At 40.6% G+C, this 72,089-nt stretch overlaps 1 protein-coding gene across 2 annotated transcripts; it reads left to right on the top strand.

Moving 5' to 3' along the window:
• Nucleotides 1-32,549: 32,549 nt before the first annotated feature.
• On the top strand, nucleotides 32,550-69,480 carry CXADR (CXADR Ig-like cell adhesion molecule). Of its 2 annotated transcripts, XM_050907380.1 has the most exons (8): nucleotides 32,550-32,619; nucleotides 51,278-51,447; nucleotides 52,119-52,323; nucleotides 52,685-52,840; nucleotides 54,925-55,047; nucleotides 55,387-55,525; nucleotides 55,887-56,073; nucleotides 68,849-69,480. In XM_050907380.1, exons 1-8 carry the CDS (start codon nucleotides 32,574-32,576, stop codon nucleotides 68,888-68,890), a joined length of 1,068 nt encoding a protein of 355 aa, XP_050763337.1. In that variant the 5' UTR covers nucleotides 32,550-32,573; the 3' UTR covers nucleotides 68,891-69,480. The 2 variants fall into 2 exon arrangements, with proteins under 2 accessions (XP_050763337.1, XP_050763328.1); XM_050907371.1 differs by lacking the exon at nucleotides 68,849-69,480 and having other exon boundaries at nucleotides 55,887-60,258.
• Nucleotides 69,481-72,089: the final 2,609 nt, after the last annotated feature.

The raw sequence follows: 72,089 nt of genomic DNA, 5'->3' as shown, positions 1-72,089 counted from the left end.
TTATCACTGCTGTCTGCTGCTGCAGAATGGCCTTTGGTTTTTAGTCAGATTTCATACACAGACAAGGCTTGTGCAGCCACACTGTCATCACCGCCTGTTTAAACCCTTTAAGCCGTAACATAGAAATGTCACAGATAGATTTGCATCTTAAAAATCTTGTGTCCCACAGGTTTCTTGAAAACTGGTGAGCAGATAGTGCTTTATTGCTCAGTGAAGTTCAGCTGTTACTCTTTCTGGTATACCTGTCAGACAGTTGACTAAGTAGCATGCCTAGACCTTGAATCAGCCACAGTATATAATGTATCTTGCACAGCCATCATGTAAAAACAATTGGAATAGGAATATTACAAGAGAGTTAGAGAAGGCGTGAGAGCTGAGATGAATGTAGCAGGATGCCTTAGGCAACACAGGAGGGAGCTAAATGTCTTAGTTGACTTGGAGAGAGCACAGGAGAAAATGGAGTACGGAGATGGTTTGAGGGGGAAAAAAAAAGGGAACCTGGGAATCTTGCAGCATTGGCTGTGTGGGACAAGAAGAGGAAATCAGTATGCTACCATAGAAGATCCGGAAAACAGAGGACAAAAAACTGGAAGAGGGTAGGCTTTCTATGTCCTGCTTCTCACAGAACTAATATCTAGTGTAGATCCCCCATAACAGAGTATCAGTGGGAGACTTACGAATACTGTGGAGATGCCTGATCAAGCGCCAAAGAACAGACTATTAACTACTGTAAAGGAAATCAGTCGAGTACATCTCAGATGAGTGGGAGTGTCCTTGGATGCTAGGCATAGACAATGCTCACTTGTATAAATGAAGTCTTAATAGATATTTGGATGCTATGGATTTTATGCAAGTGATCTACTTCCTTTTTCATGTTATTTTCACTTAGACTGCCAGCTTTACTGTGAAAGTCACTGCAGAAAGAATTGCTGTTCTGCTTGAGGAACATCAGAGTGCGAGGGCAGAGTACAAGGGTATCGGTGTCCTACAGATACCTTCTGGTAGGAACCCTTTTTTGGCTTCCACCTCATCAGGTGGCTCAGTGCCTGTGTGCTCTGACCACTAAATGCAGGCATACGGGTGCCTTTGAAATGGAGCATGGGAGGAGAAAATGGCTCCTCATAGGAACTCCTGAAGAAGCACCTCTTACCTGCGTTTTTGCAAGTGCTGGAGCATAAATACCAGAATGGTATCTGATGGAGAAACAGGGCTAACTAGTCCATGCTGCTTCTGAGACCTGAACTGATACAGTGACATGACACTGCCCTGTGTCATGTAGACATACCAGCCTGTATGGGATTAAACTGGAGCTCTCTAACACGTTGCCATATTCCACTGTGTGGACTTGTTCTAAGAGATATACAGAAATTATCCTTTAGCGTAATAAATTGTACAGCAGAATGACCGCTGCCTCTAATGTAGGGAATGTTCTGAAATTATCTGTAAACAGACTTTTGATTGGGATGCACTGATACAGCCTTGATACTCCATGTATATAGCTGCTGGTCAAAGCGAGCTCAAGGTCTTACAGCAGTACAGGCAAAGAGGCTGGGCTGGGGTGCTCCTGCCAGGGGAGGTTGTGGCAGAGATGGGTGCTCCAGAGTTGTGGTTTCGGCTGTTGACGGAGGGAGGGGAGATGCAGGGGATGGCAATTCTGCTGCAGACAGGGCCCTTTACCTTTGCTGCCATCACACACCGCTTCTTCCCCTGCAGTGGCAAGAACAACCAGGCTTAGATAATGTAGCCATTGGGCCATGCTTTATGCGCTACTCTCATCTATCTGTTCCTTAGCAGCTCTCTACTTTGCTTCTGCCAAGACCCAGCCCTGTTTCTCATAGATAGAATGATGTTTTTACAAAGGTTGTGTTTAGCAAGGTTCCTGGCTTTAGGAAAGATTACAGAAAAAGAGAAGAAAAGCTGAGAGAAAGCAGGTAAAATCAGCAAGAGACACTGCCTGTCAATATATAATGCCTGTATCTCTGTTCAGCCTCAGTTGTCCAGTCTGCCACATGTAGACAATTTCTGCTACTCCAGCTGTTCCTTTACTCCCATGGGGGGATATCAAGGCCACAGGGTTTACAACACGTTTTGCACTCCTGTAGCCATGGCACAGCAGAATCAGGTAGGGGCAAATCCAGAAGTGTGCTCAAACACTGTGGTTCTCCATTTAAGCCTCTCTCTTTGAAATCCATGGATGTTGCAGGGTTTTTTCTCTCTCCCAGATTAGCCCTATAAATTCCTTTCCTTTCAGTCCAGCTGTTCCCTTACATGAAATGGAAAGGCAAAGTAAGACATTTAGTGGCAGGAGAAGCAGATCACAAACTGTACCTGACAACAGTTCTCAGGCACAGGTCAGTCTAGCATGTCGATACGCATCTTCACTCACTGGTCATCACCGTACCGCTCAAGCAGTATCACTTGGCGTGGTCGGTTGATAATGTGCCAGTAAATCTCACATAGTTCATGAGTTCATATGTGTGTAATAGAGGAGTAAGTCGGCACCTGAGGGCTTCCCATTTCGTACTCGTCACAGTCTTGGCAGAGGCCAGTCCTTTTAGGTTTCTACTAGGTAAGCGGTAGTAGTAAAAGCGCAGGTACCTACTGTTACTTTTTTGCCCATCTGGAACACTGGTGCTGATAAAGGGGCACACATGAGCAAGTTTGTGGGGAAGGGAGAAGAGGACTCTGTTTGCACAGTGGTTTTATATGTTCATAAAGTGCTCTGAAATCCTCAGAGATAAAGCATTGCACTCCTCAGCCTGAATCACCATAGTGCAGAAAGTTGTATTTCTTATGGTTTTCTGCCTGATGAATAAGACATAAGATGTGGCCATGTTTTTTTACTATTAATATCCTGATTAAAGGCAAAGAAGCAGTTTTTGGGTCTGGGCTTGTAATAGTTTGTGATCTTTTTTTTCCCAAGGCCGCTTTTGTGAAAACAAGCCAAAGGTACTGTGACAAGCCTGGGACCGTCTAAGGACATGTCAGAGTTACGGCTCTGTTGTACACCTGGATCTCCTAGGATTTCAAGTCAAACTTTGGGAGAGAATTAGGAATCCCAGCTGTATGGAAATGGTTGATGTAACTGTAGGCAGGAGTGTGGAAATCTAGCTTGTAATTGGGGAAGACACCAGCGGAGGTCAGTGTCTCACAGAGACAGACTCTCCCCTTCCCCGCTGCAAAGCCGGCGCCTACTGCGGGCATTAGCTGTTCTGGTTAAAATAGGTGCGTGCGGCTCCGATCCACCTGTTGTTTCTCCCCATTTAATTGCACACCCGAGTGTCCTAAGCAGCTGTGCTAGCACACAGGGCTCTTCTGGCTGAGGTTCTGCCTCGGTTTACAACATGGTATTTTCTCCTGACACTGTTTCCCAGCTTGAAGAACGCCTGAAACTGGTACGTAATTGATCTTCACAAATGAAGAGCGATTCTGTATCAATCACAGTCACCAGACTGGGCGTGCGGGTGCTGGTACTGAGCTGGAGGCCTCCCGTCCTGAAGGATGGGCCCCGCATCCTTTGGGAATGCTTAGTAGGTGCAGTCCTCAGAGAACCCGGGAGGAAGCGCTTTTCAGGTGGCAAAATACAGACCTCTGTGTAGAGTGAGTCATCTAAATGTTTTTGCTGTCTGAGGAGAGAAATAGACTGCTCCAAGAGATGGTTCATCTCACTGCGAGTACTAGAAGTGCCCATGTTACTCTGTTAACCATAAAGGGTATATAGAGTGAACTGTTACTGAGATGCAGACCTCCAAGTTTAGGTGAAAGAAATCTCACCATAGTTTCAGGGAAGTGAGCATGAGCCGTTCAGCCTTGATATTCAGCCTGGTCACAACCAAAGTGCTTCTGGATCTGACCAAGAACAAAACTTTCCAGCACCTGGTGTACCTTTAGGATCAAACGCAGTTTTCAGGTGTCTCCAGAGTCAGGCAGCACATGAGTGTGGATGTTTCAGGTTAACTATATGCCCCTCATCCTATGTGAGTGCAATAAAGATAGACCCCTTTGCATGATATTCTTTATGCAAAGACCGTATGTTTTATGACTCTACCATAAGCCAGACAAATTTCAAAAAAGGCGTAAGCAAGGCAGTGTTGTAACACCAAAACCAAGCCAGAAACACCAATCTTTGGTTAGGAGGGAAAATCACATGTGTTTAAAACCTAACTATTTTTTTATCCAGTTTGCTAAAGGTCTGTCGATAGTTTCTGTTTCTCCTGTGTGTGTTTGTGGCTGGTGTATCAGAAGTGCCAGGGCTGGCTCCAAGGGGAGCTGGACTTTCAGTTTCACATGGACTTTGAGCAAAAGGGAGAAAAGTTCACAGGAGAAACCTCTGCTTTTGTACACACTAGAAGTACAAACTGACCCCTCAAAGATACACAGCAGCATACTAAGATCTGTAAAGGCATATGTAACTGTCAGGGCCCTGAGCACATTCCCTGCCACCCCCAGTAGGGTCTGGCTGCCCGGCTGAGGGTCAGCTTTTCCAGCGCAGCTGCATTAGACATACACAAACTCTCACACGGATACGCAGAGCCCAGAGGAGAAGGAAGTGCATGACAGCGGCTGTATGAAACATGGCCAATAAGAGAAAGGCTGAAAGAATTGGGTCGTTTAGTCTGGAGAGGAAACCCGTGAGGAGAGACACTGCCACAAAGGAGGAAATGAGTCTTTCCTTCTTTGTGGACTCCGTAATAGGCTTGAACCACAAGTGAAACTTGGGTACTAGAAAAAAATTTCTTGCTGCAAGCAAGGAGATGTGTTGGGATGCATTGCAGAGCTGTAAAAAGTCCAGCGCTCAAGCATGAAAACACAGGTTAGGCAAATGTCTGATGGGAATGGTTGTGGCATACTTGATCCTCCCCTGGCCAGCAGGGTGGCAAACAGACCCTCCTGCTCAAAGTCCTTCCCCACCTGTTTCTGTCATCCATTGATAAGTCATAAATCCTATGAGGTTCATACCTCAGACTCTATTGACAGAAAAAATAGTTTGAATCAATCAAGTTTGGTCTTTTTTTGTCACTTTTTTTTTTTTTTTTTGCTTAGGTGGTGTGTCTTCTAGGGTTTAAACTTTTTAAAGTATTTAGGCAGTTTATCTCCTACCCAATATAGTGGGAATTCATCATCTATCTGGGGATTAGTGGGAATTCATTATTACATGCAGCCAAGGTGTATGTTTCCACACTTATTTCTAAAGGTTGTCTTTACCATAGTGTGCACTAAGAACAAAAACACAATCTTCCTTTGTATCCTCACGACATACACAAACATAGACCCCAAAGGAGACCAAGAGATTGGGAAATAATATTATGAAATAAAGTCTGTGTCATTCCTTTTTCTTCTATAAAGGATGCCTACTTCTCTATTTAATTTTCGTTGGCTACCTGTTGAGCAGGTGTGTGTGATGGGAAAGTCATAGAGCACAGACATAGCACATGCAACTGAAATGACATCCAGCACAGCTGCAGCATGTGAGGATTGGGGTCATAGTTGCTCATTTTCTGACCACTTTTCTTGTCCTGTTCTGTAGAGAAGTTGGTTGGGCAGAGATTAGGTAGAATAATCCTTCTTATCTGTATGCTTTAAAATCTTGGCTGTCACAGACACAAGATCCTGGCACTGCTGTAATGAAAAGACTTCCCACTCTCCCTCTCTATTCCTGTAATTGCTTGCGGATCAGAAATAAGGCAGCTCCCTCTAGGTAGCCAAGATTTGATGCCTCCTTTCCATTACAAAATTCTTACACTTATTTTACTATTCTAGAAATATGAGATTCACAAAGAATGTTCTCTGTATCATATCCGCAGACAGGGGACAACCATTAACAATGGGAAAAAAAACATTAATGTTGGAAAAAAGTGAGACTGGGTGTTTAGTTGAAAGCTACCAGGCAAACTGACATTCATCCTGGCACAGATACAGTAAGCTGCCATGCGCAGGGATGGGAAACAGGCTAGGAGGACCCTAGGTGGGAATGAGAGGATGAATCGCCTCCCTTGCAGGAAAAAGTCCAGAGTCGTCTTTGACTGCCTTGAAACTGGTGATATGAGAATTCCTTCATCCCTCCCTCTCTAGTCAAAAGAATGTTTAATAAGTCATTTTTGTATTAATTGGATTAATTGTCCTGGCCTCCTTGCAAAGTGCTGTGAGTGCCATCACTGCAAAATCGTAAATAAGAAATAGCTATTCTTCATTTTTTTTATTAGGAAAAAAATGGCTGTTCAGTTAGTATCATGCAAGGCAAAAAGACAAACAGGTAGAAAGGTTTCTGATTTGTGGCTGGGCTTTTGTTTAGAGGTTACTAAGCAACATTAGCCTGATCTTAGCCCTACATTCCTCCTTGGAAAGCAACGTCTGTTAACACTCAGGTCAAAACTGGGCTTATGTATACATTCAGCTGACATCAAAGGCATGCATGGGTGCAAAGAAAATCATGCTTTGGCTTCCTAACTTACAAGACTTTAAACAATTACATTGCCCATATTTGGTTTGTGCTCCTATTTGTGGCCTCTGATCACATGTACAGGAACAAGAAGATGCTGGGAAAAGGTGGGCAATTCTGTGATTTTCAGGGAGAGGTTAACCCAAATACATATTTCATTGAGCGTTGTTTGGTTGGTGCAGCTATCACCCTGCCCAATATTGGCATGCATTTTGTTTCTCATTCAGAAAAGCAACAACTGTATTTCCCGCCATTTGTTTCTCTTCACTGCCTGCTTCCTCCCATCCCATGCCCCGCAGCCTCCACTCTTCTGTTACAGATGCCAGCCTCGCCTGTTCATTCCTCAGGTTTAGCTGTACATGGGCTTGGGCTTCCCAGTGACAGGGACTCCTAGGTTATGTCCTCATAGAAATACTAATGCAAGAATTACTTAGGTGAATTACACTGAAATAAAGTGAGACTTACTTAGGTGTACTCCCTAAACACTTTTTTCACAAGCAGTATTGCCTGTGACCTGAATGATGCTGCTCTCAGCCACAGTTGCTAACCTGCCCTGGGGCCTAGGCAAAAAACCTTAATAAGCATTGTAACTGGTGATATCCTTCCAATCCTTCAGGATTTGGAAGAGCACTGAACAACTTCAGTGCAGACAGTCTGCTAGAGTCGTTCGGAAGGAAGCACTTTCCCACAGTTCATTGGATCACAGGGTAGTTCATCTTAATGGAGTGAAAGAGCCACGGGATATAGCCCCAGAAATCCCAGCAAGTGCTGACATGGTAACTCATGTAGCGCTTTGTGGAGTGGCTGCCCTCACCAATTACCTAAATTAACTCAGCAAAGACTGCTCACACATAGAGAAGATCCTCCCTGACCTGATTTGTAAGGCCATTTAAATCATTCCTTAGGACCCACCTTTGCTAATATACCTCTGTAAAATGAACTGCTGAGAAGAGGAGAAGAAGGTATACTTTACCTATTTGTGATATCTTACAAACGTCGATGTGTTTGTTATGACAGAAGTGGCTGGTAGTGACTTCTCTTTCATGTGCCAAGTGTGGGCTGTTAGTGACTTACATAAAATACTTTCAACTCAAAAAAATTTATAACCATTTTATAAAATTCTATTGCTATCGGTGTAACAGCCCTTTGCAGTTTAACAAAGAGAAAGCCCATAGGCTAGAAAAGTGCCCCCTCACTGCTAATAAACTTGGATTAAATGCATACGATTTAATTAACTCAATTTCATAAAGTTCCATTCTGGTTTCGCTTCTATGGCTTGCATGCCAGAGAAACACACTGGCAGTCTCCCAAATAACAAATGAATACAGAATATTCCAAGGTTGGGCTCATGCCACCACCGAAGCAGGAATAGCCAAATCTGCAATAGAAATGTCTGCAAACTGCTGGAGGAGAAAAGCTGTGCCAGGGCAAACCCCTTTAAACAAACTCCCAGACTCACAGGTCCCATTGCAGAGCAGCCCAGCTCTCTGGGTTGGGAGGAGGGAGAGAGGAAGAGAGTATTCAGCTGTCTGGGCAAAGAAATAGCAGGACTTTTCAACAAATCTGTTCTCTTCTTACACAGAAAATAAAGTTTATTTTCTAATATCATTCTCAGAACACCTATATTTGTCAACATCTTTTTGTTAATTTGCTTGTAATTCAACCTGAAGTATACATTCAACATGGAAAAATGGGGATTGGAAAAATCGGAGCTTGGATAACTTGTATTTGGTAAAGGTAGAAACAACCAAACCCAGGGATTTAGAGGGTAATTGTGAATAACCTTAACTAAAGTTACCATGACTGCTTCTATCCATAATAGCGTTCTTCTCTGGTAGTCTTCTAGTAAGCCTGGTTTTCATTTGCAAATTTTAGACACTGAAATAATTAGTGAGGAAAGACTTTCAGAATGAATGTAGCTACACTTCCAGGTGGAAGTACACAAGGTATTCTTTAGTCTTCCCTCTGAAAACAGCTATGCTGGTATAAAACTTTTTTATACTAATTGAGAATTCAGATTGGAAATATGTGCTGTTTTAATTATGCTATAATTAAATGTGCTAAATAGATATCGTACTAAATATGCTGTACTAGGAAGATTGCACTATTTTAATTATATTGACAGACTTAAAGATTTGCATTTTTCTAGCACAAAAAAAGGATCAGCTTCGTATACACATTCCATGATGTCAGCTGAGTAACTCTGGTCTCATTGCTGCAAATGCAAGGTACTGTCTTGCATTAAAAGCTATGCCAAGTCGTATCACTTCAGATTTACTATGGACTAAAAGCATTCATGTGGATTGTGATCATGGCTCACTTGGTCCACAGCAACTTGTTAAGCTATGATAATTCAGTTATGAATTTGAGCTTAAAGGGAAATGTTTCAGAGTACTGTAATAATGGTGCTGTAGCTGTGATAGTGTAAGGATATGTTTCGCATTAACACAAGACCTAACAAAATAGCACCCTCATCTAGATTAGGCCTGCAAGACCATATTAAACAGTGAGTACTAAATAACAGTCAAATAAATGAGGACTTTAAAGAGAATCAGTACTGGTTAGGATACAGCTGATGAGCAGCCTGGAATGCAGCAGTGTTCCTTGATGCCCATGTGAATCTCCCACTTTAATCCAGAGAAAGATGATTTTCGGTTGAGGAAAGTGCCCTCATTCAGGAATGCACTTCAGCACATACTTGAATTTCACTAAAAGCACTAGGATTCAAGTTTGAGCTTAAAACTAAACATATGCCTACATGTTTTCCTGCATGGGGACATTGATTTAGAGACTGAAAACCATGCAAGTTAACCTCTTTTGAAAGCTATCAAGGTAGTGTTGAAGAAGAAAATAAAATTAAAACTTCAAAAACTAAGGAAGTATTTGGGTCATTATGTTTCAAGCTCAAAGTGATAGCACAAAGATCTATTCAATGACAATGAAATTATATGAATTAAACCCAAGGTATTTTTTAAAGTGATGATACAGTTTGTTTACTGTTTGTGGTGTTTATTGTGCTGTAACGGAACTGGATAAATCTGATAAACTCTTTAGTTCTGGATTGGAGGAGCTGCTGGAAGTGGAGTTCTGCCAGTGCTCTGAAAAGCTTACTTTCCCTATTGAACCTCACATTTAAATTACCCTGACTACTCTAGATTGTGTAAGTAAATAGACATGGGAAAGGCAGCATCAGCTCCAAGAGTCTGCTTAGTCTTGTCGTTAAAGCTATGACATACTAGGATGCATTCACATGTAAGGTGAACACTTATAGTCAATTACACTCAATTTATTAGATTAGGTATGCAGAGAAATGGGATAATAGCAGAGTCATATGCCAGTGGAGGTTTACCATCTGTTATCTGCCTTTAGCAATGGACCAGTTCTCACTGTGGACAACAAAACGGAGTAGTGAAAAAATAAATGGGACATAGGCTTTTAAATTCCCAGCTGGCAATTTAATTCAGAATTCTCAACTTACAATTGCGCCATTTTGTAAGCAAACTGAATTATTTTCCAATATTTTACAGCTGAAAAGATTTGCTAGCAGGCTCTTATTAATTGCATTTAATAATCTTCTCTAAGAAGCCTATGCAGAATGTGCCAAAAGCTATTCAGCCCACAGTTTAAAGGTATAGATCCAGGTAATGCAATTGACAGCAGCAGAACTGTGCAGAGTTCATTTTGGCTTTGCAACTATTCATGTGTATACACTGAGATTTTTGTATGAAAAAAATTTATCTGTGTGTAAATACTAGCCCCCTGAAACAAAGCTGAGGAGAAGACATATGTGACATATGACTCTTAAGCAGCAAAGTTAGGGAACTAAATCTGAAACTGGGGTACTAAACCCCTCTATTCAGAAATCTCATTCAACTATTAGCTGACCAGGGAGACTGCTGCCACCCTGGGTTAGGTGTGGTTCCTCACCCGAAATGCTACTTCTTTGCAACCACAGCACCTCATTCTTCAAAAAAGGTACAAGTTAGCCCGATGTCAAACCCACCACAAAGCCTCATCTGCTTTTAGGAACCAGTGGAGGAATATCTCCACATACTTCCCCAACAGCCATCTGCTGTTATGCTCTAATTCCACATTATGCAACCAGTAGCCTAGGACTTTCCACCAAATCCAGTAAGAGACTTTCTTGTAAAACTTGTTTTGCACTTCTTTAAGATAAATCTTAGCCCGAGGGTTATCAGCTGTTTTGGGTATGGCTTCTCTTTTGCTGAGCTGTTGCAAAGGAAGGGGAGCTACCGAAAACAGAAGGGGAGGGAAAGGACCACTCTGAGGTAGGTATTAGGATATACTTCTGGAAGGCTGGAGACAGGCCGAGATCCGTGTCTTCATGAACAGCGGGACCAAAACCTGTGGTGCTTTCTCCTCAACCCTGCTCGGCGAGTGCCAGGCTGCAAAGTTGCACCCCTGTGTCTTGAATGCCGCCTCCTGCCTGGAGGCACAGGTTGGGCAGGAGGGAGGGCTGAGTCACCCGCAGTCAGAGCCAACCACTTGTAGAGGATGTAGCTGGGAATCCACCCAAGAAGGGGAAGGTATATAGACCACCAACACCATGGACTCTATCTTCTGTAAATTGCTTTGCAAGAGAAAAGAAAAAGTTATTAGCCTTTAACGAATGGGAGCAATAATGAAAGCTATTTTCCTTTTTTCATGAATCATATGTATGTGTATATATGATGAAAATATGAATTCTTTTTGTGGTTTTGTTTTTTTTTTTAACTTAATTTTGGCTTCTCAAATCTCAGACCTTTCTGCCTCTGTGCTGCAACCAGCAAAGTTTGACTTACTTACAGAAACAATCAGTTCTGAGTAATTTTGTGAGAGCCTGTGAGACCTGTGACGTAAGAAAATAAATATAGCATTGGTACTGCACTGACTTACACTGCATCTGCTTTGGGAGACTGACTTGCTAGGGTCAGATGATATCCCTTATTCCTGCCTGTATATCATTTTGCTACGGATGGGTACTGGGCGGGGGGAAGGTGTTTGAAAAACAGGCCTTGACCTTTTCAGCAGGAAAAAAATGCTGCTGAAGCAAGCAAGCAAATGGATTTATGGGAATTTTATAAGAGGAATTTTGGACTGAGACTGCATTTGCCATCTCATTTTCTATAGTCACTATTCCAAAAGCTTACAAACTAGATTCTCAAGCTCAGTCTACCTACTGATACCTCATGTTTTCCAATTCCTGTTTCTGACTCCATTTAAAAAACCACATATTTAAAAGTACACAGACTCTACAATTTTAATATTAACAGCTGAAGTAACACCATCTTTACCCTTTAAAACTCTATTCTTGTAAAAAAGAAAAATAAGAAACACTATTTTAATCAACAAAAGAGATGGGTTCATCCAGAAAAAATGGATTTGAGTTAAAGTATTTTGTAAATCTATTTGATAAACTGAATGATACTAAAAGATTTTGCATTTCCCATGCTTTTAACTTGATAATCTCAAGCCCATCTGTAAGCAAAGATAAACTAATTCCTCAAAACTAATCACAAGAGAATGAAATTCCTAGTAATATGTCCATCTGCAGGTGTGTGTGCATAAAATATAAAATTATATTACTTCACATGCATTTGTGCTTTTTTTCTTCAATTTTTTTGTGGTTTTGATCAAGTTATTCTAGTGTAATTTCAGAATGAAGATTTATTTGCTGTTGTATCAGTGCCATGGGAAGTTCTCAAATTTCCAAAAACATCATTCCCTCCACTTGACATCACCAACATGTACACTGTGTCAGTAGCTCAGGACATGCTGGCCTGTCTAACTTCACAGATACATACAGAGGTCTCGAAAATAATTCATGTGCTTTAAGTGTTACTACAACATATAGAGACTCCAGTAATTACCTTCTGAAACTGCTGTGTGAGCTCATACCTTACAATACACTTGAGTTTACCTGGGAGAGCCGAGAGGAAGTGGAGAGACGAAGAGCAGGACCCTCCAGCAACAGGAAAAGCACCCATGTCGGTCATGCATATGACAAACATGCAGGAAATCAAGTTCCCCTGGTTCTGGTGCTCGTTGAGTGGCCTGTAGGTGTACATGCTGCTCTTTTTTTTCCCAGTAACACTGTCTAGAAACCAGCGCCTATCAAACAGGATTAAATACTGGACTATCTGGTCTGCCTTTGTTTGTCTGCTGTTTGGTGGCTATGGCCAGTGATCACATTCCTAGGGCATAACTCAGTTATGGCACTTCCTTTCTATGTGATTCTGTCCTGAACTTCTCCAAGTGATACTTTGCTCTTGCACAAAGCTGAGTAGAAAAGTGTTCACTAGCGGATGTAGTGTAAATTCACTGGAGTAACCTAGCTGATAATACCTGGGGTTTACGTCCTTGAACTTGCTCTGATTGTGGACTGAGAACAACAGAAGGTATTATATTGTGTGTGTTTATAGGCTGTTAAATCAATATGCTGCTGGAGGGGAATCTTCCACATCATTTATAAATAATGGTGAGAGATGTGCTCTCAGCAGCAGTGGTATACATGCAAAGTGCCTCCATTGACTTCTGCAGTGTTATACGTTTTGCTGCATGATTAATTTAACTCGCTCCCCCTCATGAACTGTCCACACGAGAATTACTGCTTTAACCAGAGACTTAGCTGTTGCAAAGAACTGCCATCCCAAATCAGCCCTTCTAAAGAATCAATGGACTAAAATACATCTAAATGTTAATTGGGAAACAAAAGAAATGATGAAAATCAGGAGGACATGATACTAACATCAGATAGCTTCTGAACCATAGGCATCTACAGCAGACTGTCTAGGAACGTATGCTCTCTGCTGATACAAAATGTTTATTTGCACTCCTGGTGTATCACAATACATCAGGTTTCAAATGTGTCACAGGTCTTCTTCCCTAGCTTTGTACTTTGGTCTTCAGCACTGAAAATGTCAAGTCCTGTACTCCACACACATCTAACTTTCTGACCTTGAACTTTATTATTATAGCAAATTATGGCCCACAGCTGAACTCCTGAAAAGTCATTGCGGAGCTGATGCAAGAAATGAAACGTGTTGAAAGCATGGGTGTGGGCGCATATACTGCAATATTACTTCAGTAGTGAACAAAAGGAGGAAGTATGCGTGATCACAAATAGCCAAAAAATCCTAGTCAGAATAATGAGCAAATTAATGACAATAAAATATCAGACTTGTCAAATCCAAAAAAGTCTGAAACAATAACAATATATTCATTAATTACTCAGATGTTTTGGTGAATGGAGTAAAAGTATATTTCAATAGATGAATGATAGAGGTATTGAGCTGAAAGTTATCAAAGTAGTTAAGTCTTATGGAGCAGTTTTCCCAAGTAAGAGGTTTTCTAAATGCGCCCATTTTTTTCCGCAATCCCATCAGTATCAGCTGCTATTGCCCAGATTTGCTTATCTCCTGATTCTACTTGAAAATACTCAACCATCACCTGCATTATTAAATTGTTTTGTCTAATAAAGATTTCTAATTCATTGGAAACTGATTGACAAAACGGTTAAAAAATGTTAAGAGTTCCGGCAAAGTGTCTTATTAAATCTTTCTGTGTTGATGAGTATATTGAATAAACTAAACTGAAAGTTGGACAACTTCAAGTTGTACTGTCAGCTCAGCGAGACACGTTCCTTTCCTTCGCACCTCAAGTTCAGTTGTAAGTTATTCCCGCTTTTCTGACATGGTACAGAAGCTACACTGGGCATGTCTAAATGTCAGTCAGTAAGTCGTACATTTTCCTAATATAAGCCAAGTTGTTAGCCTTCTGATGAGTGGGAATTATCCAGATCCTGGAACTCCTATACATGAGCTTTTGAACAAAGATGATTTTAATTGGTGTGTAGCTAACCGGCTGTTTCAGCAATCTCTGCCCAAACGCTAGTGCTCATTTCCTCATAGCAAGGCCTTTGTAATTGCAGTTATTTTGACAGAATAGAGAGCAAGGTTTCTTGTTGATCTAGTGACCAAATAAACCACAACAAATGATGAGCTGTGAAACACCACCAGCAGCGATCTCTCCTCCAGCATTTTCTTCCAACATTAAAAGACTGTTTTGCAGCGCGAATAAAACGAGCCTGTAAGATTATGTGTCATCTCATCACCTAGTCCCTTTGTAGTACTGCTTCAACGTGCAGAACGCGTAGAGTGTGAGGTCACCACGTGTTAAACGGCTACGCACGTCTGCTCAGGCAGAATCAAAAGGCCACTCTGCCCAGGCAATGACTGGAGATTTCAGGAGTCTCCAGCTGCAGCAGGAGATGCCTACCTCCCAGACCTTGCGTGCAAAACATGTAGGAGCCCAGCCAGGTGCCCGCAGGTCGGACACCTCACGTAGGAGGCCAGGCAGCATAGGCAATTGCGGAGAGGCAGCTTTTGCTCCACGAACGCCGGCATTCGGTGTGGTTCGTAGCACCTATAGCCCAGAGAGGACGTATGCAGGAGTCCAGAGGAGCAGCCAGCGCGCAGGACTGACAGCAAAAAGGCAGTGTCAGTTCTCATGCTGCAACTTTTTACCTCTGTTCCCGCTGTGCTCCTCGAGACCCCATGCCTTAAACAGGCACTGTGCTTGCCTCCCACCAGTGGTTGAGCATAATGTTTTCTTCTCCTCCCAACATCTATTCCCATTCTTACCCATTAGGTATTAGACACCCCACATTTTCTTCTAATCTGAAGACTCATTTTCCAGTACTTACAAATATACCCACAAAGAGGTTAAATAGTCCTTCCTTAATAAAATGTATTTATTTATGCAGAACTACTTGATCACTCAAGAGCACTCTCTTAATAGACAACCCCAAGGATGTTGACACTATCCAATAAAGGTCCACATTCCTCTTGATCTGCTTTATGTTTTCTAATTTCTTCATCACAATTAGTGTCTTTGGCTGGCAGGGCTAGCACCAGTAGCTCAGCAGAACTGCACTTCGCTGTGTTTCATCCCTGGTTCTGACTCATAAAGGTTGTCTGGGAAAGTTTGTAAACATGAGAAATCGCCATTAAAAGTAAAGATCATATTATCAGTCTTACAAATCACGGAAGTTCTTGCTGGGTTAGGATGAATAACAAAGGGCATAGAGGTATATTTAGAAAGTAAATGTGTAAGTATGATGAGTTACATCCATTTCACAAGCAGCAGAACTCAGAAGTTTGTGAAAGAACCAGTTCTCATAGGACTCCACCCAGACAAAGACAGCAAATAAGCAGCAACATATGATGAAGCAGGTAAATGAAATTAAGTATACACACCCAGCCTGGGTTACTTTCAGCATTTATATGGTAATACACAACCTAAATTGTTAAATGGGTTTATAGCACTGTGAAATATGAATCTAGCTAGACAGAGCATTTCATATTTTTGAGACAGGAGTATTTTCTAATGCAGCAGTTTACCAGACACTGGGAGACATGGGTGCATGTATGCAATATATTTAAGCTTTATAGAGAAACACCCATACAGCAGGAATGAAGTGTGAATTTATTTTTTTATTTTAATTCCTTACGGCACCTCCTCCTCTGTCTCTTTCCTGTTTTCTTCCTATGCATTTTGATTGCCGATCTCTCTTTACTTTTCCACGTTTTGCTTCTTTCTGCTCTTTCTTTCTGATGTTCTGGGCAGTACCGCTAGAAAGAAAGGAAAAAAAAGGGGGGGGGGGGGGGAACCAACCAAACTCTGGCCCTGCTCCTGTTATCTGGTGCTAATGATGCTGTAAAGAGTGAATGCCTCGAGTTCCTGTTGTTGCAGACAGCCCTGCTGCTGCCAGACAGCTGCATGGAAGAGGCTGATAGGAGCAGCCCCTCTTCTGATGCTTATTATAGCTGAATCGCAAGAAAGGGTACCTGAGTGGTAACGCCAATAAAGCTGCTACCAATGACAGCGAGAGGCCAAAAATGCGCTAGTAGAGGCAAACCTTGAGTGACAGTCTGTAAACAGGGTTATCATAGTTAATACATGGTAAATAATGCATGGCAGGTACTCGCGTGTCTCCCTTGACAGCAGATGCAGGCTGCATTTGTTAACCCTCAAGTCACACCGCTGACCTCCTTCTTCTTAAGTATCTGAAGGAGGAACAGATAGCTGGATGTATGGTAATTAGATGCTGGGTTACCACTAATGTCGTTATTCTGGTCCGTTTTACTGTGACACGTGTTGGGGGAGTTACTCAATGCGTTTTTAACAGATTATTTTTATTTTTAGTCCATGCAGATTTATAAAAGCACATACAGCAGAGACAATCTTTTTCTTTAAAATGAGCTAGTTCGTTAATTAATTGCTGAGGTAGGAATATCATTGTTTTCCCTGATCGGAAATAAAAATTCCCAGAAAGCCTCGTATCTCATTATCAGCACCAAAGGAAAATGGCAGCATTGTTATTCTATGGATTGCACCTTTTCAATGGCTGAATTGCCAGCCCGAGGCTGTGTCTGGGTGTGCAGGGGCAGGGAGGGAGGGACGGGGGAAGGATTTGCCTGAAGTTCTTTGGTTTCAGGCTGCGCCATTTGCTTTCCTAGAAGATGATAGTGTTTTGGCAGGCTGTTGCAGTTTTTGTCTGGTCAGCTTTATCTCTGTATATAGAGCCCCGTATAGCCACTGCACGTTGAGCTCTCAATGAGCTGGTTTTGTTCATGTGCAAAAAAGTCTGAGAAAAATCTGAGAAATTGCTTAGTAAGTTCACATGGTCAACATGCTGTTCCAGTGATATCTTCTTGAATATTTTATTTTCATTCTGTTCCTCTTCTCCACCAAGCTGTTAGTTAGTAGCCTTTTTGGTCTAATGGTTTTTGTTGCATTTTTCTTTTTTCTTTTTTTTTTTTTTTTTTTTTTTTTGGTCTGAACCGTGCACAATGAAATGTGATTCAGAGTTCATTTTGCTAATCATTCCTCCTTTGACCAAAAAGTGCTTTGCGGAGGCTACATCCAGCTTGGTGGTATCAGATTTCAGTGTGAAAGTGCTACATTCCTGACTGCCCTGCATTCTCTTTGTGTTTGATTTTGCCTGGTAAAATAAACGGAATACTTAGAAAGACTAATCCCATTCAGAAAAAAAGAAACAAAAAGAAGCACTTCTCTAGATCTCTGAAATTCACAAAAAACATTTTTTTGTATTAAAAAAAAAGTTACTTTGGAAGACAGCTGCAACTTTCACCTTTCGCTTCTTGCTGTAGTTCATGACAGAACTAGCTCATGTTGGCAACGCTGTTTGAGTCATTTCAGAATCTTAAAAGCACTCTGGATTTTTATATATAATTATTTATCTTTGTTTCTTTTATAATGTATAGCTAAGGCCTGCATTTTTAGATGTATCTTTTTTTTTAAATGTACCTTTTTTCCTGCCTTTGGTCTTGTCTGTAATTGTCTTGTCTGGAAGGTAATTTTTGAATGTAGGCCCTTGAGCGGGAGGAAGAGCATTTGCATCACTGTAGCTTTTTGTCTGAATGCAGTTACACTGGCACAAAATAGTATAATTAGAGTGCCACTATAAAATGACAAAATGTTGACTAATTCTTAGAAGAAAATGGACTTTAAAACAATATTTGCTGTGAACTCCTAACATATTTGAAAATCTGAAGGGCCTTTTTTGTAGACAGTGAATTCCTAATGTAAAGAAACAGGCACATTTAAAAAAAAAATCCTTTCTGCCCATGTTAATGATGATAGTAACAACAAAAAAAATCATTAGAGTATCCCTTTGTTTTGAAAGTTACATTTACAAATTAAACAGCACCACAGTTTGATTAATATATCAGAGAATTGCTTTGTTTTGTTTTGCATGCAATGGAATATTTGTGTGAGCTGTCTTTTTCTTGGAAGGTTGGGCTTTTTTTACATTTTTAAAGGCTGTCTTTTTATTATCTTCTTGAACAATATCTTTATCTCTGCTTCTGTATCTTATTTTTTCCTTAAATAGCATCACTCACTTCAGAGACACAATTAAGAACCTGAAGACCTTCAGAAAAGGAGCTCTTTAAATGAACTATTCTGAATTTTATCTTTTTTTTAAAAAAGGTTTGCATTTCTAAGCATCCCTCCTGGTCTTTAAAAACTGAAGCTGGCATCTGTGTTGGCTTGAATTTAAATGGTCCCTGCAGGCTCTTTAACTCAAAGAGTTATTTTATTCATTTGGTTGTTTCTTATTTCTTCCCGTAGGGTAACTACAAACCTAGCTCTTATATTTGTTTACTTGCCTCACTTTGTTAAAAGATTATGTCTTCTCCAGCACTTACGAATTTATTAGTGCTTAAAATGCACTTAAATTGTTGAACTCGGTCCAGTTTGCCTTTATCACCCTATTTTACCTGAAGCATTTTTTTGCTGTGATTGTTCCCCATGTATCCCTAACAATAAGCTCTCTGAATGTATAAATGTACCAAGTTAGCTGAGCAGAAGATGTAGGGAAGTGTCAAACGTTATTTGTCTAGCCTTATTTGCTGCTATTAATATATCCCTCATTTGTATCGCCTGTAGTCAACATTTTCAAATACAAGAGATTATAACTGGGTAGCTTACCTCCACATCTATTAAAAAATGTCACTGACACTTTCTTTAACGGGGACAAACCCATCTCTCAGGCTGCGTCTCCTGTCCTCTTTCTAGTTTCTCCCGTGCTGAGGCCAGCGTACTCTTCCTCCAGTGCAACTGAAGGATTCGCCATGTTCCCCAGCCCAGCCCTTTTAAGAAGCTCCTCATTCATCTGCCCCCTTCCCTCTTGCTGTTTGCTTCTCCCAGCAGTCCTGCAGCTCATTGTCCCCGCGGTGGTGCTGAGGCAGGTTTTTGAGGGGTTGTTTTGTAACAGAATCGCCTGAAAAGACGTGAGCTAAAGAAGAGGGAGACATGGTGCAGGGTAAGAACAGAGGGGCCGGGAGTGTTTGTTCAGCATTACTGAACTGCACCTTCCCCTGTCAAACGTCAATAGCCTAACCTCCAGAGAGTGAAGTCTGTCTCTTCCAAAATACCTTCTCGAATCCTGCGCCTGTAGTTGTAGTGGCCAGAGAGGGAGAATGGGTGGGATAACCGTCACCGGGAATGTTGGAAATCCCGGGACGAGCCTTTGCTCTGAGCCAGCAGCATTCATCAGCCTGCCCTCTCCCGGGGCAGTCCTCAGCTGGTGGCACAACAGCTACATGGGCAGCTACTTCCATCCGGGGAAGTTTCACGGGGTTGTAGTGTGTTTCCAACGCATTTAAAACAAGTGTCAAAATCTCCTAATCCCTGTTTCCAACCTGATCAGCCTTTGGTGTTTATAACATGGCTGTGTTCTGCTCAGCTCTGAGGTACTTGATCATTTTATAACCATTAACAAATGTAAGGGATAACAAATATAAGAGATAAGCAGTGGAAACACAAAGATCAGCATCTGGCTCAATCTTTTTCCTCTCTGGCAAGAATAGCATTTGAAGGTTTTTGTTTGGTTTGTTTTTTTAGTAAATATATATATATCATCTGTGATACTGAAGAAAGAAATAACTGAAAAAAATGAGGTTGATATTCGTGCCAACATGGGCAGGTTTGAAGTATTTCTGGTGGAATGAGTCTTGGACTAGGTCCTGAGAAAAATCTTTCTCCTGCATAAAGGTAACAGTCCCTGTGCCAGCAACAGATTGTTACCGGTGGCAGTGGAGGTCCTGAAGGTTGGTGAGAGTAACTGCTGTGCGCTGGGAAATAGGCAGATATTGTAATATTCGTAACAGGCCACCCAGTTCCCATTTGTATGTGAGCAAGGAGAGAGCGGAACATGATAGGGGCAAAGATACCTGAATACGAATTGGTGAGGGGAAGACTGTGTGGTCTTCACTTCAAATCCATGAAGCAAAATGTAAGCCTATCAAAACACCAGGATTGTTTTGACTGTCCGAAGAGATACTAGCCACTTCTAAAATGCTCTAAAAGATAAAAACGCCTACAGAGAAAGGCAATAGATTTTATTAGGAGAAAGCATAAGGCGTCTGGAAAGGATCTCATGAGGCAGAGGTGGCACAAAGCCTTATCCTGGGCCTGAGGGCACCACTGGAGTCTTCATAGCCCAAGACACTTGAGGCTCAGTTTATTCTCTGTCTTCAACTAGTGGCAAATTGTATCTGCATTACAAGTAATTGTTGTGCAACTTCATGGTAAGTTTTTCTTAAATGATGAAGTGTTTGCTTCTTACGTTACAGCAAAGTCACGTAGATAAGCTTCTGCCATCGCTTTTCCCCCAGTTTAGCAGATACAATCTTGTTTTCTAAATTCTAGTATAAACACATCTTTCTTCCAGCCTCATCACTTTGACCATACCACATCGGCTTTCGTGTCTCTCCATTATTTCCTTTTTCCCACCATGTAAAAAACACTACTTGTTTTGGTCCTGTGTTCGTCGAGATTTACTCTATCTATATTTTCTTACATCCTTTCAATCTGTTCACCTTCTTGGCCTCTGCTTTGTCAGGTGGCATCATCTTTTATTGCACGTAACACCTTTCTGCTTTCTCTTTTGATTGTCAGTGGCATCAAAGCATACCCCCCCCCCCACAAAAAAAAAAGTAAAGCCACTAAGTTAATTTATTCCACATCCTTGCTTAAAGCCTCTCTCTCCCAGGAAACATAAATAGTTTGCTAGTAAGTAGGCTGTTAGGTGTTATTACTTGTATCATAACCATCTCCTTCTGTTTGTTTCATACTTACCTTAGAGGCACTTTGTATTTTTTCTCACTAGACGTCTTTTAACTTTTTGCATACATTGACTAAATTAGAAGTCTGTGTCATACCTTGGGTTGTTTTTTTTTTTACAAAAAAAGGTTAGTTAATTTATGGTATTAAGTCTATTTGTAGGGAGAAGTGTACTCTCCGTAGTTTTGGTCAAGACTATAAATAGTTGGTTTTAGTTCTGATTTGTCTGCACTGCTAAAGGATAGTATGTATAAAATACTTTGCTTCAGGCAAGCTAAAGCAAATTATAAAATTTTCTTAAAAAAAAAAAAAGATAGTTTATAGAGTATCCTGCCCCACTCCCTCCACTAAGATACACCCCCCCCAGCCTCCAGCCACCAAAAGTTACACCAGGAAGCAAAAGCAGGAACAAAAAGAAGAGTTGTTCTCCTTCCTTCCCTTTTCTGGTCATTTCAGATCATCCTGAAGCTGCCGAGCTGAAAGCTCTTTGATTTGATGGATTTCCAAACAGTAAACTGGAGAAGCTGAGATGTGGATACACTTGCTGTTTTGCTGCTTCAGCTATTGGAGTAGTAATCTCCGACAGAGGGAAAAGAAAAGCAGTTGGAATAGTACCATCTTAAATGACTGCAAAAAAAATATGCTAGGAGGCTAGAGCCATAAGAAGGGCCTATTGTGAAATAAAGTCACACTGAAAATCAATCATGTTTGACCCGATAGGTGACAATACCAGGTCAATTATCATCTGAGTAATATTACTTTGTGGTAAAATTAAGGTGCTATATCTCCACTGAAAATGTATCTTGAAATAGCTGGGTTCATTATGACAGTTTAACTGCACACCTTTAGGAGTACTAAAAAGAAACACTAGCTTCAGAGAACAGAGTAGACACATGACTTAGGACATGGATCAACATTTTGTTCTATGCATACTTAGCGTACTTCGTGAAACAGAGTCATGACTCCTAACTGGAGCTGTTAGACACCATTGTAGCACAAACAGACAATAGTACACATAGTTTTGACAGTCTTTTAATAGCAGATTTAGCTAAAGTGACAATCACTTTAGCGATGTAATAATCCCAGCCACACGGTCATCCTCGCCTTTTTGCAAAAATGATCTTCCTGCGATGATGCTATCAGGAACGCATATGTTGATCCTCATATGCATACTCATATGCATACTCATAACCAATCCTCATGTGCATACTCATATGCATACTTGTAACCAGCAGTGAGTGATTCAGGAACTGATTCAGCAAGCAGGTAAAGACTGTCGCTGCCAAGAGCGGGGCTGTGTTGGCAGCTGCCTGAGCCATCCCAAGCTGGTGCCCAGGGGCTGGTAGGAAGCCCCACCTTGCAAGGGGAAGCTCTGACCTCTCTGAGCTCGGTGGGAGCTGGGCCCTTCATTCCAGTGGTGCCAGGACTTCTCTTGCAGCCTGTACTTAGGTGAAGTATCAATAGCTTTCATGGATACATGCTGTCTCAAGGTTTCACAAAACAGCTGAGCTGATCTAAAAGTTTGCTGCTGCTGCTGAAAGAGGCAGGCCCCAAGCCTCATCTGTCCTGAGTTGATGCTCCTCTCCCTCCTCCTAAACTGTGGGATTTGCCTGATCCTGTCTCCAGAGCGGCTGCAAGGCAATGAACACTGCCCAAGCACAAAGGAGTAGCATGGAGCAGTGAAAGCACTGGGGAAAGGGAAGGGCCGTGACTGCTTCTTTTGATGTCACTGCAGACCAAACATCAGCCTTTGCCACCCTGTACTGTAAACAGATCTCTGAACTTCCACTGCAAGGTCATAAAATGTATTAAATTGTCCTATGAAATGGACATTATAGCATCTATAACATTTCTTGCACTTCAGTATTTCCTGTATGAAGGGGTAGGACAAAGTGTTTTGCCAAGTATAAGTTACTGATTTTAGGTTTTCATACTGTCCCTTTCAGACAAGCAAATATTTAATTATACAATTATTCAGATGAAACAACTGGGGAACAGACAGATGAAGCAAATTGCTCAGAGATTTCAACAAACAGCAAAACTAAGACTCTGGCTGTCCTGCCTCACCACTCTCCTCTCCATGTCATGTCATTTGGCTTTGAACTCCTGAATACATTTTGCTCATTCTCCTGGAGCATTTCACTAATTGATGAAAGATTAAAATATAATTCAGGATGACATTCACCACTGAAATCTGCCTTAACAAGAGGCAATAAGCTGAAACCATGGAGGAAAGGGAAAAAATGCTTTCAGAAAAAACAAATTACAGAATTTAAGAAGTAGTTTCATTTCTTTGTAGAGGACTACTTGCAGAATGTCCCCAAATACACCACAATTCTGCAGTAAGTGCCACTTGCAATAAGCAATGGCATTATTATAGTTTGCCATTAGGTTAACAGTGCTAGACTTCCAGTTAGGGGCTACTTCTACTGGGCAAATACTTTTCACTGGCTCTCTGGGAGGCCATTTAAAACAGGTTTCATTGTAAATAGTTAGGCAAGACATTACAAAGGTTGTTATCAGTAAAAATATGTATTCCTTACACTGTCAGCATTTTTTCCTGAGCTAATGTAATTACAAAGCACTATTGAAACCAACCCAACCTGTTTATACAGTAGGAAGGAAAATTACATAACTCTACCTAAAAAAAAAAAAAACAACCCACCACAAAAAAACCCTTTACCAAGTGAAATTTTTACAGATTTTACAGCGGTGTGATGTTAAATGATCCAGCAACTAGAAATGCATCCAAGTCAACCTGGAACACAAACTGGAAATCTCCCTTACAATAGGACGCTCTTTAAATGCACTGGGCAGGGAAGAAAAATCTCAACGAAGGACACCTGCACCTTCTTCGGGTCAGCAAGCAACGTACATTGCTGTCTCAAGCAGCCACGTCACACGCTCCCTTCCAGAAAGTGGAGAAGTTCTGCACTGAAAGTTGTTAGACCTTTATTTTTGCCTCCATGGGGGAAGGCTTCTCCAGAACTTCCAACTTGGACAATCAGAAACTGTACTCTGGAAAAAAAATGTGGATTCCCTGGGCCAAAGTCCCTGCCGTACCCAGCGGGTGTGGCTGCGATGAGGGAAGCAATGAAGGGCAAAGGGTGGTTTATGTTGCGCTTGCCTATGTGTCAGTCAGCTGGACCTACTCTGAGGGTACATGATCAGTACCCAAGGTAAGGGAAATGGAGGACAACATAATGGAAGAGGAAGAAACATGGGGCCAACAGTATGACTATTTAACTTGAAGCTTGCTATTTAGGCAGTCACATCCATTCTTCTGCTTGTGCAGAACCCCCTTGATACACAGCATAATTTAGAGCAGGGACATCTATAAGTGACTCACAACAGCAATTTCAGCATTCTCAAGCTCCTAGGCACTGCTAGACAAAATTTCGGGATTTTAGGGATTGCCATAGTTAAATGTATCCTGGATACATGTCCACCTGAGAAAAAATGGAGTTTAAAGAAGGGAACCTGAAAAGGCAAAGCTGAGGGTTAAGCAGAAGAGGCAGGAGTGTATGGAAATAATGAGGAGGAGGAGGAGGAGGAGGTAGCATCCATCTCAGAAAGGGCTAGGAAACCCTATTATATAGTACTGCCAACCAAAAACTTATGAGTAAATCCGTTCTCCACACAACCCCAAATACTGAGACTGCATTAAAAAAAAAAAATCTTCTTGCAAAAAATAAGAGTATTTTTATTTGAGGTTTTTTGGTGATTTCTGCAGGTCTTCTTCCCAGTCTATCAGCTGCAAACAAGTTCTCATATTTGTTCATTTTTAATGAAAGTGCTGTTTTTCATGGCAGTAGAAGCTGATGCCTTAAAAGAAAAGACCGAGCAGCACAAGGCTTCAAACAAATTGGAGAAAATTGCCATTCTTCAATGATCTCATGTATAGCGACAATAGGTATTCGCCGCAAGTACTGTCAGAATCTTTATAACTGTGGGCCCCAACATACAGATCCTCATTTAACTGTTCTGTTGGAAACAACAGCAGTTAACACTGAGATACCTTTGAGAAGCTTGGCTGTAAGAACTGTTGCAGTTACCCTGAAACACCTAAACTCCTGTGACAAGCAGATTTTACAGCCCTGAGCTAACCAGCCAGGCTTCCCTGGGGAAGGGGAATATCAAACACCTACCCAAGAAATATTTCAGAAAGCAGCCAGCTGAGCACAGAGTGTCTCACACTGGTAAAGAGTGAAAGGTGAAGTGTGGGACAAGGAGTAAAGTGCAGGCATCTAAGCTACTGACTCCGTATAACTAGCTGATGGACCTGAAATAGCACCTACCTACCTGTTCTTGAGATCTACGAACACCTCCCTTACATCAGCATCAAAGATTGGTTTGCCAGTACCAGATGAAACACTTTGTTTTCCCATCCTGTACTTGTACTCCCTATCTCTTATTTTTGCCTTCTTGTTTTATTCCTCCCGCTGTCTTTTGTGCTGACACTGTTCTTCCATCCACCGTTGGCTTGTACCCAGACCTTCAGGCACGTGAGCTGGCAGGCCACAAACGTTAGGAGTGATCTGGGCATGCCTATGGGATCTGGTCTCACTGGCAGAATAAGAAAATGAATGTCAGATGAAGTGAGTATTATATGCAGTTGGCTCCTGTCTTAATGCACTTTCTTGCTTCTTCCACTAGCTAATGATTGTATCACAACACAGTTGTTAAGGCAGTCACTAGAAATACTGCATAGCAGGCTTGTGCACTCCAGGTCACAGGCTGTCCCTCATACCACTTAACACATATGCCTCAAGCTTAGTATGAAAGGGTAATTTCCCCTGATTATGGAGCATCTTGTGTCGGGGGTTCCAGGATTTCATCTCAGGAAAGGGCTTTGAGCAGCTTGCTAGTGACTGGGCAATGTCAGCAGTGGCAACCAGGAGAAACTTGGCTACCTAGTAGGATAGTGGCAGCTGAGCTGCAGTTCAGAAAATGTCACTGGTGTCTTAAGTGGTAGGTACAGACACCAAGGAGGCTGGTAAGTGCTAAAGCACCATTTATAAATGCCTTGCACAAACAAAATAATCTGAAAGTTCATGATGCAGTTCAAGCCACCATCAGCTACTAGTTCTGCACTATTAAAACTGACTGGAGTTAATTTTGGGATTAAATATGAAATGCCATTGCCTCTGGCATATCTGTGATTATCTTCCTGTTCAACTGTACTCTCTGAAGCGTTGGAGAAACCCCTTCCCACTACTCTTAGCTCATGAATGCTCTTGGTTTTCAGATATAGTTTCTCCTCTCTCTCCTTTGGAAGCGTGGATCCTGTTTCTAGTCTTGCTTGTTCGATTCTCACAAGACCATCCTTTTTTTTCTGGGCACTAGAAAAACAAACTACAAACATCCTCCTTCTATCCACGGTTGCCAGCTTTTACACTTTCCGCTTATTTATGGATGGTTTCCATATTTCCCTTGGCCTTTCAGCTCTCTAATGGTCACTTCCAGCCTGGCCATGCAAGAATCCCCCCCCAGTGCTGAGCAACTCCAGTTCGAGAATACAACCCAAAGCAAGTATAACCCATGCTACCCCTGTGAGGAATCACGTAACTGCTGTCTTTCTCTGGCTGTAATTTTAAAGATCCATGTTAGGGGTACAACCTCAGCGTTGTTGCTGAGTTCCCTCCACAAGGAGCCAGTTGTAGGAGCGGGAATGCAGCACTTCTTTGCAAGTGTAGTTGCACTTCAACACAACCGCCCCGTGATACAGCTAATGTCACTCTAAAGGCCAAATTTCATGAGGCAGCTCAGAAGATCTAGTTATTGCTACAACCAACAAGCACAGGCCTGTTCTTCTGATCCTTTTTCACAACTTCACCTCCTCCTAGCTTGTGCTTGTGCTGCTTTTGTGGCACCAGCAATGGTCAGCCATCTATTCTGCAGGTAAACCAAGCTGATAAAAAAGTGGAGGGGGGTAATTATTTGCTAGTCTGGTGAGCTAAATTAGCTCACTAAGTTGTGAGATGACTATCAAAGCTCTATCAAAGCTGGCACAAGGGAAAGTCTGGTGACTGCAAAGCTGAAAGTGGGGAGAGTGGACTAGGACTGTGCTTTCTGTGAAATGCTGTTGCTGGGTCATACAGGCATCAACAAATGTCACAGCTGAAATTCAATGCAAAGAGAGAGACAGAAAAGAGGAGAGAGGAATGTGAACGTGACCTCTTTTGGAGACAGCACATCTTCAGATCAGCTGCTAAAGCAGCACTTCCTCATCACTTCTGGAAATCACATCTATTTTTCCTCTTACGGGAAGTTTTCTTCAATGAAGGCGTCACTGTGGTGAGTATTAGCTCAGAAAAATAGTTTGCTACAGGACAGATCTGTAGTGTCAATTGTATTAATGTTCCAGCCAACAGACATTGCACTTTTACTGCCATGTGCATATACAATTAAAGTCTGAATACAAATAAACCTCCGATATATAACTAATAAAAGATGTGTAGCACTAACATTTTTATAAAGACGAATCACACGATGCACTCCTCTTCTGGACTTTAAACAAACAAAATCTATCTTATATTACACAGATTTCGCTTCCCTTTCACAGCATAAATATACAGCTTTAAGTTTGGGTCAGCTCTAACTGCCATCGGTAGGGGACTGGTGTTCCTTCTTTCTTCTTTCTGCTGTTTCTGCATCTAAACAATGCAAACATTCAAGTAACCTCTGAGAGAAAATTATTCGAGGCAAATTATATTTCTAAACTTTAATATCACAGGGACACAAAGGTGTAAATTGCTGCCCTCTTAAAATGTCTTTGCTAAAAGTCATCTCTCCAAAAAGAGGAGCATAGCAAGGTGTGAATTTTACCCTGATAGCAACTGTCACTTGATTGAGGTGCTAAATGTGAAAGCTGTTATTTTAACTCTGAACAAGACAGTCTGTGAAAAACATTAACCCAAATTAAAGATCATTAAACCTCAACTATTGTTGGATAATTTTTCCTTTACTTCTTCTTATTTTCCCCAGTAATGGATTGCATTTAGTTATCATTATAAAAAGGTAGCAAGCACATGAAAGCTTAATTGGAAACAGCCCAAGGTTGTTAAAGAAAAAGGCAGAACCCGGTCATCCGGTCACCCCACGCGTGCAGATCAGTGACTCTTCCAAGGCATCACCGGGGTGCTCTCCCTGTGGAAGCTGAGGTGAGGAAGAGGGTGGTGATACCTCGCAGTGGGGAAGCTGGAAGGCTGCACTCCCCAGCCTCAGGAATGCAACACTGCTCCAGGCTCTGCCAGTTGGGACATAAAGTGAGAGCCTGCGCTCAAAGCTTTATTATGAAATACTTAGCGCTCTCTAACTTTGCCTTCTAAAATCCTTTGCTGTAATCTCCCCATGTTGATGAGACCTTAACGTAGACTATCTCTTGACTCTGGCAGCTATTTTCAGCATATCAGCCTGATTTGCCCTGGGCTGGTTTAACTAATACTGATAAGGACAGCTAGCGCCAAAAAGGTTAGCACTACAAAAGTGCCTGTTCCTCACATCGGGGCATGGACACCAGTATAAGCAATGCTAAAAATTATTTTGGAAAAAAATGGTTGCGCAAGCTAGACCTTCCCCTTCTCACAACTCTAGATGTGGTGCCACAGCAGCTTAAACTGATCCCAGCTGATTCACAGTCCTGCCCTTTCCCTGCCTGACACCCAGCCTCCCTTTTTTTTTTGTGCCAGCTGGCACTCAGGCAAATAAGCAGGAAAACAGTTCAGGGAGCTCAGCTGGCTGAAAACAGAAAGTAATCAACTTTAGCCAGCCTGGCTTCCCAAACTGTCTTATCAGCTAGTGTTGTGAGCTCCAGTGCCAGCACAAGTACCCATGTGGGAATATTGGGGTTGGGGGCAGCAGGACGGCGGCACCTCCAGTTTAAATGACCGACCTCCAGGTGGATTCACACCTAACACCAGCAGCCTGCAACTGCTGAACAGAAATGGCCCCGTCCTCCTACCCCATCTCCCCTCTCCTGGCCACATACCCCTGCGTCCTCCCTCGTGCTGGCTCTGGCCTGAATTACAGAGTAAACCGGTGGAGTCTGCCGATCCAGAAGAAAATGTGCCCCAGAAAAAAATGCAATGACTCCCTCCTACAAGTAGAAATACAGACCCAAAGTCCCAAGTGTACTATTTGCTCCTTGTCTTTATCTTTCTTCTCTATTTCTTCCTCTTGCCCTTCTTGAGACATGTTGTTATCCATGTTAGGAACTGTACAGCCCTATGGGGCATCGAGAACTGCGGTGGCTGACCACAGCAGCTCCTCCAGTACAGGATAGAAACTGAAACAGAAAATAACCCCGTTTTCCTTGTATGGCACGGTCACGTCCTGTGTAATCTGTGTAACACAAGCACGGATGATTTCAATTTCATTGCTTCTGTAGGTCAAGCCCATGAGTAACTTCACTTGATACTCTTCCACCCTTCCCCTCAAAAAACTAAACCAATAGTAATTTCACTTTGTGGAAGGTCAGGCAGATAAGGCAGCGTCTCCAAAGCAGGCAACACAAATTATTCACAACCTGAGGCTGAAATTGGTGGGTAATTTCCCTTCAAAAAGTAGACAGAAGTTGCAGAAATATGCAAACCATTTTATTCAGGTTCTGAAAAGTTTAGTTTTGGATATACCGAACAGTCCCACCACACCATTTTGTAAACTTATTCTAAAATTACTTTGATTTTGTGCTTTTTGTGTAAAAAAAATGTAAAACTTTAAAAAAGTTTGTTGTTTTATTTCAAGAGATCTATAAATTTAAGCTGACACTGATGTAGTGGTTCTCATACTTGAGTTTTTCTTAACTTTAAACACATGAAATGTATTTTTTATATTTAACATAAATCTTAAGATTCCTGAGCATGAGACAGCATTCTCCATAAAAGAAATGCTAAACAATTATCCATTTGCAACATGTGGGTCTGGACTGCAGGCCTCTGCCCCAGTGGATCTCTCTTCCGTGTTGACTGGATTCTGCCTTCACCCTGGCACCTTTTTTGGACTTGATCCAAAATGCTGGCACTAGTAGAAATCTGTTTTTTGAACCTCACCTTTTCTTTTGCGAGTGGTCATTTTCACAGTTATCTTTTTCCCTCATTGTGTTTAGTGTTCCAGGAAGTATGGGCCACTCAAAATCTACACTATGTCACATCCTGTAATAAATCTGGTAGCTTTATGCCTTATTAGACGGACCAATGTTTGCAGTGGGGAAGCTGGGATTTTTTGCTTTTTAAAAATAATTATTATTTAAACATTGTACTCTGATGTACTCTTAATTTTCAGGAGTGTGAACGTGAATGCATCAGTGTTGCTTTTGATTTAAATGAGACCAGGAATAGGTCTGTCTAGGCTAGACAAAGTGTGGACCTCATGTTTCCTAAATGCAGTACAGTATTTATTTTAATTACTAGCTAGGATTGATTTCACAGAAGGGTGAGCATCTCCATTCTAATGACGAATCATTTTCTCTTTCTGTAATGACTGTGATTGCCTCATTATACTTTCCATGGTATACAATTTCTGTGTTGACAGAAGTGGATGTACAGCAAAAAACCTCACCCATCCAGTCAGCCTAGGATACAAGTCAGATTACCCTTTAAAGCGCAGGTCTGCAGCACATACAAAACAACAGAAGAAACCAAAATCTTAATATCCCTGCTTTGAGGTTCTGGTTCCTTTAGCTTCACACTACATGAATGATATTTTCTTTCCTTCATAGAAGGGAAAGACAATTACCTTCTGTCATTAAATAAAATGCTTGAAATCTCCTGATTTAAAATTCTATGCTTTACGTGTAGTATCCAGCATCTTATTGGGTAGATTTGTTTTTAAAAGGAGATCTAACAGACACTGTGAATTGTCATGTCCTTACACAACGCGAGCGGTACTTATCTGAACCTCCATGGAAAATGACAATGGATTTACCCTACTTATCAAAAAACTAATTCTGAGCTGGCAGGTAAAAGGTGCTGCTTTACTTAGAGTAACCAACCATTTTGAAAGATGTCAGTCCACATTCATATATTCATAATTCCAGCAGAAATGGAGACACCGCCGATTTTATCACTAGGAGTCCTTTATTGAATGAAAGGCGTAACACCTCCTTTTTAGCTGACTGTTTGGGAAAATACCCTTACGAGTAGTTACCCATTTGATCTAATGTTTTCAACAAGGGCAGAAAGAACTTTGTTTTTTAAACTCTCATCTCATACATACAGAACGTAATCACATAAAAATGTATTTGAACTTTATTATTATGGACATCAAAGAAAAAAACAGTAATACCATCCCTTTCAAAATGTGTTTGGACTGCAAAATCTGGACTACATAGCTTTTGCATTTGTGTAAATATTTTGTTATGGGGACGCTTTCTTAATGTAGACAGAGCTGCGGACATAACAAAGGAGACGGTACCAATGCAACTGATCCTTTTACTCTACAAGAATAAACCGACATAGTGACAGAAACACATTTATGTCAGTTAGCAGCTTTGCTATTGCAGTATATAGTAATGCATGCATAGCAATAAATTTATAGAACACACTCAATTACGGAGAAGAAACCTCGTCAAGTCTGCTTTATCTTCTGATAAATGTAACTGATGGTTTTGCTGTACGTGGAGTACAAACCGTGTTTTTCTGGAATCGGCTGGGGCTGCCATTTTGGGCGTCGTGCAGCTGCATCACACTACAGCAGCCAGCCTGATGGTACCCTTTCACAGACGGTCTCCTCTTCCTTTTGTCTTGTTTGCTCGTTTTCTCCAATTCCAGATCTTTCAGTCAAAAGACGTACGCTCTGTATAAGGAAAGCACAAGACGTTACAACAGCGTTGCTATGGGGACTGATCAAGACAAGTCTTTTCGGTGCTCACAGTAACAGCAAGGGCCACAACTACCGACGGGAGCGGTGCCCTGCGTTCACGGCGGTGACCGCGACCGCAGCCCGCCCGCACCGCGCTCTTAGCACCCCGGGCGCCACTTCAGCTGTCACGGACACCCTTCCCCCGCTCACACCGGGTTTTGGGCGCTTGGGCCAACGCACCGCCCCGTTTCTCCTGCCGGGCGGCCGGCGCGGCGGCCCCGGCGCGGCAGGGCAGGCCCCGGCGCCGGTGAGCCCTGCCTGCAGGCGGCGCCGCCGCTGCCGCCGGCTGAGGCGCGGGGAGTCCCGGCCAGCCCGGGGGAGGTCAGGGGCCGCCCCTCGCCGAGGTGCGCGGGCACGTGTTGCCGCGCCGGGGGCGGCCGGCGGCCCCGAGGGGCTCCGCGCCGGCCCCGGGCGGGGAGGGGGCGGCGGCGGCAGGTGCCGCGGGCGGGGGCGGGCGCCGCCGAGCGGCCGTTGGGGGGGCACTGGGGCGGGTGCCGGCCGGAAGTGACGGGGCTGGACTGATTCACCTGCTGGGCGGTGCGCGCGGGGCGGGGGAGGTGCCCGCCGGGAGTTCGCGGGGAAGGAGCCGCCGGTGCCGGTTGCCCGCCGCTCGCGCCGCGCCATGGAGCCGCCGCTGCTGGTGTCCCTCGTGCTGCTCTGCGCCGCAGGTGGGCGCCGGGCGCAGGTGGAGGGGAGGGGACGGGACGGGACGGGACCGGAGGGAAGGAGGGAGGTGGCGGCGGCAGCGGCGGCGGCTCCTCCTCTGTCGGGTTGGGAGAAAGGGCGGTGGGGACGGGGGGCTGCTGCCCGCCCGGCTTCTCCCCCGGTGACCGCCTGCCCCGCCGCGCCCCGCTGCACCTCCGCCCGTGCGGCCGCCCATGCGTGTGTCTGTCTGTGTGTGTGAGGGAGGGAGGGAGAGAGGCGGCTGGGCTCCGTCTCCGCCAGCTCCTCTCCCGGGCGGGCGTCGCCGCCCGGCCCCTGCCCGCCTGCGGCCGGGTAGCGGCGCCTGAGGCGTGGTGCCCGGGCGGGCGCTGGCGGCTGGGGCGCGCTGCGGGGCCGACCTGGGCTTTGTTCGCCGCCCGCCGGCGGCGCGGCCAGCGCCGCTGCCGCGGATGCCTCTCCTCCTCCCCCCCGCCCCGCCCGCCTCTGCCCGCCTCCCTCCCGGGCAGCCCTCGGCGTGGCTGGGAGCGACCCGCCCCGCTGTGGGCTCCGTGTGTCTCCCGTGGCGTGCCTTTTTTCTCAGGCGGCGGCGGGGTCTGTGCGTGACGGGCTTTCCGCGCGGCCCCCGGCGGCAGTGCCCGGTGTCGCTCCCGGCGTCCCGCCTCCGGGTGCGCCCCGGGCCAGCGGGGCGAGCGGCCCGCGGCGTGCGGGGCTGGGGAGGGACGGCGGCCGGGGCGGCTGCCGCTGCGGGCGTGTGGACGAGTAAGCGCCACGTGTGAAAACCGAAGTGAAAAGAGCAAAAAAATTAAATTTTTTTTTTTTTTTTTTTCCCAAACCTAACCTTGCATGTGTAGTACCTCTTTAGTGTCTGGATCTGACTTCAAGGTTGGTCTTGTTTTGAGAGGGTGGAAGGGGCCGGGTGGCTTCCAGAGAGCCCTTGCAACCCAGTTGTCCCAGACTCGATGGCCATGATTGGACTCTGTGGAGAAGACATGAGAGAATTTGAGGGTGGGGGGGAAAGGAGTTGAATTAGATGGATGTAAACTCGTTTGTTTTTCTTGCTGAGAGAAAACAAAGGAGTAAATATTCTCAAAAAAAAAAAAAAAGAAACTAAATGTGCCTGGGTTACTAAAAAGTAGGCAAATGTTTTTCATCTCAAACATTAGGTGTTACTAGGTTCCTGTAATGAACTCAGTTGGAGTGCTATGTTAACGTTTCCTAAACTTATCTTTAAAAAACATAAGTTTCCACTAAAGTTGACCCAAACTTAGGTGAAACTACAAAAGATGACAAAACACCTATGGATGTTCAGGTTCACAGTAAAATGTGTATCAGTGGTGTCAGGAGGCCAGTTTTTGTTTCCTGTTGAAATGTTAATGCCCTTGTTGACGTTACTGCTGTTTTGGGAAATTACTCATGGGATCAAAATTCTGTGTCTATAATGGAATGATGAACTCTGATCTCCTGCATGAAAGGATATCGGTAGTTCTGCATTAACTCTTTCTCTAAGCAGAGTTAGAAACAAGATAGATGTTGTGTAAGAGCTATGAGTTACTAGTATTAGTTGACAAGGTTAGCGATTAAGATTTATATTGAAACACTTCATGTAACTAAAGCTGCGAAAAAGCTTGTTGTGAGTAGAATTATGTGTACTGTGAATGAGCTGGATCACTGCTAGGGTATCAAAGGCTATGATACTATAAACCTAGGAATAATTAATAGATGAGGAAATGTAAAACGAGAACAAAATTTCACACTTTCACTCTACTGAAGTATACAGGTGTCTTCAGATTTCACTGTGAAATTGGATGACTTCATAAAGAAAATAATACATTTGTGTTTTGATTAGGAATGTCTTTTGCACGGTTATTTGGGTGACTGTACCCTGAAAGACACATACATTTCACAGTCCTCTGAAGGAAATAATATAATAATCTATATATCATAGGAGTTGATACATCCTCTGAGCTTGCTTGTGTGTTTTCCCCATCAGATTGAGTTAATATTTGTGGGTCAGTGTTCCAGATAGACATTACTTCCTTCACCGAGGGAACAGATGTCAGTAAATTGCTGTTCTCCGTATGGACCAAACTTAAAGGAAGCTAATTTTTGTGCAGTTGAGTGAAAGCTGTTGGCAGTGGAGGATTGTGTAGGTGCTGAAGTCTTTACTTGGGTTTGTGGTACTGGAATAATTTGTCGTGTTACTTTAAGGCTTGCACTATGTGCTATTTTCACAGCTTTTTTTTTCCCCTGTAAGTCTCATTTTCCTTGTTTCGCTGTCACTAAAGGTAGAGGATTCAAAAATAACTGATTTTGTATAAATAAGGAGGCTTATCTTGACTGTACGAAATACACCTTCAGCAGGCAATGGGGCCATACCATTACGTTTTGAAATAGGAAAGTGTTTGGATTTAAGCTGTCCCTGAACCCTGCTCAGGGGTTTAATCCCTCTGTTACGGTCAATTTCACAGTCATAAATAACAAAATTGGGAACTTCGCTTTCCCTTGCAGGAAGGGAAGAGCGCATCCTTGAGCATTTCAGGGTACTGGGGAGAACAATTCTTTTCTGCTCTATCTTTGTAATTAGTAATGAATTAGTTCTAGTGACTGCCTCAGTATTACATGGCTGTGCAACTGATAAATAACTTGTGGCAGTTTCTCCTTGCCTTGGTGCTTCTGGAAGATGACCACAAAACAGGCTGATGTAGTGAAATTCAGTCTTCTGCTGTCTCGCAGACTTCTGGTATGAATTTACCTTTGGATAGCTATGTCTGCACTCGTAACAGCTCTTCTAATTGTACTAATTCTTCTCTGTCTAAAAATGCTCTCCAAGTCTGTGGTGAGGGAGAACTTGATGGCCATTTGAAAGGTCTGTTGGTATGTATTGTAGTTGTGTATGATCAGTCGTTTTAAGTAGTTGGGGATTCCCAAAATGTGCAAATTCTGTTTAACTTAAATGAACATAGTATAGCTGTCATCAACAAATCCTGGACTAGGGTACTAGAAATGATGTACCTCTTCATATCTTGAAATATTTTATTGAGATAAATGATATTAAACTGTTTTCCAAAGGGCAATACAGAATGCTGGTTTGAAGAGGAAAGCTCAGTTGTGATGTTAAGTGCTGGCACATCATTTTGTTAGGTCTTATGGATGCGTAAACTGGTGTATGTTTTTTTTATTAATTCTAAGCTTTCCAGAATGTGTGGTCACCTCAAGAGCTAATATAAAGAAAGTCTATGGTTTCTCATTGTCAGTGGCACTGAGCACATGTTTGCCTATGCTGTGACTTCAGGGGGACTGTATACATACTGGTAACCTTTTCCTGCCTATACAGTGTTGGGGAAATCATCTCATTCCATTTGGAGCAAATTCAAGTTTGTGTAGGGTTTTAGAAGACTGAGAATAAATACAGGTGTCTAACTTGTGATCCTGATTTAACAAAAAAGATAATGACCTATGGCTGTTAAACTTTTAAAAATGTGTATTTGCAGAACACAAATTTTCAATACCTATGAAATGTTAACATAGCCAGATTAGTATCTATCTTTGTATAGGTATAAAAAAGTGATTACATATGTAGTGATCCATTTAGCCTTCAGAAGATATGTTATACAAAATAGTAATGCTGTGGACATAAATACTCAAATTGAGAACAGGAGTTTGAGTAGAGTTTTAAGATAACTAACTAGGCAGGAATTTCTTTAGTCTGTAGTGATATTTCTTATTGCTGCTCTTGTGATTTTTTGTTTGTTTTTTTTTTTTTTTACAATAGTAGGAGGAGGTAATTTTGTGCTATATTGAAATTCTGCAATGTGTGATGCTTTATTAATAGAATATTGAGCTTTTAAATAAGAATAAAGTTCAGGTAAGCTTTGAGAAAAGTGTGGGGTTATTGCCCTATCATTAAACTTGCAAAAGTATTTCCAATAACATACATGCAGGAGCAGAACCTAATGCAGACATGGTAAGTCAGCATTTGGTGGCTAGTACACTTTGTCAAATATGTATAATAAGGAACTTAAGCCCGTTCATGTTTTTATGCATGCAACAGGATCTTACAGAAGCTCAAATTAGGAGAAATTTGACTACCACAGGAGTTAAATGATCATTCCTATCCCAATCTCTTAATTGCTAAACCTGGTACACTTCATCCGTTGTGGAGTAATTGTAACAAGTTGCAGGGTTCAAGTTCTTCTTAAGTGTCCTTTGACATGAAAAGTTATCTGAAGTTCAGGACTCCTTTCCTAGGTTTCCTGGATGTTAGTGTTTCAAGAAGCATGAAAAACTTTAACCAGAGATGACTTAATCAACTAGTTACTGCTGTGACATCGATTGTGAGATTTGAATTAGTAATTTTGCCTTACCTTCTGATAAACGTAGATTAGTTATTTTATGCATTCAGAATGCTGCTTCAGAGATTATTATAGCTTGTCACTTCGGTCTCTTCTGAGTGCCTCCCTCCCTCCTGCTCCCCCGTGCTGGCTTCCCCTGTGTTGCATCAAACCTCAGCTGCCTGTCTGTCTTCACTTCCAGTGCTTGTCACAGCCTCTTCCAAGCCAAGTCCACTTAATACAGAGATGAAACTACCACTCCTAAATGGCTGATTTAGCTTTTATTGCTGCTTTACAAAAAATACATTTTCATATGAGCACTTATATGCTTTGCTACTGATTCCATTCATGCTTCGAGAAATTCCTTGTAAATGTCTTTGAATCTGCCTCAGTATCAGAATGTTTTAAAACTCATTTGCCACAGTGCCCACAGAAATTTGTACAGACTAGGGAACTTGTTTTTGGGGCCAGTATTGTTTCATCATACTTCCTAACTAATTTAATCATTTGTTGCTTGCATGCATTCATAAGCTTTTAAGGCAGGGATTCTCTTTTTGTTCTTGTTGCAACTTCTGGTTCATTTCATGGAGCTTTTAGGTGCTGTGTGAAACATTATAAATAAGGAGAAATTTCAACAAATTATGTGGCTCACCAGCTTGTAAGAATGCCGCCCCCCATTACATCAATTTAGTTGCTCTTCCCCCCCCCCCCCTCCCCCCCCCTTCTTTCTTTTTAGGGAATTCCTCTTTTTACTAGTTTGCATCTTATCAGGGGATGATTATAAGAAGAGCCACTTCAGCCTGTTGCCATGGGAGCAAGTGGCAGTGAAGGTATAGTTCTGTGGAAACCTATTTCAGTAGCAGCTTGAATGTTAGCAACCACTGCATCCTTGCTGGTTATTTCCTTTGCTGCACAACTGCCTTGATTGTGTGAGCGCGTGGTCAATGGGTCTGAGTTGAGGCTGCTTGAAACTTTCATTAATTTTTTTAACTGGTTAGATTGCATGATTTGAAACAAGAAAGAGTTTTGCCAACAACATGTCCTGGTACAGGGCAGGAGTGAGTGACAGGAAGGGTGGCAGAAGAGCATTAGGAGGAAAACCCATTCTGCTTGATCAATATTCTCCCATAGGAGAGAAATGTCTGTATAACCTTGGCCTGGGGGGAGCTTAGCTGGGGAGTCTGACTACATTGCTAAATCAAGTAATCAGTTGAATGGCTAGATGTTACCTCAAAGATTATTTTTGCATCTCATTTCATGTTGTACCTGGCATTCATCTGGCCCCATGGTGAGCCAGTTCAGGGAGTTTCAAAGTCGGAAAAATACTAAATTTTTGTAAGGTCAGTTTTCTACCTGTTCCTTTTCCTGATCCAACCTCAAACCCATGGGGGTGGAGTATATTACTGTTGATTTTTTTTTTAATGTCACCTACTTATTGGTTCATGTATTCAAAACTTGTGATGTGATAGAGAGGCAAGATTTGGAGGTTAATTGACTGTAGGCTGGAGCCATTCACCAGTGCTGTGATGTCCTTTACTGTTAAGAAGCATCTGAGGTACTTGATGGTTGCAAGTTTTGCAGTTCCACTTGCTGCTACATTTTTTTAATATATATGTTTTTCATGCCCTGTAGCTAAAACCTACGTTTAGTATGTTGAAAGGTGATGAATCAACAAGAAATATTTGGTGTGCGTAGAAGGAAGGATGAGAATTTCAGAAATTCACAACTGTTTTAACTTGTGCAGAGTAAGTTTGTATAGGGAATTGCAATTTCATATATTCACTGATCCTGCATTTTCAGTTCTTCCGTTTAGATGTATTAACAGCATAAGCTACAAAGAACGTTTCCTCAGTTGTTTTAAGGCATGTAAAAATAATGTGTGTGTGTATATATATTTTAAAGCGTCCCTAAATTTTTAAATGGCTAGTTAACTTTGTGGCTATTTAGGGTGGATATTTTAATTCTTTCAGCTTATTCCTTTCTGGCTGTTTCTTACATGGGGTGGAGGGCAGGACGGGAAGCAAAAGCGGGCAGACAGCCACTTCTTTCTGTCGTTGTGATACTTCACCTTTTTATTTAAAAAACCAGCAACAACAAAACAACCCAAAACCAAAAAACCCAACCCTGTACTACTGAATGAAATAATTTTCGATCTTAATGCAAAACTTGCATGTGCTAGGAAAAAGCATTGCTTGTTCAGTAGCTCAGAAGAGCCAAAACCCCTTTACTCAAGTGAAAATAATATGGCTGCTCGGTTAAGTGTTTGATTGTACTTAACTCCCTGATGCATTGACTGACAGATGTGCCTAATGCATTCACACTGCAAAAGAGCTGCTTCATTCAGTTTCCTTTTAAATGCCATCAAATTGGCAGGAAAAAAAATCGAATCATGTGACTTGATTGCTTAGTGACTGTATAAGCCTTCAATACCAGTTTATAATTGGAACATAAGTGACTTGCAGGGCTAAAAGCAAAAACAACCCATGCAGTTGATATAGACTCGGTAGAGGAGAGGCAGGCTTTTGTGTGAATAAGTTGTGTCAGGATTTGGGTTCTGATTTTCTTTTTTTTTGCTTTGGCTGAAAAAAGTCTTTGTAATGGTTGGTCCTCATTTCATTTTACACCTCTTAATACTATTCTAGATGGTTCCTTGATGGCTCTTAAGTGCAGTCTGAAGGTACAGTTTCCCCATCTAGAGTAACTTCATGTGTCTGTCAAGGTTGTTGCTACTTCCAGTGATGGGGTTGGGTTCCTTCTTCCCTTCCTCGTGTTGGAGCAGCATCACGCAGCTGCTGTGCGAGTCCATTCAGCTGATACAAAGGAAAACTTTTTTTTGGAGTATGTTGTTTTCCTGTTGGGTCAGTTCACCAATTCAGACCGCTTGTGGCTGCGCAGCGCCGCTCGCTCTGAGAGCTGGCAGCAGCGTGGTTGGTGTGGGTGTAATGTGAAATTGCTCTCTGTGGGTGGGACTCCCTGGCAGTGTAAGCAAACCATTATCAAGGCTAGGGCAGCCTCACAGCTTTTCTGTCTCTGGCTTTGTGCTCCTGCCACGTACCTTGTGCTTGGGGGACCCGCATTTGGAGAACCCCACCAGAAGAGAAAAAGCAAAACTTCCTGCGCAGTGTCAGTTTTTAGCGGAGTCAACTCTTCGTTCTGGCTTTCTGCCTTTTTGCATAAAGTGCTATACTGGTGTAAAGGGAGGTGATGGGATCAAACCCGAGGATGAGAAGGCAGGGTCTCAGCAAGTCCAAAGTATTCTCGTTGTCATTCCCTTAATACTGCAGGTTGAATTAGGTCATGCTGCATCATTTAAATGTGACCAGACATTAAAACTCAGAACTTGTAGTGATCTTCTGTAGATGTTGGGCTAAACAGTACTCCTGTGCTTAAAATTAATCTTAATCCCAATTTGTGTTACAATATTCCCTCCCGCTTTATGTTGCCCTCCTCCAAAAGTGTATTCTTTCCTTCAGTAATGAGATAAAATGCTTCGTCTCTCAACTTGATAAGCATGTCCCTCTCGAGTAAGGTCATCAACTGCTGCAGTTGCTAGGATACTCGGCTGGTGACTTTGGGTTTAGCGACAAAAAAGCTTCAAGAATGTGCTGAACGAGTAAGGAGCACGAGGACAGTTGTTAAAGGAAAGGGATGTTGGATAGAAACTGAAGGCAAAGGGGATGTCAGGGAAGAAGCAAAAGTTGGGGGGGGTTAAGATCGGTAAAGCTTTAGCCTGTGATTTTTAGGTTTTCTTAGTTGCATAACTATTCCAGCTGATCTTGGTGAATTGCGGTTGGGAATGAAATTAAGCTCATGCTATGCATTTGCAGGGCTGGGGTTATTTGTAGTTCTGTTTATGTGAGTCTTAAGAATTTTTTTTATTAGATTGGGAGGATGAGTAACTTCTAACTATTGTGCAGTACGTTTTAAACTGGGGCATGGGTATGCAACACTACATGAATTAGAGCTAGTTATTCATTTTGATGTCCTCAGCATTAAACTGAAAGAGCATTTTTTTCCTGTCTTTGAAGAAATATGCTTAGCCTGTTTCCTGTTCTTTTAGGGTTTTTTTTCTTGTGTGATTTGATGGAGGATTTGTGGATTCAGGTGAACTCTGGTAGATACTCAATAACTTAACAGTTATTGTTTAATTGATGTATTTTGTCAGATTTTTCAGGCTAGACCAGTGCAGGATTGCTTCAGCTTTGGCTTCTGTTCAAAGCAGATCACCTTAAGGTGGTGTTTGTGGTATTCCGAAGGGGAATAGGTCTTTTTGAGCTCTTCTGCAGAAATTGTGAGCTTAGAGTGGCAAAACTTCAATTTTTGGAACTGGTCAGATTTCAGTGGTTGCTGAAAACCATGTTTCTTGCTCTGAGTCTGGGGATCAGACAGTAGAAAGGAATATAAGGCTTAGTAGTGGAGTCCTCTTTAATTGTGGAAGCAGATGAGAAAAGAAGTTAGAAATAGGGAGAAAGTAAATCCATGATTTGAAGAAGTAATGTCACACTGGTTACTTTAATGGTAAATACAACTGGGAGACTTTGCCCAGTAAATGTGCCTCAGAAAAGTGGTGCTTCCTTTGCTGTTGCTCAGAGGAAGTGAAGTTTGGAAATACAAACCCACTGTTTTGAGACCCGGCAGCAGCAAAGTTGACTATTCAGGTGGTAGAACTTTACCAGGCTTATTCTGACATGCAGGGGTTTTTTTCCGTATTTTGCTTTAAGTGCTCCTGCTGTTTCATCAGCCTTCTCTTTGTAGCTTATGGCAGAACATAAGCCTCTGTGCACATAAGTCTTTTAGCTGCACCACCTGTGGAGAAAGTGTCCTGAAAACTTAACCAGACCAGAGCTCTGGGAGTTTGGTCACTCAGTTTCATTGTACTGTTGGTAAGGCAGTTGAGATTAAATGTAAGAGAGAGGGATTTAAAATCATGCCTCTGCTAACACTAAGTGTCCATATAAAACTCACACTCTTTTCTCCAGAAATAGCTTTGTGGATTTAGTTTCCTGAACTATTTTTATATTTAGTCTGGGACTAAATGGACTAGGAAGGAGGAGACAGTGTTTGGAGCAATGACTGGGAGCCAGATCTCTTCTAGGTGATGCTTTTATTCCTGGGTTGTCTTTACTTTCTCTGGCTCCATAAACTGTATCTTTTCTGCATAGTAGAAGAGTTTCACTAGGATCTGTGACTCTGATTAGCTTAGAGAGCACTGTTCTGGGAGGTGTGAAATGCAGGTGTGAGCATCTTTTGTCTAAATGTTGAATCTCTGTCTTCAGGGATTAATCAGTGTTCTGCCCAGTGGACTTAGGCTAGTATAGAGAGACAAGTTTTTTATCTTCTCTCTAACCTTTTTGGATTGGGCCTTTTTGAGGTTTAAGTAGACGGATATGTAGTATGTTAATGTCAATAGCTTTGGAAATGTTAGATTTAGAAGTGCTTGATGCTTTTGCTAAGATGGTGTGGGTGGGTTTTTTTACTACTTACTGTGAACTGTGCTTTTCTATGAAATTTGTATTGTAGCATTGTATGATAAGCACAGTTAGAGTGTCAAGCATGGGAAAGATGTGGTCGATGGAGCATATTAAACATTAACTGTTTAACACTTTTGATACTAGCAGGACAGTACTTTCTTTGTTAGAAAAAGCTTTGCAATTTGTCTCTATCAACAGCGGATTATCCTAAAAATCTGAATTCTCTGCAGAGTTCTACCATTATTATATACTAAAACCAAACCTGCTATTTGGATACATATCCACTGTAGATTCAGGTGCAGTAGCGCTGTGCCATTTTTTCTTTTCTTGTTTTATTCATTGCTGCATGATTATCTAGCTTTTGCTAGTTCATTGCCTGTTGCTTGCTTGTTCCTTTCCCTTATCTCTTGCTTATTCTTACCTCAGGTGAGGTTGCTGTGAAGGTTAAGTGTTCTTCGGTACCTAGGTGCCTGACTAAATTAATAGGACATGTATTGAGCTAATATGTATTTTGGATTCTGTCCTGAAACATTTGATGAGAGTATCTGTGTACTTTGGCTGTAAAAGAGAATTTTAGAGTTTCATTCTCGCATCAGAAGTCCCCAAATCTGTTGAATTTGCCTTCTAAAGGGAAGACAACTAATTTTTTTATACTTCTATTAAACTTCTGTTTCTCTTCTTTATTGCCATTGTTCCTTTACTAAGTTAAAGAAGACTTTTCAGCGACCTTTCTTTGTGTTGTTCCATGTCATGTGCTCCATGGAAAAACAGTGAACTTGAGAAAATAACTATGACTAGAGCTGGTCGAAAAACTGTGATTGACTCTTTTCCCTTCGCTTTCTGTCCCCCTAAGTTGCTCAGCCTGAATTTCTGAAGCCTACTGCAACTTCTGAGGAAACTGAAGTGGGGTTAGCTCTGCCTTAATCTGTGTTAGACCTCATCAGGACAAGGGACACGATGTTTTCAGGGTCTTTTGCGGCATGGTGATGCTTGCCAGAAGTAGTAGGGTTTATGACACGTGGAAAGTTAGATGCATCAAAGCTTCATAGCGTTTTGCGCCCAAGTTCCTGAAAGCTGTGACTGTAACGGGGCCTTGTTCTTGCTGTTGGAGGTAAGGTGCTGGAAACTGTGAGAACCCAAATCTGAAGCTAGGCTTTTTCGGCTTTTGGCAGTCTCACTGGTAAAGCTAGGATTCAGTTTGTGGTACAGTCAGTTATGATAAACTGTGGCAAAACAGCATAAGGAAACTGCAGCTTGTGGCTGTCTTGGCTGTGCTGATGTGACTCAGCTCCTGGATGCTGTAAAAATCACTAAAATGAGTAATATCAAATATTCTTTTCCCTTTATTTTTGCAAAGGCAACTTTTAATCCAGTTACTTCATTAGCAGCACCCTGCCTTGCAGATGCTTGTTTTGGCATCACTTGAGGATACTGAAGTTTTGTGTAGTGAGGAAGCAGGAGAAGTTGTGAGATGGTGGCTTCTTGTGGGGATTTCAGCTGTAAAGGAGACTTACGTTTGTCTTAGATTGTGCCAGTAAACACTGGGAAGTCTCCCTCAGCGAGGCACTCCTCAGTGTGTACCTACCTCGGTGTGTATTCCTGACTTGCCAAGTGTGTAAATTTAAGTTGACTCCCTCAGTTCTACAGGGCCTTATTTCAGAAATGCAGTTTTGAAGTAAGACGTTGTAGAACTTCTGTCTGAGTGGAGGTGGGAAAGGGGAGAGTTGGGGAACTTTGCTTTATAATATCATTAGAGCTGGCTGAAAAAAATTGGAGATTAACTGTGAATGAGAGGCATATTCAGAAGTAAAATGGGGATGGTGGGGAGGTGGTTCTTGAGACTGAAGTCTGTCAAGTGAAAAGATCACAGGTACATCTGTGATCTGTAAGAAGAGTCTAAGTTGAAGTGTCTCAAGTGAGTTTTTTAGCTCGTTATCTCTCAAAGCACTAACATGCATTTCTGGTTGTCATTGTTACTTCTTAAGGATTCATTCTGTGAAGAAAAGCATTTATGTATTTACAGCCATTCCTGGTTTACAAGCAGATATTGGCAAATAAGATGGTTTTTGGAGAGCCTGCTAGTAAAGTTGAAGTACTGTGCAAATGTAGATTGCAGGTGGATCATGTATGGCTTTAAGTACAGCAACATCTCTGAACTCAACTCTTATCCCATGTAGCAGCAGTCTGTGCTTCTTTGCAGTGGTGCGCCTTAGTGATTGCCATTTCAGACATCAGTTTGAACCTGGCAGCAGTCCTGCCTTTGTGGTGCATCTCCCCTACTCCTGCCCCTCGGTGTATGTCAGCTGCCATACTTTCTGCAGTTCCAGCTGATTCTGTTTCTCCTGTTACCCATTTAGAGAGGGACTGTGTCTATTGGTTTATGTAACACTTCTGTAACCTAGTGCTGATGCCAGAAACATTCATGCCAAGTTTAAATTTGCGCTTAAATTTTTGAGAGCCAGCAATCCAGAATTTCAGTGTATCCTGAACTTGTAACTTTTTTCATTTAAATAAGAAAATAACTAATTACATATGCATTTAATAAAATTTGCTTTCTGTTATTTGTTAGTATATATCACAGCTCTGCTTGTATCTGTGTTGGAATGGAGAAAGTTTTGCTCCATTTTAATTTTTTTGTCTGCTTTCTGTGGTGATTCTTTTATACTAGAAAACAGTTTCCATCAAATTCTATGAAACACTTCATTTTCCCTAGATTATTCTTAAAAATATTAATAATGTAGTTTGCTAAGCTGTGTTCCACTTGAATGGTATTTGAAGGTATGTCCAGATGTTCAGAAGGAAATACAGTTTCTCTAAAGAGGGTATACTGGTTTGCACCCCTTTCGAAATCATGCGAAAAACTTGTTCAGTCATGCGCATATAGTTTGCAATGCTCTTTAGGGTCAATTTCCCAGAGAAAGAGTATTTTATTCCACATTAAGAAACTTAAATCTGAATGCTCAGAATCCAAAATGTGTATTGACCTCTTACCTTCTTCTGAAATAAACTTTTATAAGGGATAATACTTAGTGTTCTGCATCAAGGAATGGTACTTGTCTCTTCTCACCCAGTCACAGAGGTTCATTCTTCTGTTTGGTCCAACTGAATATGGCACGTGTTCTCCTTGCAAAATATTTGGAGAACAATATACATGCATTTGGACCAATTGCACTTCTATGTTGATTGTTTTCAGTTGTTTTTTGCAAATCTGTTGCATGCTTCTGGTCTAAGCTTTGCAGTTATTTGTTTGCTGCAATTGAAAATTAGATATTTGAATGCTAAGCATCTTTCAATAAGCAGAATAACTGACTTGAGGAACCGTCATCTTTCTGGTGTGTTCAAACAAGTCTGAAAAAGGTCTGAAATTTTATCCATGAAACCCTGCTAACCAAAACAAATACGGATCTTCACTGAGCTTGATAAAATGTTTGCCTGTCACATACTAGTAGTTAGATGCCACAGTTGATCCACTCATGTTTTGAGGAGCATACTAGGGGAGTGAAAAGAAGTTGAATCTTCCTGATTTGAGTGGAAACTGAAGGAGGTGAGGCTTGGGAAAGCTTGGAGAAAATGTCATCTTGTCGCTACGTGCATCGGCTTTATATAGATCTTTAAAGCAGTTACAGAATTGTTTGTGTTGGACGTGACCTCAGTCATCCAACCTTCTGCTCCAAGCAGAGTCAACGCTGAGTACTTTGGTCTTGTCTGTGTCAGCTGTCTCTAAATCACCTGTCCTATTTTCCTTTTTGATTCTTTACTGCTCATGTACTAGTAGAAGCTTTTCATGTTGCACTGAAGTCCTTTGCTTCTTTCAGCTTTGGTTGTGTTTTGAGTTTGCTAGCAGGGATGCTGCATGCCTGGGCAATATTTCTGTATTCCTCCCTTGGTAGACTGTTCTCACTTCCTCCTCCTTAGGCCAAGCTGCTGATTGATCTGCTTATTTTCCTGAGTGTTGGGATGTACTTTTTGTGTGGTTAGCAGTTGTCCTTAAATACTCGCAAGCTTTCTTGAGCTCTTTTGCCTTTCAGAACTGGGTCCCACAGAGTTCTACCTACTGAATAAGTCACCCTGCCCTTCTGAAGTGCAGGGTCTGTACTGGATGTGCCTTCCTCACTCTCAGGATTTTAAACTCCACTATTTCATGGTCACTACAGTCAAGGCTGCTGTTGATCCCATCCCCAGCATTTTCTTCCTTTTTGTTGAAAGCAATTCCAAGAAAGTATCAAATGGGTTGACCTATGTAGCATCTGTTTTCCCCTGAAATCTTACAGAAGCCTCCTAGATTGTTTGTGTCCTGCTGTGTTGCCCTTCCAGTAGATGTCAGGGAGGTTAAAGTGTCCCACAATAACCAGTCTCTGATTTTAGAGACTCTCTGGAATTGCTGAAACGGACTTAATCTGCTTTCTTACCCTGATCAGGTGATTTGTAACAAACTTTGACTGTAATGTTGCCCATATGGACCTCTCCTTTAATCCTGACCCACAAGCTCTTAACCAGCCTGTTGTCTGTCCTGTAGAACAGCTTTTTGTGTTCCAGCTGCTCCTTCAGGTAGAGGGCTATTCACCTGCTGTTCTTTTCTTCCTGGCTTTCTTAAAAAGCTTGTATGTATCCATGACAAAGCTCCAGTCGTGTGAGCTATCCCACATGTCTCAGTTGCTCTGGTGTCAGTTCTCTGTACAAGTACTTGAGGTGGTTCCCCTTTCAATGTGTTTTATCCTTGCCAAAGTCTCTCTTCCTCCCACCAACCTGACCCATGTACTTAACATGATTCCCTCTCCGATAGACCTCTCATTTAAAGTGCTTGTCACCAGATTTGATGAGGATGTTCCTAACCCGCTTTGTCAAGTAGATCCCATCTCTAAGCAGCCGTCATTTCTCGGGGGTACTTGTGGCCATAAAAACTAAAACACTGCCTGCAGTGCCAGTCCCGCAGCAAGTTGTTAACTTGCAGGATGTGTCTCCACAAGCCTTTTCCCCTTTGCATGAAAGAGCAAGGAGAACAAATGTCACTTGGGGTCCTGTGTGCTTCTTTGCCCCTGGAGTTATCTAGTCACTCCTGATTTGCTCCAGGTCTCCTTTTTTAATAGCATGGATGCCTGAGTGAGTAGGTAATAGTAATAGTTAGGAGAGGGGTGGGGGGAAAAGGCAATAGTGTTAATAAGGGGTAATAGTTTAATAGTTAGTAGTTCAAAGGTTGGAGGACCCTTGGCAGTCTCTCTAAGTGCTGAATCTGGCCAAACTTCCTTCACCAGCATATCTGGCAGCAGGTGTGTATGTCTCCTCTGCAGAAGGGAATCTCCAACTAGTATTACCTGCCACTCCCTTGTATTGCTAATGCTTAGTTCAAACCCAGCTGACTCTGACACCTACCTTAATTGAGATGCTTGCTGCTTCTGCCTGTCATTCTAATGTTGACCAAAAAAAAGAGAGAAAATGGAAAATAGCTTTATATGCTTGTGTTCTTAGTGTAAGAAAGAGGCTGTGGAGCACTGGTATAATAAAAATGAGGTGTTGGGAGATGTGCAGTAAGAAAGGAATTGAGATTTATGAAAAATCTCTGAGACTTAGAAGGCTCAGACCAATGTTTGGATACCTCTCATATCAGCTGTGTGCTGTGAGCTTCATATGCAGGAATGATTGTTGAGAGTTATTGTGAGGTTCACATGCTTCATCTTCCATTGGTATGTTTACATGCAGTCAATGTGCATGAACATACTACTCACACTTCAAAAGTTTCAATTTTTTTAACAGTCTTCTATGTGGGATAAATTTCTGGCAAGTCACTTTAGGCTGTTGGGTTCTGCTTTTGTTTGGCTTTGGTTACTGTGTTGTTTCATATGTTTTGGATCAGAGACGTGAGTGCAGTAGTAGAAGCTGAGACTGAACTGTTTGCTATTTGTGGCTTTTAGAGCACTTTAAGCAAGCTGCTATGTGATAGGCAGGACTATTGGAGCCTAATCTCCTAGGAGTATGTCTCTGAAATGTAGTCCTTCCAGCTTTTAACATAATTTTTCTTCCCTATTCCCAGTGTCCCTTTCTCAGTGTTCTGCCATCTGAACGGCAAACAGTTTGTGTAACATCCACTTTTAAGTTATACTCACATGGAGTTGTCTGGCAATGAAGAGGCAAGAGGTAGCTGAAGAATCTAATGCTTCTTAGCTATGTCAGAACAAATTAATAAGTTCAGGGACTTCTGGTTGCATTGGACTGTTATTTCTGCTTTTGTATTTCTTTGAAATTGTCAGAGAGATGAACAAGTAATGGCAGAAGAGGGAGAGAGATAAAACATTGATTGTACAAGTCCTGTTTGTTTAGAAAATTAGTCAAAAAAATCAACATATGAATACTCATCTGTCCAGTTTTTCAGCCATGTTGTGTGTTTCAGCAAGCGTCAAGCAAAAATCAGAGGTTTCATGCTTTTTAGTAGTACAGATATGTCGTAGCATCTCCAAAGTATGAATTCTGTTACCCACTACCCACTGTGAAGAGGCAGATGTCATTGTGTTCCTGTTACCTGAATTACTGAACGCTTTGTGAAATCCTCAGCAGGTCCCCTTGCGGGGAGGGGAAAGCAAATGTGTGTTCTGTGGTCATCTGTTGTGGAACTTCAAATGGCAAAGTAACTGTTATTTGAGATGCTGTTGCAGAGCAGAAGTACTGCTTCAGTGATTAACTCTTACTTCAGAATGAAAGCTTTTAATTTCACGGGTTATAGATTTGAGGCTTTTAAGGAAGTAACGTCGTAGTGTATTTCATCATCGGTCACTAAACTGTACTTGACACCCCGTCTCCCTTCTTTAATATAGTAAAATGAAAATGCAGAAATGCAATTTGGAGATGAACTTGAGAATATTGTATTACAGTTCCCTAATGAGGCAGTGGGGAAGAGGGGAACAGAAGAGCATGGAAGTCACTGAAAAACAGATTAGGAATTTGCATTCTTTGCTACTGTGCTTTATGGAAACATGAATGTACTCTGAATCTACCCATTTCTAGAGATGATGGATAGTAGTAATACTGTCTTTGTTTATGCAAAGCTGACCAAACTTAAGGATTACACTAATATATTTAACTAGTCAAATGACCTTTCTAAGAGGTTTAGAATGGCTAGTTTTACACTTGGAAATCTGACAGGATCCTTTAGAAGGGGAAGGCATCTGTGACAAGTCAACCGGTATTCATGGAGATTGGTATCATTTAGGAAATAGTATTAATTCAACCTAGTAGCAGAGAATTAGTTGCTCAGATATGTCTACTGTGGCCAAAAAAGAGGTGATACAAACCTGTTAGAATTATCTTTGAAAAGATGTAAATGGGTTGGTAAGAAACATTGCACCTAAATATTTTCGTACCTCAAATTGATATTTCTTGGGTTTTTGTTTGTGGGTTTGTTTTTTTTTGGCTGTGGTCGTGTGTCGTCTCCTCCCCCCCCCCCCCCCCCCCGCTGGAATGAAGGTTATGCTGTGCAAAGTAATACCATGAGTGGTAGGAAGTGAAATAATCCTACCTAATTTGTAACTGTATGTTTTTAATTAACAATTGTGAAGGTCTTTTCTTGCAAGCTTTTGTCTGGAATTTAGTATGTCAGGTGCTTTCTCTTTCTAAATGATTTTATTTTGTTTTTAAATAGCTGTTAAAGATCCCTTTGTTTTGACATCAGGAAGGGAATCCAAAGACTTGATGCAGAGCAAAATTTTAGTAAGGTAGAAGGATAGCTGTTGCAGTCTGATCTACTGCAGAAATGCACTACAGCTTCTCTACTATATGGAGAAGTGCAAGTAAGATAATAACTTCAGCTAATGCAGAAGTGCAAGTTAGAGCATAAATGCACTGTTTATAATAATTTTTAATTGTTTCATCTGAAGCTATGATTCTGCAGATGCACCAGAATGATCTATCTTCTTCACACTGGCCACTCTTCTTGTGGCCTTGCCTCTGTTGTGGCTGTGGGTAACATCTGTGCGACTGTCTAGCCATGATGGGCGGCAACCTACACACATAAAATGACTGTCAAAATCTGAGCGTGGTATCCACCAAGGTGGACAAAACTGTGAATGTACAAATGCCAAACCTGTTTTCATAATCAGCAAAGGGAGCTTTCCACTTCCTGACTGCGATGTATGGGTATATACACTTGATGAAGGAAGCCTATGTTTGTTGTAAAATAGGGGGAATCTTGCTTCAGGCCTTTTGAGTAAGTCTGTTTGTGTCATTATATAGGTTCTTTTTCAGGACTGAATTGAGGAAAATTTGTTGTTTGGAAACATGTTTTGCTTAGAGGCATGCAGATAAGGATTACACAGCCTTTTTTGAAGAGTAAGACAAGCAGAAAGGGCAAGCAAATCTGAAAAAAACTCATTGAGATTTTTGGAAAGGATTCATTTGTCTACTCCCTGTAGATAGAAGAGCCCTTACACCTCAAGGCAGGGTAACTTAACTTGATCTAACCCGGGACTTCACAACAGCTCTGTCCATCCTGGCAGACTTCATTGCTGTTCCATGCTTCATTTTACAGTGAGGGAGTAGTGGTAAGGTGATTATCTAATAACTTGAAAAAACCTACTGCTGAAAATTTTTCATTTAGCTTTGTATGGGCCTTGAATTGTACAAAAAAATTGCATGGTTTGAAAGATGTAACTGCCTGTTGGATATGAATTCCAAATGAAGAGTACCTGACTTTGCGTTGTGTTCAGTAACATGCTGCACAGGATCTCTTAAGTGGTGACAAGTCTGCCTAGTGGCATAATTTCTATACAGGAAAAGTATATGATGGATTTGAATATATACTAATATGTAATAGAACACTTATGGTGAAAACTGCATGTGAAGTGTTTTTAAAACATAAAAATATATTTTTATAGGTCTAACAAGAAGCCTAAGTATAACTTCAGTTGGGCATTCAACGTTTGAAAAAGCACAAGGAGAGAAAGTTACATTGCCATGTACTTTTGTACTTTCAGAAGAAGATGAAGGCCCACTAGATATTGAGTGGGTATTGATACCAGCAGATAATCAAAAGAAGGAACAAATAGTAAGTAGAGACTTCTTTTAGACAGTGTTAATTGAGTTGAGTAGGTCAGTGTATGAACTTTGTTACTGACTTTTTAAACTTCCACCTTTTCAGGTTGGGATGCTTGTGATCTTAAATTACTTTGAAGCACCAGTCGTATGAAATATAGTGGAAGTTTTGGAATAGCAGGTTAAATATGAAATGTCAAGAAACTTCTCACTATAAACTTGTCTTCTAAAGAACAAATCTCAAATCAAATACAGTTCAGTTCCAGAAAACATACTATGCTTTTGTATCTGCATTATTTTCCTGATTGAAAACTGATTTATGAGGATTTAATTTTAAATATATTAACTCTTAGTTACTCACTCTTCCCTTTCTTTGGAAGCCTTACCAATAAGATGACTCCTTTTAGTAGGCAGGTTTTACAGATTGAAATTAGAGCAATTTTAAACAGTTTTCTTTCAGTTAGAAGTCAATGCTGACATACTGCTACTCAGGCAGGTGTTTGGTTGAGTCTTCGTTAGAGTACTGTGTGTGGTGATATTTTGAAGATTGAGATATTTGGCTATGTCATACTTCTGGGATTATTTAAAACAGTAGAAAGAAACTGTCAAGAATCTGAAGATACCAAATTATTTTGAATGTTTACATGCCAAGTAGGCTTCTGAATAATGTTTCTTTTTTTGTAGATAATTATGTATGCTGTAGACAGGATTTATAATCATTATTATGCTGCTATGACTGGGCGGATGCAGTTTACTAATCCTGATCCCAGATCTGGTGATGGTTCGTTGGATATCCTGAATTTAAAGTCAGCAGACACTGGCACGTACCAGTGCAAAGTGAAGAAGGCTCCTGGAGTTCAAAGCCAAAAAATACAGTTGACTGTACTTGGTAAGATAATGCTTTTCTTGAATTTTCAGTGACATTTTTTATGTGTTTATTCCATCCTATCTTTGACGTCTAAAATGAAAACTTCAGTTGGGCAAAGTCATACTGAATCTATGATGATGCATCCATTATTGAAGCTTTGGGAGGGGTGGACATCATTCTGTTCTGGGGGGATGAAGAGAATAATATTGAGCATTTTTAAAAATTCTGTGCCTGGCTTGTATTTCATAGAAAATCTTTCCATGCATAGAAATGGTTTGTTGCACAAGCTTTGTCTTTAGCAAAATGGACAGACCTACTAGAACACAACTGTTAAGCATTTTGATTGTGACTGTTATTAATGCAATGATACTTTGTTTATTAGTAAAGCCAGCAAGAACTAAATGTTCCATTGAAGGATCACAGGAGATTGGAAAAGACGTTATCTTGAAATGTGCATCACAAGAAGGATCCCCACTTTTGTCTTATGACTGGAGGAGAGTATCTGGCACACAGGAACTTCCTGCCACTTCCATGCTGAGTACTGTCAAACTTTATTTATTACTTTGAAATATTTAAGAAAGATTGCATTCGTATTTTTTGCTTATCTTGACTTGTGAGAATCTCATGCTTAATATTAGTATAGAGTAATCAAGATAAGTGTCACTTCTGCCCTCTCACTGTGTAATAAAACTGACTTTGAAACAAGTTGGGTTTTTTTTTTATTCATACTGGGAAATGTTTCAAGCTTTAAGGTGAGATTCTTACCGTTATGCTGCAGAATTATGCTCACCCGTGCCTGAGTGTTGTAAGTTCTCTTGCTTGCTGATGTTGGTTTCTTCTGTGCTCAAGTGGACAGTAGGGAAGAGTCAGAACAGTCTAGACTAGTGGTTAGAGCTGCCTTCAGGGAAGTGGAGATAAAAGCTTGAATTTTATTAGAGATTAAACTGAGGTCTTCACTTCCTGATGAAGTGACAGAACTTCTTGCTTAAAAAGAGGTATTTGTCTTAGAAGAAAAGTTGTCAAGAGAACAGAGAAGGCTTACCCTCTTCTTACAAGAGGTGACATACAGGAAAGAGTTATATATTCTGAATTTTGACTGATGGATTCCAAATTATTATAGTGGTGGTATTGGATTTTTATTGTGAGAACCTCATTGTAGAAGGTTAGTCTGTGAGTTTTGGCTTTGTGAAAGTTATTCTGGAATATTTTTTAGAAGAGTACTGCTCAGTAACAGTTTTTTGATCTTTTTTGTAGTTATGAAAACCTTAAACCTTGAGATGGTGGGGTTTCCTTGCAGATGAAGCAGTTCAAGAATCTGCTTACAAACAGCCATTTTAACTCAGGTTGTGTAGGACATACAGGACAAAGTGGTATCATGTGTCTAAGAGTAGCCGAAGTGGATGTCTAGGGGAGAAAGAATAAGAAGTTGTGTGGTTCTTCCTCATAGGGGTCTCCTCCTGTAATTTATGCCTCAGGAAATTCAGATGTGGCTTCAATTTAATTGACATAAACCAAACAAAACCTGATGTCTGAACTTCTCCAGTTTACTTTAAACTTTTGTAGTCTATTAGAATCTGTAATGTCTTAGAACACAGATCTTTAAAAATCAGCTACATATGAAGAACCTCATACTGTTCTTCATTTTGAACTTGCGTCCTGCTAGTGCTGTTTGATATCTCTTATTTCTTGTTTTGACAGTGAACAGTTGATCACTAATATCCTTCTCTGTACCACTCAAGACCTTAAGCTTCTGTTGTTATGCCCCTTCTTTCTCCACATCCTAAATTTGTCTCATGGTAACAGATCAATTCACAATATCAGTGGTGGACAAGAATGAGTGAGGAAGTATGCAAAAGTGGCATGTAATTCGATAAAACAAGGTTTGTTTTGAGCTTGTGAATGTAGGTTTGGGGACACTGAACATGTTCTCAAGAATCTAGACACTACTTAACTTTTTCAGCAGGAAGAGCTAAGTATTTGTGTGGCGCTTTGTTCCTGCGATGTAGTCTCTTGCAGTGCTGATGGCAAATCTATTGGCAATTAAAACATGCAAGCCAATTGAAGTTCATATAGTAGAATCTCACAAAGGTAGCTGTCAATGGCTTTGAAAGCCCTGGGGAAATACTCTTTGTTTTCACTGATTGTCTCCTCCATAGCTAGACTTAATTGGCTACCCATTGGAGTGCAGTGTTCAGGTTAGATCCACCTCATGTTGAGCATGGGTTCTGCAGATATCTGAGCTGGTTGTGTAGAATCAGTTTAGACAGAAAGAAGAGAAGGAGGTACTTCTGGCATGCAGTTAATCTTTTGTATTTTAGAATTCTATGTTAGGATGAGAGAATTGGCTGTTTTAAGCATCTGTTCCTACCCATTGACAGAGCAATTAGTCTGTAGGCTTTAATACTAAAGTCAAATGCTATGGAATAAATTTCTAACAAGGTAAAAGACTTTTACAAATAATAGTATTTTGCAGCATGATAGACTTTTGTTTTCGTTTGGATATTTTTAATACGTCATTTTTTAGTTAAGATTTCATCAATGTGCTGGATTAATAATTCTGTAGTATTGAATATGGAATTAAACTTTGGAAAATGGTAAACCTCTACCTTTTGTTGTTTGTAGATAAAAATACAGGGGAACTTCTCTTGAAAAATGCCTCTCAAGACTATTCTGGTACATACAATTGTGTTGCCTCAAACAGAGTTGGCACGGATGAATGTTCTGTTGAGCTGAATGTCACCCCTCGTAAGTGTTTGCTGTGTAACGGTCGCATAGTGTTTTGTATATTAAAACTGAATAATCTTGTTTCTCTAAACTCCTAAAAGGTTAAAAAACCAACCCTGTTGTGTAACTGATGATTGCCACTTCAAGTCTTCACTTCCCAAAACGTTGCTTTTTATGCAGAAAACTCTTAACTCTTATTGTTTTAAATGCGTGTGATTGAAGCATACCCTCTGTGATTCAGTGATATACTATTAACCTGGATCATGTGGAAACATATTGTTTTTACTGTTGAGTTAAGAGAAGAGAAGTTGGTCATAAATTTCACACTTAACAAACAGTATTGTTATTTATCTATTCTAGCTATAAATACAGCTGGTATAATTGCTGGAGCTATTATAGGAACTCTGCTGGGTCTTTCTGTACTGGCTTTTCTCGTCTTCTGTTGCTGTAAGAAACATAGAGAGAAGAAATATGAGAAAGAAGTACATCATGATATCAGGTAACAACATACCTCTAGTTTCTGAGCAGTATTATTTGAAGATTAACTTTTAAATGTGTATTTCTGCAAGTAAGATACTTAACAGTTGAGATTTCTGTCTTAATCTGGAAAGCTTATTAACATACTAACAGCTTGTCAGAGAACTTTGCTTTGAATATGGTGTAGGTAGTCATGTCTAATTTCAGTAAAGATTTTAAAGGCAATGAATACTTGAATTTTTTTTAACTTAAAGTAGTATGTGAGCCTCTTTTGGCTACTGTGTCAGAATAGAAAGAAACAAACTGAAAATTTGTTTTGTAAGCTCCTACATAGTAATGGTGACTGAACTCTTGTTCTGCAACTGTTTTTTTGTTTATTTCAGAGAAGATGTTCCACCTCCAAAAAGTCGCAGTTCAACAGCCCGCAGCTACATAGGCAGCAATCGTTCTTCTCTGGGTTCAATGTCTCCCTCAAATATGGAAGGATATACCAAAACTCCCTACAGCCAAGTCCCAAGTGAAGACTTTGAACGTACTCCTGGTCCAAACCCAACCTTTGCACCTTCAAAGGTAGCTGCACCTAATTTAAGTAGAATGGGAGCTGTTCCTGTGATGATTCCAGCACAAAGCAAAGATGGGTCCATAGTATAAAATATTATTAATTTAAATGCTGTTTTTTAAGTGTTCATTGTAAGTATTAGAGAAAACTACTGTGTTCCATCCCTCATTTAAACTGGCATGCAATTTTCCTTGAAGAAAATGAACAAGTTAGTTTGAAAAGCCACCAATTCTCATTTTTAATTTTAAACTTATTAGTATATGACAGTTGAACTATTTGCTAAAAGCATTGAAGTTCCTAAATAAATATCGGACACTGAAGGTATTTGGACCTCTGATAGGTTGCTGAAGAGACACTGTCAGCTAATGTGCAGTTCTGAATATGTGACAGCGAGACACAAGTGAGAAGTAACAAAAGCGTTTCATATGTAGACCTTGAAGTTTCTCAGAGTTCCTGAAACTTTATCCTCAATTTTGGAATAACAGAAATATTTGAACTTGGCCACTGTCTGATGTAGTTGCAGGGGGCTGAAATACTGAGGATGGCTTTGAATTCTGTTCAAACTGAGTATTTATGCAGTTCTTTAACCTGGTAATGTTCATTTGGAGCACTTCTTGAGCTCTTATTTCAGGGGCTACCAGTTACTTGATTGGTTCAATTAATTTAATGAATCTAGTCTGTATTTAAAATTTCAGTGAGTGGAAATGTGACAGGAGACCTTGCAAGCTCTTTGAAACATGAATTTTTCTGTAATAACTAGTTCTAGTCATGTCAGATAACTTAATACTCATGTTATCTGATGTAAGAGGTCCTATCAGGTTGTTGGTAGTGGTATCTAAGTTTTAAAATCTATGCATCAACTGTTTCTGTCACAGTATGAATGAACATGTATCTTTATACAGGTCTTAAGTTAATTGTACCTTGCATTTTCCAAAGTCTGTTTAGATTCTAAGGCAGTGCTCTTAATTTTTTCCAAACTGATTACCTAGAAGCTCCATGGGATTTTAATGAAAGCTGTTAAGTAACTGGTATTTGATATCTGTCCTCTTGCTCTAACATCACTGTGGAAACACCTTTTCCCATATACCTTTACTTAAGATGCTAATATCTTTCTGTATGAATTCGCAAGGAGTTTAAAGCTCTTTTCTCCTTGCCTCTTCAAGAGCCCTAAATATTATGAACAGACATTTAGACTTTTAAGAGCAAGAGTTTCATGCAGCCAGAATCTGAGAGGAAATAGTTATCCAGAATTGTTGATACAAATCTCGTGTTTCAAGATTAAAACCCCTTCTTCCCAGTTTTGCAAGCTTAAAGCATTACAGGAGGAACAGAACAATTCCTTACCTTACTTTCACACATACTCAAGGACTTCTGATAGCTTCTGATGACTGATATTATATACCTGCGGAAGCTGGATTTAAAGCTTAGTGCAGTTTGAATCTTTGTGGATTTTTTTCTTCCTGTTTTCTACTTTCTACTTCATCTTGTGCTGGGGGGCGGGAGCAGGGGAGTCCCTATTCTAGCTATAGATGTTAAACTGCAAGGTATTTTGGAAAACTCTAAAGGCATATAGTATGTGGCACTGATGTTGATGAAGGAAATATCTGAATAGCCTGTTGAAAGATGTTAGGATTATTTGTACGTAGCAACAGTGTGAGAGAAAACATTTCCCCAAACTTCTAGGTTTAGTGTCTGCTTTTCTGTAGCTGCTTATAGATCTGTGATAAATTCTTTGGCTTACTACTAAATGTTTTTCCTATCTATAGTTAGGTGCACAATTTTTGGCTGGCACTTTTAATGTAAAGAACATACCCTTCACACTGAATTTAGAAACTTGAATGGCTATTAAGTATTCTATACTTAGTTTTACACATTTGGGACTTTTTTAGATTGTAAGCTGATACTGTTAGAGATCAGATTTTTTTTATCTTTCATGTGTGCCTTGTCAATAAACTTTGCCTGATTGTAACTTCAGTTTTTATGAAATTTCTGGTGCCTAAACTTACTGTTTGAACAGGTGCTTACATGATGGTACAGTTCTTAAAACATGACACTGTGATCTGATTTCTTGATTCTTATATACTATTTATACCTCTTCATGCCTATTTTTGGATGTGACTTCAGTGTCTCTCTGTATTGTTCTGTATTTCAAAATGTCAGTTACTCCTTCAATTGCTAACTATGATCTAAGTGTTTATATTCCTGAAAACTGTTCAGTTGTACTAATGAGATGGATGATTGACTTTTACTTGTGTGGTAAAAGGTTTAGTAACTGTGCCAAACATATGCTTATTAGGAACAATAGATGAGGAGACATCTTCTTGCATCCAATTATTGTGATAGAAGAGACTTCCGAGATTTTAAACATACACTGATTGTTTACCTTGAAACTAAGGCCTTCCTTAATTAAAAGGGTATAGTTATTATAAATACAAGTTGAGTACAAAACTAAACGGAATCACAGACTGAGAGATAGCTATAAACCTAAGCAACCAGGCAACAAACCTACTGAATTTGGTTCTTAGCCATTTGTGGACATACATGAGATTAGATGTGGTTTTTGTTTTTTGTTTGCTTTTAGTTTTGGGTTTTTTTGGTTTGGCCTGAGACCCTGTACTTACAGTCAGGTAAGCCCTGGGACACTGAAGAACAGAAACCTATCTCACTAAAGGATACAGAGCAGAGTTTACACATGCTTAATGCTCTGTCAGCTTGTACAAAATAAAAAATGGACAGAACAGAAGGACAGTGTGATGTGCCCTCAGAGCCTAGCTGTTAGGCTTAGCAGCCTTGACAGTGTCTGTCTATTTATGTAATTGCATGGAAAATAAAAGAAATATAATTTGACATAGTCCTTATCTGAAATAAAGAACCTCTGACTTGGGGTAAACTTTGCCTCAAGTTGCTATCATCATGCCTTTTTGAATGGATACAACACTACTATGAAAACATAATACTGCTATTATAAATTATTTCTTTTGTCAATAGATTGTTCAGTTACACTGGATTATGATTCTCAAAAGCAGCTACTGTAGTTTAGCAATGATTTCTAGCTGTGTAGGAGATTAACTGTTTAAACACGTGAGGTGTCCGATCTTATAGATAACTCTGCTCACAGAACTCTTTTAGGAAGTAATGGCAGCTGATATACCAGTTAGAAGGTGGCATTTTTAATGTCTCATTTTATTAAAAAGAAAAAAAGGGGTGTGTGTGGTACCATTATGTAAATACTCTAAGTGAACTCAAGAAACCACTAGTTAATGTCATGACTGTAAACTTGCCTGTTGAGGACTACTATATATAGAAGAAACCCCTCAATTTTAGCGTGGTGTGAATAAAGTGTTAGACTTGTAATACTGTAGAGATTACGTAACACTTGTCCATACATTACAAGCATTTTCATAAACTTTCTGAAATGGATATTTAAAGATATTTGTGTGAAACTTCCTTACCTAAAAATGAATGCTTCTTCCAGAACTGTGTAGTGCACAGAAATGCCTTGTTGGAGGGGTAAAACATGACTTTTGAAAGAAATGTACAATGCATACATCTTTATCAACTCTGATAGTCGCATTCATATTGGATGTATGCTTCCTGCTTAATAGTACAAGTAAGACTTCTTAATTGCAAGTTTTTCTGTAATGCTGAATATTGTATGTTACTGGTTTCCATGATAAGCTTTTGGTTTTGTTCTTAACAGTGTATATTCTGGATCACTTTAGATCTTTGTTCCAGTCTAAAGACATAATACCATTTGTGTCACTTAAACCTTGTTTTATACACTTGATAGGTGCTTTATGGGACCCTTTTGGTTATCGGTCCTCTAGCATTGAGGCACAGCTCAACTGAAATTGGAGCAATAATATTTCCTGGAATCCAAAATGTTATGATGTTATGTTACACTTCTCATGCACAAAGCATGGACTTGAATATTGATATGAATTCCAGTATGAGGTTTTCTATTCACACTTTTGGGGGAATGGTATTTTAAAATACAAGTATTGTGAGTGAATTTGTAAAAACAAAATCCAAACTTTTAAAATGCTGTAGTTCCATGACAGACTTGTGTACTTTTTGAAATAAAACTGTTGGAGAAAACAGTAGTCTGTCTTTATTTTAAAGCAGTACTTGTGTATGGCTTCAGCTTTCTTTTTATGTAATTGGAAGTGAACTAATAAATATGGCTGTGTATACCACGCTGGCATTAATCATTTTATTTCTTGCTTTTTTTCCCCCCCATTAATTTCTAAGGGAAGTAAAACTTTAGATATTTTAAAACATGTACTTATTTGTGGTTTCTAATTGTAGATACACAGATGTAATGATCAATTTTAAAAACATACCAGAGCAATTTCAACAGTTATTCTGAAACATAAGGCTGGAAAGGAACTTTAGATTAAATTTTATCCCCCCTTATTTTAAGTAGAACCAAAAAATCCTGAAACTGATAAATTCTTGTCTTTTAAAATTCAAACAAGCAGGTTTACAGCACTCAAAACATGTTGATAAAATGCTTGGGTTTATATTGTCAGTTAACGTGCATCTTTTTTGATTCAAGTGTACTTGACTTGGGATACTCCCCACTCCTTGCCCTTGCAAACCAACTGATTACTGTCCTTGTAATTTTACCTAAGATTAATGCAATTTCTCCAGTGTCGTCTTGGGCACATACTTAGTTTTAGGGAACAAAGTCTGGCATGGGCTCTGTTTGCATTAATGGCATGTATTATGTTTATATCATTGGAGGCCTAATTAGCTTACATTTGTTCATAATGTATGCGTATCTTCATATGTTGATGTGTACCTGTGCCATGCCAGATGTTTCTTTGTGTATATATTAAAAAATCTGTTTCATAGAGGTGTGCACAAGCATATGAAGTTAAATGGAGTACTGGTGGAAAAACCTCTAGGAATTTTTTCTATTTCAAATTAAGATTTGTGCTTAAATACAAAAGGAAACCTAATAAAAATGAAGGTTCAGATTTGTCTCTATTTGTAGACCTCTAAGAAACCTTTCTACACCCTTTTAACGTTAACATCAATACTTAAGTTCAAGACTTCTGTCCTTTTCTAAGGTGGCAGTTTTGTCACAGATGGTATTTGCATGCCTCAGGTGTCCCAGGTCTTTTGTTTGGAGATGAGATGATTGTGAATCGGAGAAGCTGAGTACCTCCAGCTTGTCTGGGAATTCCAACAAAGCAGCTAGCGCTTCCCCAAGAGTGTCCTGAAAGAATAGAGGGCACTCATCATCTGGTAGTTCTACAAAACCTTTGTGGTCCTTATATATGTATTAAACAATGCCTTGGATAAAGTTTCTTAAAAGGTCTGTCTTGCTGTTTTTTTTTTTTTTCCCTCTGAACATCTTAGACTGGCTGTGTACTTTGAGCTTACTGTTTCAAATTTACTTCTCAGATGGAGAAGCTTGGGTTTGTTCAAGCTCTATGATAATGCTGATAGGCAATTAATTGTTAAGACTGTTCTAGAAAACAGGTAATGACAGTGACTTAACCTTGGTTTCTTATGTATAAAATCCATAAAACAAAACCGAAAGAGCTTGTGAAGAAAATAGCTGTTCAAGGAGCAAAAGCAAGAGTAGAGTGAAAGAAGCTATGAATGTTGCCTACCTTTCCAAGTCTCAGCTTATTCTAAAATTACCTTTCACATGTGGGATGAGTGTAGGTGATTGCTCACAACATGAAGACTTGCATCTTAATATAAAAATAATGTGCGTACTTGAGTTACGTTGATTCTGTTGTTTTTTTGACTTTAGGCTTTTTGCAGAATGGTACAGGCTCAGCTATCAGGAGAAGAGTATGAACCTTTAATTCTATAAAATAACCGCTCTGGCAGAAAACTGGCGCGGAGGATTGCATTGTCCCTGCTTCTGACTTCCATTCAAAGTCAAGTTTCTGAAAATAGGGATCCTTTAAGGATCCTTTGACTTTTCATATTGTTGTAAGTCAATGTTATTGTCACCCTCCTAAGTTGGAGTTTTGAAGACTTCATCTTTCGCTGTTGAGTACTGGTCAGGTTGCTTTGAATATGCAAAGTCAGTAGCATTCAGTGGCAGCAGCTGCTAGCTGGGTCCTCATTTTTAGTGGATTAGCACAGTCATTGAAATTTCCTTTGGTCAATGCTGTCTAAAAAAACAGATGAAGGACAATTCTACCATATTATTCAGGAAACATTAATAAAGTTGTGCAGCTCATACAGGAACCTTGTATGGTGCCAGGATTGCTAGATGGCGGGGGGGGGAGTAGCTTTATAAATATGTTGAGCGTGTTGGTTACACAACTTGATTATGTAACAATTTTAAAACATGGCAATATTAGAAGAGACGTTAACATCTGAAAGCACATCATTTTACCTTCAGTAATCTAATTTTTTCTTCGGGGAAAAACCTCTGGAGGCAGTATGTCTGCTGGGAAGCGCAGAAAGCTGTGTGATGCAATGACAGTTGTCCCACTTCTCAAGGCTGGATGCTGTGGTTCTGTGAGCTGCAGGCAGGCAGGACGAAAGTTGAGTCCTGTACGTGAAAGGTATTGGACTCTCTTCCTAGTATATTTTTCCTAATTGCAAAACAGGGAGAGGAAAGCAGCGGGTCTGATCAGTTTGTGGGGAGTTTTGTAGGAGGGATCTGAATTCTGGAAGCAGATATGAACTGTCCAACTTCTTGAAACCTTTCCCTACTCTGGTTTCCAGCAGCATCTGATTTAGGGGTTTTCAGTCTGCAAAACCTTTTTGCATTTAGAGTTGCTTATATAGCCAGCACGTCTTCATTACTTAAATTGCAGAGTCTTGTACTCTTCCTACCATGCATGATTTCTGCATGTGATGTTTTTGGTTGTATTATTACTAACAATACTGTGTAAAGAAACAGTCAGAAGAAACTGTAGACTAGAGTCTCCTGAACACCCCAGACAGGGCAAATGGTGACAGCACGGCTTCTTGGTGCTCTGGGCACAAACATCTCCAGGGTGCAGTGGTCGCTCAGGTTAGGTAGCAACTCATTCAGAATGTGGTATCAAGGAATACTAAATCAGATGGTAAAGAGCTATAAAATTAATTTAGTACCATTGGTATAATAGCTTCCAATTATGTCAATTTTGCAAACTACGTTCTGTGTGAATAGGAAAGAAACTTGAGATTTTGTTTCTTGTGGTCACTTACAAGTGAAGTAACACCTTTTCATAGCTAATGATTTGGCCTGCTCCGTGATTTGTAAGTGTGAAACTATTATCCCATACAGGAATCTGAATCTCCCTATTTCATATCACTTGGTAATATTTTACTTGTGAAACGGCAGTCAGGATTAGTCAAATTCCACAGAAGTGAAAGTGTGCAGCAGATCATCCGTTCTCAGTGTTTAAGGTCTCTGTAACCAGCAGCAGCATCAGCTCACAGCATCTCGCTGGTCGTCTGAGTGGGTGGTGTTTCTAAGAAAATATTTGCTGAAGTCAGAATACTTGTGCTGTGCCTTACTTAAACTGTAGGAGATCAAGATAAAATTGTTACTTAAGATTTCCATTTACTAGTAGAATAGCTCAGGTGGGAGGGATACTGATACCCTTAGATCAGAAATATAGACAACTGGTGGTAATACATAAAGCTACTGAATTGCTTGTGACTGCTAAAGAAGATGACAACTCGGGGGCACAGCTGGTGGTTTGTGGAACATGTCAAAAAGCTTATGTTGTGGCTGCTAGCACTGAACTTCTTATCCGGATAAATAAAATGCCCTTCCATGTCACTTCCAATCCTGTAACTGTCAAGACCAGAAACAGTTCGTCTCAGCTGTAAGAGCTGTAAAATACAAAATAAAGCTTGCAATTATTTTAATATATTCTTCCCTGTTTCTTGTTGGTACACAAGAAAAATTACAACTTAGTAAAAGGACACAGCTTCAAATGAACTGTTTGGTCTTGCCCTGGTTTCATCCTTCTGTTCTGTAATTCAATATGAACTTGCTTAGGAATTGCAATATCTTTTTCTCTTACTTCAGACTTGAGTTTTGGTTTGGGTGACCTCTTTAGGTAACATATTTAATTTAATGACCTTGTATCCCTATTTAAGATGGGAAAACTCACTGTGTTTAAAACACAGAACTTAAAAAAAAAAAAAGGGCAAAAAAAAAAAAAATATGGTCTCCCATATCCTCTCCAGCCCACTTGGAAAAAAACATTTTATGGCTAAATATGAGTGCTTTGTATTGAAACAAAGTAATAAATTTTGTGTTTGGGAATACTGAACAACCTCCTGTGGCTGACGCTTGGGCAGCCTGTGTCCCTTTCTCTCTGTGGCTAAACATGACTGTATGGCTCTGCGATGGTTTGCAGTGACTTGCTAAGAAATGTTAGGTTTTCCAGTAGAAAGCAAAATAACCTTCTTAGGTGCCGAAAAGTTAATTTCTTATTGCTTACTCAGGAAAATAATTTAGGTAAGAAAATGGTTATTGTTATCTGCATTAAGACATTTCGTTTTTCTGTATAAGCTCTGACAAAAAGCTGTAAACTGTACAGAGATCACTAAAGGAAATGTACAGCTGAGGTATGAATCTAGTGTTCGATAGGTTTTAACAGTTGTGCTGAGAAATGCTATATTTATATTACCTTTACACACACTAGTGCTAGGACGGAAGTACATACTTCTACATCCCTTTTATTTACCCCCCAAAAAGTGTAACTGAAACCTGATTGACTAGTATGGACCAGAGCTTAGAGTTAGTCATTAAAGTGTCTGTTTTCCTCAGACTGAAGTTAAGGTCACCAATGATGTTTATTCATTTGCAGCTCATTCAGTTAAAAAAAATTCCTTAGACATATTGTAATTGTATCTGTTGGTTTTCTTTTAGGAGCAAGACAATGAAAATTGTGATTCTTGTACAGATAACATACAGTTCTGATCACGCTAGACTTGCATACTTGAAAGGCATTGAAGTTCTAAACATCAATTACATGTTCTTAAAATCAAGGTTATGTTGCTACTTGAAGTATTTTAGGTGTATAATTTAAAAATGATATATGCATATCAGTGTGATTTTTTTTTTAATAGTGCATGGACTGGGTGGGCAGGCAGGAATCTCAGGCAACCCACTAAAATCCTTTATTCCTAGATGAAAGAGCTGGAAGGAGCGTTAGAGCCTTTATGCTCAACAGTCCTTTTTGTTGCCTGAATTAGCATAATTTCCCTGCCCCTGGTGTTACCTGGGCAAGCTAGGATTTTAATCAGCCCTCTGAGTGGGGTATCCAACTGGCAGTGAAAATTGGGTCATTATATTACACGTGAACTTTATTCTGACAACATCCTGTGTCTGTGCCAACCCCATTAACTAGTTAACTTGCTGCTGGCTTTATGGTTTGTACATGGGGAGGAAATTGCTGAACATGCAAGGAAGCTTAGCACATCCTTAATGCTCGAGATGGCTAACAGAAGCTCACTCACCTGCAGTAATAACAATAATAAAAGAATCCCAAGGCAAGGGAGTCCGATTAATGAAGTGGAGGATTAGGGTTGATGTCCTGGCTCTGTCATGACTTAGCCATGTGATATTTTTTTTTTTTTTTTAACGTTGACTTCTCCTTATTCCTCGGCTTCCACATCTGTTACAATGGAGATAGTTCTGTGGACTTTTAGGGACTTTTAGAACTAGAGTTTCCCATCGCAGTCATTTTTTTAAAGCTATCCTTGATGAGTCTTTTCAGTCTTCACCAGCTGCCCATCTACTGCTTATTTTCACTTCTTCCATAATCACAGAAAATTTTCAAATATATGTATTTAAAGATCGTTTACCTTGGTCAGAAGATCTGTGGTTGTCTCTGTCTCCTGCTGTTTGCTGTTTTTTAATTCTGTCCTGACAATAGTCACTCTATCAGTACTTCTAGCGCTACCTGGGTATTTCAGGTTGTAGTAAAAATAATAGTAGGGCAGATCTCATTAGGCATCTTCTTGAGGGCAAAAGATCCCCCAAACCCCATTGCCAATGCAAGGGGAAACGTGTTTCCTCTGGAGGCTTTGTCAGAGATCCCAGCTTGGATGCTTGCTTGGCATCACCTCAGAAGGAGGCGGCTTCTCTCTCCTGCCACTCAGCAGCGTGTAGGAGAGAGTATTCACCTGGGCTGGTGTCCCTCGTCACTCAGCTGGGTCACTTGACACTCCCTCACCACCCTTTTCCCTGCTGCTCACTTACTACTGTGTTGGAAAGTATTCTCAGGATAAGGTGGTTCGTCCTATTTATTTTGCAAATACAGAGTCAAGGTGTGTTGAGTACTTCTCTTCATTGTTACTGATATTGGAGGTATCCAGCCATGTATACTTATACTGCCAGGCTGAGATACATAGAGACAGACGTAAAGCTCCTTCTTGTTGTCATTGCATTGGCCCTGTCAGCAACAAATTACTCTTCGTGTTTGGCTTTTTATACAACTTTCCTCTGCCTACAGCTCCCCACTTAGATTGGTGGCTGACCTTCCTCTTCCTATTACATGCCACCTTTTTATTTCTGATTGCTGGATTTGTTTCACCACTGAAGCAGGATGGATTTTTAGACAGTTTTTCCCTTTTCTGAGTCTAGTATGTTGCTATTGAATATGCTTTTGTGGAGGGTCATTCCTTTTACTGATCTTTTCTATCATAGTTTTTGTTCCTAACCAGTTTCATTCGTCTCTGGTTTAGGCATTAGGCACTCTAAACACACCATATATTGTATTTTAGACTGGCCCCTGTTTTTCAAGCTTAAATGTAATAAGGTTATGATTGCAAGTACCTGGGCAGACAGCAGTTTCTCATTAATTGATATTTTTCCTTGCAAGATCCTAAGAGAGTCACACATCTTGTTTATAAGTTACAACACTGGTGGGTACATTTCCCCCCCCCCCGTGTCACAGCTGCATGAATAACCTCTAGCTGCATGCTAGGGTTCACTTGGCAGACTGCATTTTTTCTTTACTTTTTTTGTAGGGATTTGCTTAGTTGAAAAGGAAAGAAGAAGAAAATCAAGACTGAAAGTATCAGGACAGTGCAGGCAAAGGAGAACAGATTATGTTGTATTTGTTCCATTTTGCCCTTCTAGCTCATTTAAGCATCTGATTTTTAAAAACTTACGCTTTTCCAAACAACTGGGGGATCAGAAGCTCTCACTCCATCCCAGCTCATCTCTGTGTGCCATATAGCAGATTTTTTTCTTCGTAAGCAGGGTATGTTAATTGTCTCTTGACTCATTCGTGAAAGGGAGCGAACAGGACGTGCTTGACGGAGAGCCGTCGTTATGTGAGCTCCTACTCACATGCCTGCCTTATCCCTGAGAATAGCTAGATTTATAAATGTTTTGGAATGTAAGAGCTCTGTTTCTTCAGGCTTTTCCAATAGAGTGGGATAGGATGAACTGTGTGGGGAGCAGCTTAATCTTTATTTAGAAGGCATACGTTTACTAATTATTAACTAGTTATCTGTTTGAGAGCTATTAATGCAAGAGGTGGGAGATAGGAGTGTTGTGTTAGCTGTGGTGCAAAGACAGGAATACAGACAGAAAGGACACTTCTCGCCTCAGTGTTCAGTCCTAATTAATTTGCCTCTTAATATTCCTTAAAAGAATAAGTATATAAACAATAGCCAGAATGAAGTTGTAAAACAGATTCTCTTGCTAGATAATAGCTTTAAATAGAAAGAAGGCAAATGTGGTGATTTAATGCTAAGCAGTACTTGGTACAGATTTGAGTTATGCTTCCAAGCAAGGTTTTGTGAACGTACTCTATTTTTACTGTCACGTGCAACTGGAAGATTTTATTTGATGCGTAATTCTAATTGCAGTGTGACAGTTGGCAAGGAAGAAAGTGAGATGTTACAGAGGCAGCATGAGTCAGTTTTCTTAATTACTGGTCTTACAGAGAAACTATTGTGGCATTGAGGCATGTTTTAAAAATCTGCGGGGACTGGTATAATAATACAAAAGCTTGTAATAAGCTGAAATAGTGGAGTAAGAAAATGAGATGTTTCCAGTAAATGCAATATATCCATATACATTTGTGGATTATTAATTAGGAGGAGTTGTTTTCTGTCAGAATATCATGTTTGGAAAATTAATATTGGTGACTCAGAGTTTGAGTACAGGCGCCATATAGAAAATGTGGTTTTGCAGCATGGAGTGGTAGCAAAAATGCTTAGTTATCACTTTTCTTACAATATCAGTCTTGGAATATTAAGTCAAAGAATACAGAGCTGATAAAGAACTGTAACCGGAACAAAGAATTATTTTTTACTATCTTTGTGCAAAGAAGTATGCCCAGAAAAAGTCAACAAAAATAGTCAAGGAACTAGAACTGACTTCTAAGGAAATGGTGAAACAGCCAAGTATGCAGATTGGGATGAGTCACTGGATTCTTTGAGAAAACTGAGTGTTTATAGCAGTAAACAACAAAAATGTGTGCTTCTTTGATAATTCAGGTTACTGGTATGAAACTGAAGAGGAGAGATATCTAAGCAGACTTTGACAGATACTTTAAAAATTGATGGCAGTAGGTATGCACTAGGAAATCCATGAGGATTTTCAAATAACCTAAGTGAAGATACTGAAAATTTGCTATTAAGTTAAGCTTACAGTCATTTAAAGTCCACTGATAAATGAGGTCAATTTGCTACACCACTGCACTGGTTTTCTGCAAGACACTGGTATAAACTCTAATCTGAATGACCATAACTTGGGTGATGGTTGGAATCGTGCATTTAATTACTGTATATTACATTATCTAGCCACTTGTTAATATAGATTAATGATATTCTTTCTTTTTATAGTATGACATCGCACACAAGATTGGTGACATAACAGTGGTATAAACATGAAGAAACAGGCATCGTTTTTTGCATGACTTTCAAGTGTGGTGAAACTGAAGTACATTATGAAATGAAGTGCTGGTTTTTTACTTGATCTCACTTTAGATTCAAGATTATTAAGTAGGCTATATTCGGTTTTGTAAGTACCAATTTTTTTCTTTTACGTATTTTTAATGTGAAGTTTACAAAGTGACTACCAACATTTTTCTTGCAAGTTCTGTATTTTCAAAAGTGTGCACAATCACCCCTCTCTGCACCTCCCCCCCCCCCCACCCGGAGATTAAAAAAATTGTGAAGTTAACAAAATCAACTCAGGTAGTAGAAATGTAGCCTTAAGCAGTGGGGTGTTGAAAGAGATTGTAATCTGAAATAGAGTAGTTTTGTTTTTTTCCTAGCTTTCTGGTCTGCTGATTTGATAGGAAGTGTATCGCCTATTCAATGCTGTAGTGATACCAACGAGGTCTTAACAACCTGTGTGTGAAATGCGCTATATTTTAAGATTGTTTATATTTTATAAGACTTAATAAAATGTACTTGAACGTTACAGTTAACACATGCTTCAGCATAATCTGTTAATGCAGCTGTTGTGGTAATTCGAGTCTGTATGCTGCCTTGTTCCTTCTGCTCCCCAATTTACGCTGCAGGAGACCAGAGGGAAGAAGAGCGCGCTTTTTAAACCAGGCTAGTTACAGGGTCCTTGTTGCTTCCTGCGGCGTGGAGACTTTGGGTATTGATTTCATAATGAAAATATTAATCTACCTAACCAAGTAAGGATGAGACCACTGTAGACTGATCCCGTGGATGGGAGCTTAGTGATTAATTTTCGGAGCCTGGTGCCGCGCTGGTACTCGGGCATTTTTGATAACTCGTTATCTGTCACAGTCCACATAAATCAGAGCACACTGAAGGACACCCCGGCATTTAGGAAGTAACAGCGAGCGTATGCAAACTTAAACCTGTCTTTGATCAACGACATCTTTCTCTGCTCTTGAGAAATACTGGGTGTATGTGCATGTGCTGGTTTTTTACTATTGTAAATATGTAGATACTAATTTAAACCTTAATCCAGTGACATCTGTTATGCTGTGGTCTGAAGGACACCATATAATCCATTGGTGAAACTGGTGGTTATAATGCTGAAAAAATATGTTACTTATTAAATTATTTTTGCTTCTGTTTTTGAGAGGAGCGCAGCTAATTCTAGAATAAACTCAGATGCTTTTGACCAAAAGTTCCATATAGTTGGTTTTGTCACTGCACATGAAAAAACAAGTAAAACCATCTAAGAAAATAATATCTTTATGAGAAAAATGAGAGGAGGGTTTCTAAATGTCACAGGTTTAAGTAGCCAATTTAAAAAAAAATCATTCCAAATCTAATTTAAGTTCAATATTATAGTTACAGAAAAGATACTTTGCCTTTAAGAAGCACTTGTTTTTATGCCAAAACATTACATTCCTCATTCTCTCCTTTGACTCCATGCTGCCTAAACTTGTCTGTGAGTGAATCTGGCAAGTAATTAATCAGGGTAAAATTCCATTCGGATCAGAATGAAAGTTGCCTGGTCAAGAAGCAGCAACTGCCTCTTTAGTGTATGTTCCGTAAGGTAGTGATTTATAGATATAACTTACCTTTTTTGCTACGGTGTGCTCTATATAAGATGAATAAGTGTCTTCCCCCTCCCCCGCCAATGATCACCATCATCTAAGTGCTTAATTGCTGGTGTTTTAGGAAGGGAGGAGAAAGGCTGGAATTACTGTGCAAACTTATAGTTTTGTTTAAAAACTGTGTTTTGTAAAAGAACTCTTTTTTGCGGAAAAAATCTGCAAAACTTGATGCACCAAAGTATGTTCTTGAAGGAATAAGTGAAATAAACTATTTTTTGTACTCAAATGCCTACCTAAATTAACTTTTAATATGTATATATTTTAAGTAAAGAAGTAGTATGTAACAAATGCTGTCATTGAAGTTAAATGTGTGTCCATTTTGCAAAGAAATTTTCATTTAGTTTTTCTTCAAGAAACTAGTAAGTGCACAACTACTTTGTCATCTAATGAGTTGCTTGGCTAATCCATGTGTTCGTACCAGATGTCCAGATACCGATACTGAGTCTTTTGAAAGGTACTGCGTGTTGGGTATTTAGTCCAAAAGTCTACCCCAGGGAGGTCACCAAGTAAGTGTTGTTAACTTTATGTTGCTGTGGTACAAGTTTGAAAGCTTGTCTGATGCCACACAGATGGTCTGAAGATTGAGTCTGACTCTCAATCTGCTTTCTGCCACCTTTCTCAGGCTTGGAAGATACAATAATGAAGCCTGGAGGTCATACCTGTATAGATTATTGTGACCAGGTGGCTGTTTAGGACTGATTGTAGATGTCAGGAGGCATTTTTACTTGGTTATAGATTAATTTTTCAACCGTTTATCCTTTCTATCTAATACGCAGAATAGCTTTGTCATGCATGGTCAGCGGGTGGAAAACACCCTGGCTATTGTGCCAACACTATTAAATGAGAAGAAGTAGTGCATTTCACATACCTTAACTTCTTGCCAGGGCTTGCTTTTCACAGGAAAGTTCAAGCAGGTGCTTGTTTGGTAACTGTGCTCTTGTCCACACCCAAAAATAGCTCATCTGATGTTTTATATGCAAGCTAACTGGCCTGGACCTGGAGAGTCAGACTAAGGCTAAATGTCGCCTATACTCGGTAGCCTGCATCTTTGCTGCAAAACAGATAAACTAATTGGCGGTGCTTTCCCACCATCCCTGCATAATATGTTGTTCTGTCAAGTGGGAATTGTTAGATCGAGCTGATACTTTCCTCCATTTGGTTCAGACCACTTCAGTTTCATTTCTCCAAAAGCCATTATAATTACAGACGTCTGAAGAGTAGCACTGTGCTCATCCATTCTCACTCTTACTGGCATCTTCTTCGTGGTTACCAAGCCTTGCAGTCATGTAGACCTTTAGGTTTGATGTAGGCTTTGGAAAATGTATGTTGCAAGCTGTTACCGAGGTTGGTTATGTGGGTGCAGACTGCCTTGGTGGTGTCTTGCACACTGTCTGGGGTTTAGAGCGAGCCAGGTAGTTCGGCAGATGAACGAACTTTCCCATGGTCTCGGGGCTGATTCAGATTCAAACTTTGCCCTACAGGCAATATGACTGCAACAGGCTCAGAAATGGGAAAATCTATGCCAGTGCACAGCA

The sequence above is a fragment of the Gymnogyps californianus genome, chromosome 1 (assembly GCF_018139145.2).
Source record: "Gymnogyps californianus isolate 813 chromosome 1, ASM1813914v2, whole genome shotgun sequence".
In the NCBI taxonomy this organism is placed as follows: Eukaryota; Metazoa; Chordata; class Aves; order Accipitriformes; family Cathartidae; genus Gymnogyps; species Gymnogyps californianus.
The sequence above is the reverse complement of the archived record's forward strand: the minus strand, read 5'-3'. Positions and strand labels throughout refer to the sequence as shown.

Bases quoted from the DNA above. Each gene is read 5' to 3' on its own strand.
- CXADR (XM_050907371.1), top strand. From the start codon at position 32,574: ATGGAGCCGCCGCTGCTGGTGTCCCTCGTGCTGCTCTGCGCCGCAG. The intron at 52,324-52,684 runs GTAAGATAATGC...TTTGTTTATTAG, and splicing joins AATACAGTTGACTGTACTTG to TAAAGCCAGCAAGAACTAAA. The intron at 52,841-54,924 runs GTACTGTCAAAC...TGTTGTTTGTAG, and splicing joins TCCTGCCACTTCCATGCTGA to ATAAAAATACAGGGGAACTT.